The 64,111-nt window shown below is 48.7% G+C and overlaps 1 protein-coding gene and 1 long non-coding RNA gene across 5 annotated transcripts; one reads left to right on the top strand and one right to left on the bottom strand.

Annotated features, from left to right (window-relative positions):
- Window positions 1–11,027: 11,027 nt before the first annotated feature.
- Window positions 11,028–25,695, top strand: RBM38 (RNA binding motif protein 38). Of its 2 annotated transcripts, XR_007207196.1 has the most exons (5): window positions 11,028–11,328; window positions 12,055–12,178; window positions 12,794–12,848; window positions 24,257–24,774; window positions 24,883–25,695. XR_007207196.1 is itself a non-coding variant. In XM_048321817.1 (4 exons), the coding sequence occupies exons 1-4, from the start codon at window positions 11,161–11,163 to the stop codon at window positions 24,555–24,557; spliced, it is 648 nt and encodes a 215-aa protein (XP_048177774.1). In that variant the 5' UTR covers window positions 11,028–11,160; the 3' UTR covers window positions 24,558–25,695. The 2 variants fall into 2 exon arrangements, 1 of the variants encoding a protein (XP_048177774.1); XM_048321817.1 differs by having other exon boundaries at window positions 24,257–25,695.
- A 2,337-nt stretch (window positions 25,696–28,032) lies between these two features.
- LOC125334702 lies at window positions 28,033–58,512 on the bottom strand. Of its 3 annotated transcripts, XR_007207199.1 has the most exons (8): window positions 57,646–58,512; window positions 56,406–56,498; window positions 44,291–44,632; window positions 43,697–43,798; window positions 36,206–43,130; window positions 31,924–32,004; window positions 29,912–30,049; window positions 28,033–28,843 (listed from the first exon to the last, which is right to left on the bottom strand). It is a non-coding gene; the product is annotated as an uncharacterized LOC125334702 (long non-coding RNA). The 3 variants fall into 3 exon arrangements; XR_007207197.1 differs by lacking the exon at window positions 28,033–28,843 and having other exon boundaries at window positions 29,614–30,049; XR_007207198.1 differs by lacking the exons at window positions 28,033–28,843; window positions 36,206–43,130; window positions 43,697–43,798; ... (1 more) ...; window positions 56,406–56,498; window positions 57,646–58,512 and adding an exon at window positions 32,383–36,178 and having other exon boundaries at window positions 29,614–30,049.
- Between the last annotated feature and the right edge of the window lie 5,599 nt (window positions 58,513–64,111).

Here is a 64,111-nt window from a genome sequence, read left to right as displayed (position 1 = left end):
AGGCCTGGCTCAGTTTAATGGTGAAGAAGTGCTGTTTGCAGATGAGGTGTCTGAGCAACTGCCCACGATGAGGAATTGTGTCAAATCACTATCATGAGGTTTTACACTACCCGGCCTTTGAAATGATAGAAATCCCTGATTTCTAATTTGTTTGCTTTTTGCAGAGATTAACCTGGGAAAAGTGAAATGCCTGTTAATTTTTAAGTCTTCAGATTGGCTATGTGTCATTTGCAGTCATTTGGGTAAGACTGACTTAATTTCAAAAATCTTTGATGCTCCATGTAAAGCATTTCCCCAGAGTTGTTCAGCTTTACCAGCCAGGTGATGATCATCATCTGGAGCTGCAGCACACAATAATGACTGGAACAAATTCAGAGCAGGAACAATTCCCCGATAACTTTCTCTCCCCCGGCAATTGCAGGATGCACAGAATGCTGCAGTTTGAGGCCGTTGCTGTAACTCTGCTGTGGTGCCAGGCGAGGGCAGTGCTGATGGCTCCTGAGCAGAGCTTTCCCTGCAGCTGGGGCCGCTGGAGTTCTGCACGGAGCTGCAGTGCTATAGCACGTCTGCTGGAATACAGGGTACAGTTATTTGCAAGTTATCCTAAAATACTCAGAGAACAGAAGAAGATAGAAATAATTTCTAATTCTGAGTTTTTCAGGAGTGTACCTGGTATCCATAAACATAAACCAAGTTTTAGAACAAACTCTGAGACATTCCTTTAGCTCCTCAGAGAGACGTCTGACCAAGCAGGTCATGTATTTGTTCCCCTTCTCTCACCGTCCAGGCCCTGAAGGTGCTCTGAACCAAGTCAACCAAACATGTTTCTTCTTCCCTTTGCTGCTGGCCTCAAGATTCCTGGGCTTCAGGCTGAAACCTTGCTAGCCTTGAAGGTGGCAGGCTCCCAGCCAGCCCAGTGCTGCTGATGAGCCCATCACAGACAGGGAAGTGTAACAGCACCCAGGGCTCTGTCTATAAAATTATGGAGTTAGAAATCCTCAGTGGAGAACAGGGGCCCAAACTGCTGCTGGACAGTGACCTGTGACCTCTCATGGCCACAGATGCCTCCACTGTCCTCTGCTTCCTCAGGACTCAGTGACTCATTCTGTGGCATGATTTCCAAGTCTGTATTATGATTGCTACATTGATACACTAAACCATGTATTAAGATCCTCAGACCTGCGGAGGGTCCAGGCTACAAGAAATTATGTTATAAATTCTGTATTATGCTACTTATAAATTGTACCATATTGTTGCTACTTGTAGAAATCCTGTGCCATACTAATCATAAATTCTGTGCTATGCTAATGAGAATATCCTGCTGAGGAAACCTTGATTGTAACTACAATTTAGTGCTCTTTATTCTGCCAAAGACCCCTGAAAGAGCCCATCTGTCCCCTTAGTGTCAGGTGTGACAGGTGTAATTCAAAAGAAAAAAGCCCAGTAATATCTGCACTGACAGAATGTTGTCTTTGCACACCTCGGGCTGTGAGCTGGAGTTGGTAGAACTGTATTTCATCCCGCAGCTGGTGTTCAAACAGCTGGAAGCCATCTATTTGTATTTCCAGGTAAGCTTAGGTTTATACACAGCAGTGCAAGGCCCATCCTGCTCTCAGCAACAGCACAGCCATCCCATAAGTGGAAACTGCTGCTGTTCTTCCCTTGCCAGGTCAGAATAAACGGAGCAGCACTGGCTGGCTGTGGTGCTGTCAGCAGACGTGCTGGGACTGCCATTGTGCAGCGTGTCCCGTGTGCACATGGAGCAGCCTGTGATCCCAAGAACTTGCAGCAGGGAACAAGCCCCTGAGAGCAGAGCCTCTGGAGTGGCACACGGGGACATCAGCTACAAGCAGTGTGAGCTGAGGGGGCAGTGACTGCACAGCCCCAGGTAGGTCTCACTTGATGCAGAATGAGAGGAGTGGGGCTGGTACCTGTGCCACTTTGATCTCACTCCTTCCTCAGATGCAAAGCAAACTTCCATGTGCTTGCACCATTTACCTGCTTCTGAAATGGGGATGGTGCTACATTTGGTAAAAGTAATTCACATTTTTAGGACTTGGTTGTAAGGTAATGTGAGACTGAGGCAGCACCACAAAGGGGACTATGTACCTTGGGAACACTTGTGCATGGACAGAGCAATTCCAAATGTTTGTGTTGCATCAGTTCTGCAAATGCTGTTTGTTACAGTGCCTAAGAGACACAATACCTGTCAACATTAGCTTTGTAAAGAGAGGCCGTTTTCTTCTGTTGACTAATTATCCAGTGAATACATTCAGTTTCAAGGGACACTTCAATAATTTAGCAGGCGCGTGCCAGGTAATATAGGAGCTTTTGTCTTACTGGTGGCACAGATCTTGAATCGTGTGTAACCCAATCCCCGGCTTTATGTATTCAAGGAAGTGTTTGGTATAGCTCCTGTATCAAGTGCCACTGAAAAGCAGGCCTAGATAAGAGATTAAGGTAATGCTCTTCCCTGGGCACAGGGAAAGTTTACCCTTTGCTGCCCAGGGTGTCTTGTGCAGGCAGTAACTGCTTTATACTTGTGAGGTGTGGATATGCTGAGATCCAACAACGAGTTTGTTGTAGGAACAGAAAAATGCTGGAAACTGCATGGTAAATACCCAGGTCAGCTAAGCCTCTCCTTCTTGGGGGTGTATTAACAAATGCTCTGTAGTTTGATAGGGAATGCCGTCTGTCGTTGATGTTTTCTCAAATGCAGATCGTCAGTTTGCTGGACCAGACAAGGAGAGGGATAATGTTCAGCTCCTGGGAACACTATGAAATAAAACTCAAGTAATGGATTTTCTTCAACCCTTCTCAAGGTACTTCCTCACAGTTGTGCCATCTCCCAGAAAGGTGTAAGCTCAAATGTCCTTTTCTGAGCCACTGCCAGCTGGTTCAATCACCTTCCTTTCCTTGCCTATAAAATGCAGCTCACTAATGATGTACAGCAAAGGGAGACTAATTTTGTTTAGAATATGCCATGATTATTGCACTCAGTAAAGGGCAGAGATAATGCAGCAGCTCAAACTATTCTCAAATGACTAAACTGGAGTTCAAATATAATCTTTACAACCTTTTTTTCTTTGGAAGGACAGCTGTCTGCCATGCTCCTGCTATAACAGTGGGATTTATATGGAGTCAGGTATCACTTACTGACAGGTAATTGCTTTCTCCAGATACCTGACTCTTTTCCTTGGAGGTCTCCTTTTCGTAAGTAATGTTCATTCTTGGTCTGTAGCAGCAGGGTTGCAGACAGCAGTTGGTTGTTTAGGCATTAATGTTTAATTTATGGAACAGTATCTATATAATTGTAAAGAAGAACATCTACATTTGTGGAACATTGTCAGACTTCAAACATGAGTATGTAGCATTTCAGAAACACTTTCACTGGGCTGAAACAGCTTTTCAAAAAACCACAGAAAGATGGCAAATGTCTATTTAAAGAGAACAGCTTAGCAAAACCTTTTTCATTGAACCCTTCTAGCTTTTGTTCAGCCACTGGCTGCATGATGCAGTGGGAGTCATTCTGCAATGCTGACCTGTGTCTGTCACAATGGTTGAGGTCATCCAGTTCATCATCTGAGCACCTTTCTTTAGTGGTGCTGCAAACAGCATTAGGGAGATGAGAGAGAGGATGATTAAACTCTCCAAACGATTCTGAATGTGGCTTGGCCCAGGGTAACATTCCCCACTAGTGACCTACGTGCTGCCACCTCGCTCTTAACAGGTCTCCTTATGGATGGTGCTGTCACAGCCAAAATTCTGGTAAGGAAACAGAAGAGTGGATTTTTCTCCTTGTAGGCTGATGAAAATGTCCTTTGAGGTAGGACTGGCCCTGGCACCCCCAGGCTGGCAAAAGGAAAACCACACTCCAAGAAGCAGAATGGGTTTCCTGATTTAGTACTGATCCATACACTTCATGCACGAGCTTGACTTCAAAATACAGATCAGCTGATCTTCCACTCTTGTCCTCCTGAGAATGCATGAAAAACATGCTCTCTTTGTTGTCTTGCACCTTCCTCTATGTGCTTACCCACTAGCTAAAGGCATGATGGGCACTAACTGGGCCGTGTGATTTAGCAGGAAGGGACCTGCCTTTGTTTCACTTGTTGTGTTCAGCTGATGTCATTGTCCTGTTGCACTGTTGGGGACATTGTGTTGCTGGCACTGCCTGTTGAGCTCTTGATGGCTTTTCCTCATCAGCAGGGACTGCTCCAGCTGACTGGATGTGGACTGTCAGGAACCAGATGGCATTGCCCAAGTGAGCTTTGACCCTTCCAGTCGGTGATGGTGCTGCCCTGCTGTGGCACCATAGTAACTGATTTTTTTTGTAAAAGGCCCATTTTGGACTTTTTGAGATCATGTAGAAGCTGGAATCATCCTGCCCACACTTCAGAGCAGGTAACTGTGTTTTTCTTTCTAAACACCTTTCCAGGCTCCATGGATAAAGCTTCTGTATCCAATGCTGATATGTTGGTTTGTTATCTTGACCTTCCAATTGTGTTTATATCCTGTTCAGAGCCACTGCAACAAATCTTTGCTGCCTGGTGTTTAAATAGAGTAGACATGGTAACTAGGAGGCTCTAAGAGTTTCAAACAAAACCTTTAACGAAGGTTTATTACCATGCCAATATTTTTTCTTTTTGTGTATGATCTTCTGCACTTGGCCAGGTTCATTGTGGGCATTAAATAGCTTCTAAAAGTACCACAACTGGAAAAGTGATATCAGAGTAAATGGATTATTTATCTCATTGGATGTGATGTGACAAAGAGTCTGTATTAGTGAGGACTAAAATACAGCAACCTGGAGAAAAGGACCACCAGGTTAAGGAGGTGATCCATGGGTGTGCCCATGGGCAGTGGGAGAGAAACGGGGTCTGCCCCAATGCTATGGATGTGTTCCAGCTCTGGAGTCAGTTGCCTTTTGCTGTTAAGAATATCTGTTGTGTCCATACAGCTGTGCTCTACATCCCAGAGCTGGGACATCTTGTTTAATGTTCTTCTTAATAGTCAGTGTCCTGACTATTCCCTGGTTGGAGTGGGTGGACAGTTCCTGCTCGGTTTGTGCTACCAGTGTCACATGCACTCCCATGAAAAGGTCATGAGATGTGGCCCTGGCAGCTTTGGCAGAGATTGTTAGAAGCCTTCTGGCATTTTCTTTTTTTTAATCAGAAAATACCACTTAGTTTTAACCTAACAACTCCACAAAAAATTTGGAAAAAAATTGAAATTATTAATGCTGTTTCAAAAGGCCTTACATTTTCTGCTTTCTTCCTTTAAAGAATATTAAATCATTTCTGCTCATTTTAAAATGTAGTTTTATGGTTTTCAGACTTCATAAGTATGAGGTTACAATTAATATTTTCCCAAAGTACAACATAAAATTGAAACAGCCAAAATATTTGTTTAACTATTTTGAGATGTAGTTTGCATGTTTGACTCAAATGGAATGCTTTTTTCTAAAAAACTTTTTGAGGGAGGAAAACCCTTTGATAATTAAATCCCAGCCTGAGAGAGATGGGAGAATATTTCCATTAAAGAGAGACAGATTTTCTGTGCAGGAATTCAGGAAAAGAGTAGTATCTTTATTGGAGGTTGTGTTTAGCAGGTGATGACAAGTGGTTTTATCTCCTTATCTTCCTCTCCCTTCTCCCTGTGCCCTGCCTTTCAGATTTGGGGACACCTGAGCCAATTCCTGAAGAGACTCTTCCTCCATGATTCTCCAAAGGCAAACCTGAAGAAATGGACAGTATTTTGGCCTACATATTTAATGTTCTGCTGACATCACCTAATGCTGCCGTAGCAGGAGAATGCTTGCTGCTTCTCTCTTTATCTTACAGCTCCTGTTTCCCACTGCTTACTGCCAATGGAGGAGTTGTGGTAGAAAATCTGGAGAGAAACTTCTGTCCCAGAGACCAACATGAGTTGTTTGCTTTGTCCTGTTCCTTTTCTTTTTCTAACCCTTTATCATCCCTTTCCTGCCTTCTATGAAGTAAAGAAGAAACTAAGATCAGCTAGTGAAGGGTTTCCTGGATTATTATTAACATATTAAATTATGTTGCATAATTTAGTTGCAATATGAACATCTGCACTTTTCATTAGTCATTCACTAAGAGGTCAAAGAGAGATCATCCCCAAGGTCACAGGAAAGGCAAGGGTTACCATTGCTCTAGGCCAAGACATTACAATACTGATGATGACAAAGCTATTTGGCAGAGATGCCAACAATGCCAGAAAACAAGCCACCATCCTAATCAAGGGCAGTATTTTGATTGCTCAGAAAGCCAGCCCAGCTCCCTGCTGTCAGACTGTGACAATCCCCAGCTGGCAGGCCCGGGCTGATGGGCTGAGTCCCCAGCCCAGTGTCATTCCAGCTCCCCAGAGTGCTTTGCCAACGCTGCAGAGAGTCTGTACACACACAGCTCCCAGGAGCTGTACCTGGATAAACAGAGAATTGGAGATGGTGGTGGAGAAATTCCCCAAGGGCAGAGTGACCAGCACCAAGAAATGTAGGTTTGACCACTCAGGGTGGCTCCAGCACATCTTCACCACCAGTCCAATGAAGCACCTTTCCTTGCTGGCCTAGTCCTTCCTGGTCCCAAACACGTGGTTCATTCTTCCCCTGACACACATGACTGGCACAAGGGCATGTGGAAGGAAAAGTGCCAAGCTGTGCTCTGAGAAACTCCTGGGAAACGGTGATGGTGGCACAAAGAGCAAAGCACAACATTCCTGAATACAGACATTCTCCCTGCTGGCAGTTGCAGAGGTATGAGCAATGTGATGGCACAGCCTCTTAGTTTCCTTGGCCATATTATGCCTTTATTTTCATCTAGACTTATATCCAAGGCTTGCAGTGCACTTCCTGTGGCAAGATGCTCCAAGCAGTTATGAGCACTGCACTTTCTCTCCGGAGCCTCTTCTTTTTCAGGAATCTTGTTTGCAGTTACCATGATTCTGTTTGTCCTTTGTCGTGGCACAGATATGCAATTTTCATTTTGTGAAGGGACATCGAGTGGGAGGGCAGGAAAGTTTGGGGAAGTAGAATTAGATTTTTAATGACATTTCCTTTAGCCACACTAACACATACTTGTGGTCCAGCAGAATTGAGTCAGGTGTCCCATTTTTTGTTCTCAGTCCCAGATTTACCAATGTCCATATCCATGTTGTTTTAATGCAGGTTACTTGCACATTAAACCAGATCACTCTGTGCCCAGTAGAGCTGACGGTCTGCTTGTGTGTAACCAGTGTAGCCAGCAAAAGGAAACAGGGCTCACTCAGCATCCCCAGTTCTGGAATATTCAGAAGAGGAAATAGTCCTATTGGAAGATTCCTACAGAAACCAAAGCCAAAAAGCAGCCCTGACTGGGAACATCCTCTGCTCAACTATTTTGTTACAAGTGGCCCAAAGAAGAATGATTGTAATTTTTTAATTCTTGTTGTTGCAGCAGCAGCAGCTCTGGGTTAAGCAATGGTTATGGTGTGCTCAGGGCACCAAACCAGAAAATCTGAGACAGAGGGCCCAGATGCAGAATTTCCTGCTAGAACCTAAACCAAATGCCACTAAATGCAGCTCCCCTCAAGATCTCCCTGTTCACAGCCTCGCTGGTGGCCAGCATCCAGACTGAGCATTAGTAAAACTAACAAAGCAAACAGTTCCCACAGTAAGTCCCTTGCTCTCCAGTTAACTTATTTAACTGTGGAGCTTCTAAGGGGTATGTTTCATCTGCTGTTGTTGCAATAAGCGGGTATCCATGGCAAAACCCAAGGGCACTGCCCTACAGCAATGAAGTGTTGGCTAAGCAGCAGCAGGAACTCAAAAAGGTCAGAGCTCCACAGTAGCCCTGCTCCATTTAAAAAATAAAGCCCATCAGTTTGCTAAGAAATGAGGCAGGTCCTTCAAGGGCTTGTAGGTCAGACCTGAGATGTCTCAACTCTGTCCTGTTCTTGTGCTCCCAAAGGTAGAACTTCCTGCCATAATTTGTTTTTCATCCAGGGGACCATTTCTACGTGGCTCCGTACCTGGACAGTCTTGCAGTGCCACCTTCTCTAGGATTTTCAGTGGAACCAGGACACTTGGTTTGGTGATTGCAGCTGCTCCATTCTACCTCTTGGATAATGTGGCTGAAGTCCACCAGAAGGAGCCTTTGCATATCAGTTTTGTATGAGCCTCAAGGGATATATTAACATGTAAGTAAAAAAACCCCAGTGAGTTCTCTTAACTGTGTTGAATTATCATAAAATTAATCTTCCCAATCTGAATGAGAATAGGATGCTCTGGATTTGCAATACAAAGCCTATACATTAAGGATATGGATGGTTGTACACCCGCTGCAAAAGATGACTTTTCTCCCAGCTTCCTCACTGATGGACCAGTGTAGTTTTATTCCTTAATAACTACAAAGGACTAAATGCACCCCTACAATAGCACAGATCTGTGTTACCCTTCTTGCTTGGAGTATTCTCTCAGATTTGTGCTAAGCAATGTCCTGCCTTCCCCAAAGCAGCTTCACACTTTGAGATATGCCTGTCTTTGCAGGAGCTGTCTTTGACCAGAGAAAGTTGAAATATATTCTTCTCTTCTCAGGTCCTCCTATAGATGCAGTAAAAGCACAGGGAGGTGTCAGCAAACTGGCTCTGCCAAGCTCCTGCAGCTTTGATTTGATGGCTGGATTTTACCTGTAGGTGTTTTGAGGAGGATGAGTGCTTTTCACAAGAACGAGGCAGAAAAAATAAAAGCAAATTAATTAACTTCCATAAAGTTATCCTTACTCACTTTCTCTTCCCTTTCCTGCTGTTTTTGTGGTAACAGCTCATTACAGCCTGTGTGTGCAATAGCTGCACCATGAGACAGGAGATTTCATTTCCTGTCCTGCTTTCCAGGATGTGGCAGAACCGGGGCCGCCTCCCCCGCCACACCAGCGGTACTGGGGGGTTTGTGGTGTTCACCAAGCACAGGTTTAGCCTCAACTCCTTTCTTGTTCTGTTCTGCCTGTAGGAGAACTCCTGTTCCTGCCTCGAGGGAAGAAAAGGAGCTGGGATTTCTCCTTTGAGAGATGTGGGGCTCATGTTTGAAGAAGAAGAAGAAATCCTGTGCTGATTTTCCCCCCCGACCAGCATAAGCATCGAGAACAGAGATGCTGCTGGTCTCTTTGGAGAACTTTGCCAGCCCTGCCTGCCCTGCAGAGGAGCCAGAGTCTGGTTGGATGATTTGAATCTTTGCCATCATTTGGAGCAGAAGGAAGCTCTGTAAAAGGACAGTGACTGAATGCCAACTGGGTTGTCATTAGCTCGGGCGGCCCAGGAAGCAGCTGATGTGCAGTTTGTGGTGGAAGTCATGCAGACAGAAGGGGTGACTTGGGGGTGGAGAGGCCCCAGCCCCTGGCTGGAGTCTGACCCCAAAGGTGTATTCCAGGCTTTCTGTTGAGACGGAGCAGGGACAGCTGGTGGCTGCCCAAAACACAAAGGCTCCATGGACCATCCATTTGCAGGGGCTGTCAATTTTGCAGTGATGTTGGGTGCTGCTGGCCCAGCTCCATCTTTCTTCCACAGTAATCAAAGGAAATGTGCCCTAATCTTGAAGTCTGGTGCTTCAGGACTGAAAAGCTTAATGGCTTTCCTTGGCTTTTTTTCCCCCCTCTTTCTTTTATGAAGCATAGGGTGTTTAGAACTATGGAAGCAGTGCAAGAAAAATATTAATGAATAACTATGGAGTGCAGACATTAATGCATTCCTTTCTCTTGAAATAACTGGCTTTTCTCTGTGGGGTCCATAAGAGAAAAAAATGTCTGCAGAATCTGAACCTGCTGTATAGAAGCCAAAGTGGATGGTAATTTAGAACTTCACTGGCTTTTTTTTTTTTTTTTTCTAAAATCTATCTCTGCATTTATCATGTTGCAAAAAATCTCTTTCTCTGAGAAATGATAAACCTAAGGTACAGGGGCAGTTCTTGAGATTCTGGGTGATGGAAACTATGAACGAATAATGATTTTTGGGATCCTCTCCTACATCTCAAACTCCAACTGATAGTGGAGAGGAGGAATTAAAGCATTGCAAGCATCCCACCGTCAGAATGGTGGGTTCTGAAGTACCAAGTAGCTTTCCAGGGACCAAGGGGTACCTGCAGCAAATATGGGGCTGTGATGCAGTAACGATTGTCCCAGGTTTGAATCACAGGCCAGGGCTGAAACCTGCAGGTCAGGTCAAAGGCAGTGGCACTTCACAGCCTTGCACTTCACAGCAGGAGTTGCCCGTCCTTTGATGGAACAAAATGCTAAAGGAGGACGGTGGAGAACCCCATTGCTGACTACCAGTGGAAATGGGAATGGTGCATTCCTGTCCCCAGAGACAGACTGCACAGGTACATGTCCAGGTGCCCAGCAGAGAAGCAGGACGTTTAAGAACCTGCTTGAGAAAGACAGCTCTGGACCTTTGTTCACTCCTTGACCCCCTCCCCGGCTGTTCCTCCTTGGAGATTCGGTTCAACACCGCCCCTTCCTCCTGCCCGGGCTTCAACCGCGCCTTTGCCACCCTGCGTGCCACAAAGGCTGCCGGCCGCGGGCTGGCTTTGTCCCCGTGCCCGAACCTGCCAGGAGCCCAGCCCTGGCCGTTGCGATGGTTGTGCAACAGCAGCGAGCCGGGGTGCCGCAGCCCAGGCGGGATCTTTGGCGGGCTCCCGCGGGCCCGCTCCTCTCGCCCCCCCGGCCCTGCTCCCCGGGAGCCACCGGGACTTGTAGTGTGTGCGGGGCACGGCCCGAGGGGCGGCCGCAGGGACACGCCCCCCCCCCCCCCCCCCGTGTGCCCGGGAGCCCGCGGGGCGCGGCGGGGGCTCCGTGCGGGGCGGGGCCGGGGGCGGCGGGGCCGCGGGGACCCCCGGGCGGGGCCGGACTACGCGCCCCGAGCGTCCCTGCGCGGCGGGGCGGGGCGGGGCGGGGCCGCGCGGCCCTACAAAGGCGGCGGCGGCGGCGGGGCGGCCGCTTCTCACCGGCACCGGCGGGCGGGCGCGGGGCCGCGCTCTGGCTCTGGGCGCGGCCATGAGGCGGCTGTAGGGCCCCGGGACCCGCCGCCGCTCCGCTGCCTTCGGCCGCCGCGGGGGGCTCGGCGGGGCGCGGCTCTGCTCGGGGTGGATGCCGGCCGGGGCCGGCCGCTCCCGGCACCATGCACACCGTGCAGAAGGACACCACCTTCACCAAGATCTTCGTCGGGGGGCTGCCCTACCACACCACCGACTCCTCCCTCAGGAAGTACTTCGAGGTCTTCGGGGACATCGAGGAGGCGGTGGTGATCACGGACCGGCAGACCGGCAAATCCCGAGGATACGGCTTTGTAAGTGCCGCTCCGCTCCGCGCCCAGACGGGCGCCGGCGCTACCCCCGCTGCCCCCCGTGCGCCGGGACAGGGGCCGGCAGCGGAGCCCCGGGCTGGCGAGTCCCCCGGAGTGGCGGGGTGAGCTCCCGGGTGTGGCCGGACAAAGCCCCGCTGTGGCCGGGCGGACCCCCCGGTGCCGGGCACTGCGGAGCCGCCGCCCGTCCCGTCGCTGCCGCGGAGCGCTGGGTGCAGGGCCCAGGGAGGTTGTGCCCGCTGCGAGAACCAGGGGCTCGGTCAGGACAAAGGCTGGGCTGGGGGCCCGGGAGCAGCCCCCTGTGTTGGCCGAGGCCGTGCCGTTCGTTTCAGCACCTCCTTCTCCCTCCCGCCGTGCGATATCCGTGCGGGGCTCAGCGCGGTCCCCGCATCTCGCCCGCAGCTGCCCTGAACTCTGCGCCGGGGGTTTTGGGAAGGGCTCCATCAGCTTCTTAAAAAAGGCACGGGGAGGAGGTGGAAGGGCAGGGGAAAACAGCTGGCACCGGCCCAGCGGGGAAACCGGGCGCGGGGGGAGCCCCCGCTTTGCCGTCGAGTCCCAGCAGCCCTTCCCATCTCGCCGTGCAAGCGAGGCTGCACGCAGGGAGTTCAGCTCCCGATTCAAAATAGAACAATAAATAAACTCCACTTAGTGCCTGTTGCTGGACTGTTTACAAAGCACTGTTGCTACAAACAAGGCTGTACTCGATTCCAGGTGACCATGGCAGACAGAGCTGCTGCTGAAAGAGCTTGCAAAGACCCAAACCCCATCATTGACGGCAGGAAAGCAAATGTGAACCTGGCGTATTTGGGAGCGAAACCAAGGAGTATTCAAACTGGTGAGGCATCCAGGAGATCCCATCTCTCTCTATTAGAATAACTTGTAAGATGAGGAAACAAGTTCCTCGGGCTGGAATCATCTGATCTGGTGATGTGCTTTTATCTGTCCCCCATAGTTCTGATTGTTGGCTGAGGACGCTACATAGTCCAGTTACCTCTCTGCTGTATCTTCTTACTCAGCCCTGCTGCGCTAATGTTACTCACCAAAGCCCATATGACTGAGTTAAAGCTGTTTCCTTCCATGGCTGATCCGTTTACCCGTTACCCTCTTTGTTACATGAGAATTAACAGTAAGATCCACTTCATCATTTCTCCCTTTGGTTTAATGACCACAGTACCCAGTGTGTAAAATAAGGCTTTATACCCCATTGTCTGTTCGATAACAGCACGTTCACACTGGGCTTTCATCATGAATTCCCATCTGCTCCTCGTGCATATCACATATGCATGTTAAATTTAACTTGTTTCTAAATGGAGCTCTGAATTTGCTCACATGCATAGCAGATCAAATGCAAAGACGTGTGGTGTAATTCTGCCTGTGTGTTACAAGTTGAATGGTACAATGGATGCCATTCATTAATATTTCTTTTTTTTCTGAACCTTTTTTTTTTTAGGTTTTACCATAGGTGTGCAGCAGCTACATCCAGCCTTCATTCAGAGACCCTTTGGGTAAGTGGAAATGTTTCCTAACGGTCTGTTTGAAATCAAATTCACAAATCAACTTCCTCATTATTTAAAATGTGTGAGAAAAGCCTTCACCGTCAAGAGTGGACAGTTTCAACAGCTGTTGTTAATGTTCAGAGTACTTTATTTCTGGTGGAGATTTCAGAAGTCTTGTGCATTTGTCAGCTTTAATGTAATTCCCAAAGATCCTTCTTTATCCTCAGTAAATCTTAGTCATAATAAACCCAGTGCATTGCTCGCTGCTTTGCCAACTTCAAGAATTCACAGGAATTCAAATAAATGGAAAATAGTTTCTCTATTATAGTACTTAAGGTGTCAAAACAATTAAGCAAATTCTGTTCTCATGTTTCTCAAATAAGATCCTCTGCTTCCTCTGTGCTGTTTCCCACGTAATAATGCTTAGGATACAGTTTTATCCTAGAAAACAAATTGCATTGGAAACAAAGTCTGTTACTTAATGAAAGTAACATTAGGTCAAAAATTGATTTTGGACAGATGTTATACAAGGCTTGAATAGTCTGCAAAAGTGGCCTTTTGTCTGCTGTTTTCAATAGCTTATACCATCCCTACTCGGTTAGAAAAGTCCTCTTTTTATACATCTAATAGGATCTGGCAGCTGCTCGGCAAAAGACAAGTGTGCTTCATGAGAACAATAGTGACTGTCATACTGCCTTCATTTAACTGTTTAATGATTGATGCAGCTCTTTTTTTACACCATTTCAGAAAGTGAATATTGATAAGGTTTTTTATTATTATTTTCTAAGAGCATTAAAAAAGTAGGTGCATTTTTAAAAGCTTTTGAGCACTGCCCTGCTGTGGTTTTTGTGTGACTCTAATATAAATAGATGGGATTTTGGCCTTTGTCAACAGCAATACTTCATCCCTTCCCTGTTCTCCACTCATTTTTTTGGGGGTGTTTTGTTTCTTTTTTCTTTTTTTCTTTTTTTTTTTTTTAAGAAAAAAAATCTGCTAACAATAAAACTTTCATTCCTCTGCCCTTGTGGCTGCAGTTGCCAACTGCCTGGATAATCTCATTCCGATGAGTTTATGGATGTAAGAGGCTGTGTTGCCACAATAGTGCACACCCAGTGTACGTGTGCTGTGTACGGTTCAAACACGCTGCTCTTCGCAAGCGGTTACAGCTCTGCTGGAGAGCCTTGAAGAACATCTGCCATGAAATGAAGAGTCTCCCCTTTTTTGGGGCAAGAGCCACATTAGTCTGCATAGGCAAGATGCTGCTTTTTAATAGCTCTCCTTGCATGGGAGCTGCAAGAGCTTTTACAGCCCCCAAAGCAGCAGCAGCACCTTTGAGATGCGAACCCAGAGATTTTTGCATGGGAGTGCAGGAGAGAATAATAAAAGCAGCCTCTGGCAAGTCCTGCCATGCATGGGAACAGAGAAGGGTGAAACGGTGAAGCCCGTTAAACTCCTTGTGTTGGCAGGAGCACCTTGCAGATTATCTGCTGTTCTCTGGGTGCCCTTCCTACCCCACAGCTGCAGCTCTGGAAAACATTTTTTTTTTCCAACATTTTGCTTTTGGTTTCACATCCAGAGGAGCGTGGGATCGACTGATTACATGTTCCTTGTGATCTAGACAGTTCCTGTTGCAGTTCTTAGGCATTGGTTTCATCATTAAACCAGCAGAGCTGCAGTTAGCACATACAGCGGAGAACACTATAAATTATTTATCAGTTGCCCAGAGACAGGAACCAGGAGAATGGAGGGCTGGAGGCAGGGGATTATATATCATTATTTGCAAGCATCAGTAAACAAGAATTTCATTGAATTCAGTCATTGCTGCAGCAGAATCACTGGAAATGTGGGTTTGGCAGAATGTGTTTACCTGAGCACCAGGACTGGGGCTGCTGCTCTGTGGCTTCTGAGCGAAGCCTCAGGTGCTCAGTCAAGCAACAGAGCTTGGCTGCCAGTTCCTTCTTTGTCTCCTCAGTAGACCAACAAAATTAAGAGCCTGCCAGACTTCACTCTTGCACTCCCTTGAACCCACAATTTCCTTGGCCCTCTGTGGGATACGAGGGTAGATGAGGAGTTTATCAGGGTCTGTCACTGAACTGCTGTTGTCTGTTTGCTCTGGGCCATGCAGACTCCATCCTGACCTTTCCCAAAGGAAGCCCAGTGGCTCGGCTGCTTTGCCCCTGGTGTGAGATGTTGCCTGGCTCTTCCTCCTGTAGTTCCTGTCTCTGCAAAGTGTTTGTGCCCAGGGGTTGGCATTGTGGTTTCCAAAAGATGATTGTTACGGGGCACAGGGTGCTTGGTGAGTGCGCTGGGCTTGGCAGGGCAGGAATGAATGAACAACCGTTAACTCCTGGGCAGTTAATGAAGAGCAAGCAGCCAGTCGTGTCCCAGCTATCAAACCACAAAAGGCAGGTTTTGGTGAAACCTGAAATGAATGGAAACTATGAAAATTACCCAAACAGCAGTGAGGATTATTTATAAACTGAAGGCTTCCCCCCCCCCCAGCCCCAGACACCCAAATGCAGCCGTAAATATTGCCAGGGCTATGCGGAACAGAAAGAGAAACCATGAGGAGCCTCTCTCCTTCCTCCTGCTGTCCTGGCAGAGGAGGCACTTGCACAGCAGACAGCACGGAGTCAGTAGTAAATCCTGTTTGGAAAAGAAGTTTCTAGCTTGTTGTAACCAGAGATCTTAACAGTAATGCAAGGCAAAGGATGTGTCTGTGTCAGGGGGACTTGGAGATCCGGCTGCTGAGTTTAGGGAAGCAGCATTTGACCTGGGGCTCAGCCTGGAGCTTGCAGACTGTGCTTTGCTTGGAGGCACCTGGCAGTGCCAGTTCGTCCCTGCAGCTGCCACACTTAGTGATCAGGTGATGTGGCAGAGCTACTTGGTCCCCCCTCTTGGTCCTTTCCTCTGGGACTCTCAAGCTGGAGGCAGGTTTGAGTCTGTGCAGGGAACGGGGATTCCCTGGTTCTCCTCTGTGCTTGCTGCTCTGGCCACAGGCAGCATATGGCAGATGCATTCCTGTGGCTGTGCCTCAGCGAAGGAGCTATCTGTGTGGGAGATCTACCAGTGACTGAGTAAGTGACTGAGCTCTTGCAAACATAAAGCTGTCTCTTGTGGCAGGATCCAGCTCTTTCCATAGCTGCACATTGGATGTCATTGCTCCAGAGACCCCATCCATGTGTAGTTACTTGTTTTGGTGGCCCCCTGCCTCTGGCCCGCATTTGGTCTCCAGCAACAGCAGAAAGAGTTAAATCTCTTTGAGTTTAAAATTTCATGCACTGGTGCTGCTGCAGTTAGGAAGTGAAGAAAGTCCCTCTTTGTGTCAGCCCAGCCTCCCTCGCAGCTGTTTATCCTTAAAATTTCTCTATTGGGTTAAAAATAAAAGGCAACAAACTTTCATCTTTTCTGTGGTTATGCTTATGAAAGGGCGTACGCTGGCCGTGCTGTGCCCAGCCTCTGTCAGCTGGCATCCCCCTGCTCCAGCTTCCCACTGCCCACTTACCCGGAGCTGGAGGCTGCAGGATCCCATCCCACTCCAAGCAGGCTCATGAGGATGCAGCACCCAGCACCTGGTGCTATCCTGTGCCAGGAACATGAAAGCTTGGGGAGGAGAGGGGGCATTTCCTAAGAAATGTCCAAATCCATTTTCCAAATGGCTTCAGCTGCTGGTTCTCATGCATGGTGACTGCTGTTCAGACCAAATGCTTGCCAGTCAGAAAGAAATCCCTTTTTTAATTTTTTCATTTGTAGGTTTTAAGCACAGACATGTATCTATAAGCAGATCAGACAGCTTTGAGAATTTTCTTGAACATCTACTTCAAGATGGCAAGTGCTGGTGTGAGACCCAGGGGTTTGGTGTGCCATTTGTTTTGGGTTTGGGGCACAATTTGCTCATGTTATGCCTGTAAAACAATATAAAAGCATGGTCTGATACAGTGACCTCACACTTGGCCATGTGAATGATGTGCCAAGCTCAGACCTGTTGCAAGGGACAGGCTCTGGGTGAAGGGTCCGAGCCGTGCCTGGGCAGTTGGGGCACAGGCTTGTGTGTGATGGAGAGACAGGCTGAGCTGGCTCTAGCTATGTCTTTACAGCACATGGCTTGAGTTGTGCCATCTTCTCCACGTGATTCCATTGCCTCTGGTGGATTTTCTCTTCATCCTCCCCAGCACAAGAGCAGCCTCCTGAGCAGCAGAGACCTGAGTCCTTTCCCCTTGGTGCAGGAGCTGGGGAGTGGCAGATCCAAAATTCTCCTGTGCTGCTCTGGCTGGTCCCACGGAGTCCCAATGTGGCAGATTGATGCACATGTCTGAATTTCCAGAGCAGCCCAGCTTGTGCTTGATCTCATGTTTCCTTTGAGCAGCTGCTGGCATATGGGCCCCAGCTCGTAGTATTAAGCACATGCCCAGTAATTCGAATGATGAATGCAGCCCTGGGCATCCTGCCCCGGCGCTGAGGGCACCAGCCAGGGAACCAGACAGTTGTTGTGCTGATAATTTGGTAGCAAGGACACCGGGTCACTTCTAAATATGACTTTTATGAAGAACTTGTTCCCCACGGATGGGAGCAGGCTACATACCAGAGCTAAATATACTCCATGATCACAAAAGATGAAAAGTCGTGGACCTGGGAGTTAAAACGCAGTCTCCTGTTTCTCAGTCTCCAAGTGCTGTAAACGGGGTCGTGCTGTCCCCTGCAATTTCCCTGTCACCAGCTTTGAGCATTTTAGCTCTCCTGTGTCAGGGTTGAGCTGCTCTGGCCAAAGAGCAGAGGCTGGGAAAGCCATGCTGGATCCAGGCATGCCCCATGATTCCAGGTTGCAGGAAGGTGTGGAGGGATTAGATTGAGATGTTTTAAATGTTCTACTACAACAAAGACACCACTGATAGCAGAGATCACAAACTCTTAAAATGGAATTTCTTTCTTGACTGAGAAATTACTTAATTACTTGTTTTATCAGTGTGGGCCTTCTTTTATCAAAAAGAGGTATTTCATTGCTTCTTCCATAGCTGAAGCATTCTACTTCAAAATACTCCATCTCTCCAAGAAAGGGGGTTTTGATAAAGCAAATGGGTGGATGGTTTTAATTAAGGGTCAGTGGAAGGGATCATGTGTAAAAAAAGAAAGTCTGTTAAAAATGGAACCAGTTGAAAGTAGTCACTGTAAGGTATATGATTCCAAAACTTGTCGGGTACTTAGAAGACTTTAGAGATGTTTCTGCCATTGATCTTCTCTAAACTGCAGAAGAAAAGTGCAGAGCTCAAAGACAGAATTCTGGAGCTTCCTGGGTTAATCTGTTGGGGACCCTGGTTTTCCCTACCATCCAGGTCCCTCACACTGATGTTGAAGGACTCAGGTTCCTGTCGTGCACTGGAGTGAAGCAGTCCCTGTTTCTTCTGTCATTTAGTTTCTGGTTTGGCTGTGCTGATAACTGGAAAGGGGAGGGGTTTTTCCTTCTCTGGAGAGCTGACTAGTTGCGGATAAACTTCCATGTGGCTTTTTCCTTGGTGCCAGATGGCTCTTGTTTCAGGCAGATGTTATCTCCTGCTACCTGAGTGTTTTTCAGCCTGCTTCTCCAAAACTATTTTTGGTCTGGCCCAGCATGCCTTTGTTCGGGATCATGGTGTTTTTTTTTTTTTTTCCTTCTTCCTTTGGGTGTGGGGGAAGCAAGATGCAGAGGATAAAGCTATTGAGCCTGGCTATAACTCATGGTGGAGCTCAGCATGTTGATCTCAGACTCCTGGTTGAGCTGAGGAAAAGGATTAGATCTTTGTGAGATGTATTCCCACCTTTGGTCTGCTGCCTCTTTTTTATTTCTGTCTGGTTTTTCCCCACTGACTGCGGTCTGGGACAGTGTTGTGGCATGTCATGCCTTGGTGATTGCCACTGGTGTGGTGACATCTGCTCCCAGCAGGGAAGCAGGAAACTCAGTCCTGTACCTGTTTGCACAGGCTGCTGTGTAAATCTTCTCAGAGGGACAGAGGAGGATGAGGAGAAGACAGACAGAGAGGAGCAGAAATTGTGTTGATTGCTTTGCTATTTTGTGTTTGTGTCGTATTGCAGCAGGTGAGGATAAATCCCATGGAGCTGCGGAGTTCATCCTTGTGTGACTTTGAGCTGGCTGGGATAGCTGGCTGATGAGGCAGAAGCTGTTGACATTTCAGTACTTTAAATCAGCTTTAGTAGGGACATTTCAGGAGCTGGAGGTTTGTCATGTCGTGGTTGAAGCCCAGCCCTGTCAGTGAATGGTGAGGGACTGTGGAGGGGTTGGGGCACAACCAAGATCTGCACCAAAGTCTTGGTGGATAAACTGTGATCCCCTCCTGGAGTGAGAGTCCTTGTGGGCAGGCAGGGACCCCCTGGCCATACTCCAGCCTCCTCCTCATGTCTGGATTGAGAACAGCACCTGAATTTCTCACATTTCTACAGCCTGTCATCGTGGCTGGGGCCCGTATGATACCTGTGGCCAACCCTGCCTGTACTCTACACACGTTTGCTAAGAGTGTCTCCTCGAGGTGAGTGCTTGCTGGCTTGGGAGTGTCCCTGAGGAGCGATTCCTTGGAGTGTGAGTGACACCAGGATGCATCTCCAGCTCTGCGGTGGTGCCGTGGCACTGCCAGTGCAAGTGTGGGGTGTGCTTCCCAGAGCAGCTTTCAACTCAGGAGCCCACTTCAAAGTGCACCTTTGGATCTGCCCTGCAGGCAGTGGTTGGAGGTGTCACATCACCAGGGGCTGTGCTCAGCTGCTCCTGCAGCACCCCCAGCACCGCCTGCCATCACGTGCTGTGGCAGTGTGGGTGTCCCTGTGGCAGCTAATGGGTCAGCTCTAGTGGAAATGGAGGCCAAATTCCTGGGGTCAAATGCCAGAATTTGTGCCTTCACTGGCAGACACAAAGGGCTCTGTTTCTTTTATTCTTCAAGGAATAAAAGGCTGGTCGGGGTGGTGGCGTTTGTGCGCTGATCTCTGTGAGGCTGCCAAGAGCCCTGTGCCCCTCCTTGTTTCCCAAATGTTTGTGTGATGCCGTGTCCCTCCTGACAGAGGGGTGCAGCTGTCTCCACCTCTTCAGAACTGACAAAACCAGCTCCCAGCAGGGCTGGCAGAGATCAAGGGGGTCAGGAACTCCCACCTTGTTGCTCTCCCAAACTCGTGCAGCTCGCAGGAGCAGCCCATGGCTCGTGTGTAGGAAGTCCTGCAGGAGGGCAGAGAGCTGAGAAAGTGCAGCTAAAGCACATTTTAGGTGTAAATCTGATACAAAATAGTCAAACATATGAAGTGTCTCTGAGATGAGCATTGCTGGAGAGAGCTGCTGATGAGAGCTCGTTCTTCTTCCTCAGTGTTTGGGAAGAGGTGTGGGACACATTTCCACCTGACTTGTCCCTTCTTCCTGGCTGCCCCCCAGCCAGCCCTGCCCTGCTGCTGTGGTGGGGAGACCTGGGTGATGGCAGGTTTTGAAATGGACTTTTTCATCTGCCTGGAGCCAAGCTTGCTCTCCCTACTCTTTCCCTGACAAGTTTGAACATCTCCACCCAGGCCTGCACCAAAACAGGGCCCCTTTTGTTCTGTCCCGCAGCCAAAGCAGGACAGAGCCTGCGTCCCCTCTGCCAGTGGCTCTGTAACCATCTCTTTTGTTCTGTTTCAATTCTGGCTGCCGGGGCAGCGTGGCGTGGTGCCACGTGGTCAGGAGCATGGGCTGGCACCACGACGGCCCTGCCAAGTCCCTGCTGTCCCTCCTGCTGTCCCTCCTGTGCCACCGCCGCCTCTAGGCTTAGGTTTGACCATGCTCGTTGTGTTGGGTGGCCTTTGCCCGTGATCTGTTGTTGTGCCAGCAGCATCTCGTCCATCTGCTGTTCACAGGATGACTTTGGTGTGTGGTGGCCACGGCTGATCACTTGGTTGATGTTTTATAATCACACCGTGTGTGTTTTTGATGTTCTCTTCTGGCTGGCAGGACCCATCGTGGGGGATGGAGGAAAACTGCAGGGAGGGAGGAAGGGAAAGGCATCTTAAAACACAAATGTGACTCATCCTGTAGAAATTCAGATTAGAGTTTGCTGTTTTCTAGAAGGAGAACTCTAGAACAGCTTGCTTTTTTAAAATTTATCTCCTGAAAGATCATCTGCAGAAATAATGGAAGAGGGGGAATTATTTTAAGGTTTTCTGTGGATGCTGAATGTAGCCAGCAGAGAACTTCATCCTAGTGCACTGGTTTGTTTTGTTTGTAGCTGCAAGTCATCAGAGTGACCTTACTTTGGGTTGTGTGTTTTGTTTTGATCGATGAGTTGCCATGTGTCCACCTAATTCAGAAGACCAAACTGCACAATATCTTGCCTGAAATTTCTAGCTGAATTAATGAAATCCCACAGACCAAAAGAACCTTCCCTTTTACATTTACATTCCCTTTAGAAGCAGATCCTGGAGTTGCTGAGTGTGATTTTTTAGTGCAGTACCAACTGTGGTGTGTGTTGTGTGCTTGTGTATGCACTGGGCTGGTGGGATGGATTTCTGGAAGCAGGGTACAGGAGTACTTTCTGTCTTCCAAGCTAATGGTGCTTTTTATTCCAAGTAGCACTGAAGAGCTGGAATTTCTCCTTGCTAAGGGAAAAATGTAGTGCAGGATGTTGCAGATTTGCTGTGTCCAAGCCCACCACGGAGCTGCGGTGGAGGCGCTCCACGTGTGAAAGCAAAGCCAACAGTGCGGAGTTCCTTGGGATGAGCTGGGAATGTCCACTCGCCCTGATGGCACCACATCCTCCACTTGGGCTCTGCCGGCTCTGGAGAGCAGTTGGGTGGCAGCAAGGGACATGGAGGAGCTGCTCAAACAGGGTGGGAGTCAGGCTGGGAGTCTCTCGGACTGTTCTGGTCATTTGGTGAGCGCAGGTGGATTGCCTGTGGGCAGGAAAAGTGCAGGCCCCTCCTCTGCTCCTGCTGCTGGGTGGTTTTCAGTGGATTGTGCATTTTTTGTTGCATTTGTGGAGTGATTTTAACTTTGCTGGGCCCTGGAATACCAGGAAGCCTGGTGGCAGGGTGTGAGGTGTAGGGAGCAGTGACGAGCAGCCAGAGCATCCATCCCCAGTCTGGGATGCAGGAGGTTGTCTGAGCTGCTGATCTACCAGGGTAGAGCAATAAGCATGGACAGAGTCTGCTCATGTCATCCCCAAGAGCCTGGGGGTGCCTCTGCAGAGCCTTTTCCCAGGCCCTGGCAGGCCCAGAGAGCAGCATTTGCACCTCTGTGTTATTTAAAACAAAATGAAAGAGAAAATCCCCCAGTGACGGGCGTGAGGAGCCTCTGGGTGGGACTGAGCCCTGCTCCTCCAAGAGGCGGCTGCCACTGCCTGGTGTGAGTGTGGACATGAAGTGCCCTTGGGCTGAGCTGGTGCCTAAGCTCCAGCTCTGATTCAGCTGTGCTGGCCTCAGTTTAGATCAGAGCTGAACAAAAAGGGATTCAATGCATTTCTGCTGCCTCATCTCATTCTTGTTACCCACAGGGTGATGCTGGGTATGGTGTGTTTATGGACTGAAAGGCTGTGAGGTCCCTCTTGCTGTCCAGGGGTGTCTGTGGCCTCAGGAGAAGGTCTTGCACTGAATCAAAAGTTGAGGTTCTGCTCACCATCATCCATCCTCCCTGCTGCCCTGGGCATATGGAAGGACCCTGATTTCAGAGACAGTGTTGCTGTGTGGGGAGAGGAGAGCAGTCATTCTCTTGTCATGCAAATTGTCTCAAGCAAAACCAAACTGCATATGGGAGTGGGAAAAGGAGAGAAAACTCGGTTCAGATGAGCACTTGTTTGTGAGAAGCCTTTCTCCTGCCAGAAGAGCAGATTAAACCATCCAGTGCTGGTTGTAAAGCAAGTGGGAACAGCCCTGTAAGTGCTGGGTAGGTGGGACCAGCCCCAGGTGGACCCCAGCATGCTGCAGGTGGTGGCTGAGATTTAGGATGCTCAGGTGGAATGAGGGTAGCCATGTACAGCCCTGTGCCTTGTGAAGAGCCCGTGGGAGGCTTTTAAAAGTGGCTGTGTTTGAAAATGTGCTGTCACACACATCCACACAAAAATCCCCAAAATATTTGAATCTGCATAATCTTCCTGCAGAGTTTTGCCTTGGGGTTATTTTTATTTGCCAGAATGAGCTGGGTTTGGAGACCGGGTGGCAGAAGCTTTCAGGGGATGGCTTTGCTTCATTCTGTGGCCTTATGTGGTTCAGCAAGCAGTGGCCAAAGAGACCTTCTCCTCAGGGTGCCCTTTCTGATGCGTGTGGTTCTGATCTTCCACTGGTACTGTGCCATTTGCTGGTATTTAATAACCCTGTTTCTTAAACAAGCCTCAGATGTGTCACCCTGTCGTACTCCCCAGGCCATGTGCAATTCCCTATTTTTTTCTGGCCCATGGCAGTTTGTATGGATGTACCTAAACCTTCAGGTTTGCACAGTTTTTTGCCCTTGCTTGGGGCCTGACTTGACGTAGGCCCTTTAGAAAATACAGCCCTTTCATTTTGATGCTTCCCCCCCCCCCCCCCCGCCTTTCCTCCTCATTAGCAGTTCCTAGCAAATTAGTGGGCACTCCTGCATTAATCACCTCGAGGATCTTTCCATCTAAGGACTTTAATTGACTGTGACATTGTTAAGTTCCTCTCAGCAGCACAGCTACCTCAGGGCAGGGGCAAACCTGGGAGAAGCAGCTCTTCTGGACCCTTGTGGAAAGGGCAGTGGAGATGCCAGGGGCAGATGTGACAGCTCATGGACACAGGAGTGTCACTGCCCTGCCAGCTACTGGGGGGAAGAAAGCAGCATTAACATCTCATGTTTTACAACAAACACCCTGTAGCATTCCCTAAACATCCAGTGTTGTGGAAACATGGTGTAAGTGTGTAGTAACTGATAGCACCTGGCAAGCTGGCAGGCCCAGGGCTGTGCCCAGGGACAGTGCTCATTCCTGGTGGGACAGTGGAGAGTGACACGTTGTCCCTGGTGCCAGGAGGCCCCCAACAGGGGCTGTGCATCCTCAGGACCCTCCACCCAGGTTTGGATGGTGGGATGTGGAGAATACAGGAGGCAGAAGGGCTGGCAGGGACAGGCAGTGTGTGTGGGGGCCAAGGAAATTAGGTGAGCCAGGGGCTGCCATGGCCTTCCAGGAGGTTATTTTGGGGACCAGCAGCCTGGATAGTGGGAGATCCGTGCCATGGGGACCAGGGTGTGTGTATTAGTTGCCATCCTTGCTTCACCTTGCACTTTTCCCACTCTGGGTCTAGGAGTGTTTGCTTTTCATCCCCACCCCAGGGAGCACCCCTCGCTCGAGGGCAGCACTGCTGGGCAGCACCATTTCCGTGGCTGATGCACGTGAATTCTGGGGGGAAGAGGAGATGTGCAGGCCGGGGGGGAAGCCCAGCCCCTCACTGACTTTCTCCCTTTGCCTCCACAGACTCACGCCTCACTATGTTTACCCCCAAGCTATCATCCAGCCCAGCGTGGTGATCCCCACCCCCGTGCAGTCCATCACGTCTCCCTACATCGACTACACCGCCGCCAGCCAAGCCTATTCCCAGTACACCACAGCTGCCTACGACCAGTACCCCTACGCTGCCTCCCCCGCCGCCGGCTTCGTGGGATACGGCTACACGGGCACGGTGCAGCCGCCCCTCACCGCCAGCAACCCTGCGGCGCCCGCCACCGCCTTCGTGCAGTACCAGCCCCAGCAGCTGCAGCCCGACCGCATGCAGTGAGGGCCGCTCGGCCTCCCAGGACAATCCCTTACCGTGCAAGGATGCGACTAGGACAACAAAACAACAAAAAAACAATAAAAGAAACAAAGAAACAAAAAAATCACCCCGTCCCTTTATCCCCCTTATGTAGGTGCATATCGATACCTAAGCTATTTATAGTGTTGAGGGCGAACCCGAATCCTTGCAGTCTGACTGTGCTTATGAAAGTGGACTTCTGGTAAGTTTTTTTTCCTTTTTTTTTGTTGGGTTTTTTTTTTTGTTGTTCCTTCAATCTGGACAGATACTGTCTTGAAGATGTTCTAAAAGCGGCTGAAATGTTTCACAGGAAAACTACAGATTCTTGCACACATCGCGGTCTGCTTCCATCACCTGTGGTCTTCTTTCCGCCCCCTGCCCCGTCAGCCCTTCCTTCCTCATCCAGCCTACAATCCTCTTATTTACTGGTGAGGTACAGAGGTACTCGGAGAACATGGAAAAAAAGCAATCTTATTTTTTGGTTGTACAAAAACTTTGTAATACTCAGAGATGCCTTACAGAAAAAAAAAAGCGAAAGAAAAACTATTTTTTAATATTTATTGCGATTTTATTCGCATGAGCTGTGAATTGCAGACAGAAGAATAGTAGTAAGTATCTGCCTTGTTTAATTCTCATTTTACTAAATTATTGTATGTAGGTAAAAGTTCTTAAGTAATTGCTGAATCACTTCAACATGCAAAAGGGAATATTGGCTTGAAGGAGAGCAGAATATTCCTTTAGTCAACGCACTGTACTATTTTCTTATTGTAATTGTTACTCTGTTAAGATTATCTCAAATTTAGGTATATTTTTAAATGCAAAAAACCAACCAAGAATACTGAACATTTTGTCTACTTTGGTAGATCTTTTGTTACAATGCTGCAACCTATGGAGACATTTACAGTATTTATGTAAAAGAGATTTGGGGCTGTTGGCCAGCAAGGTTTAGGAGAATATCAGGAGTGGAGCAATAGAGAAAAAGGTGTTATGTCACTGAACAAATGGGTAAATGTAACCTTTTTATGCCTGTAATCCAACAGCCAAATAAAGGAAGAGAACGGGCGATGTAAGTTAAGTGCATTTCTACAAAGACAGCAATAAACTATTTTAACTTTTAAAATTATTCGATGCTGTATTGGTACCATGTTTGCTTGGCTGCAGTGCCTTAGGGAGTATTTCCCAACCCACCTGGTCTGGCCATGCTGGACTTCACCCTTGAGTGTGCTGGGGTGGGCTGGGAGCGTGTCCCCTGGGAAGAGTTCCTGCTGCCATCCTGCAGCATGTCCCACGTGCTGCCCTTGCTCTGCGTGTCCCGAGGCACCTCAGGGTTTCTGAGCTCACAGAACTCTCTGGGCTTGTACCAAGTGCTTCCTCATGCTGTGTGGAGCAGAGAGTGGGAGGTGCTGCCATCCTGGTGCAGCTCCAGTGGGGCAGATGGGATCTCATCCCAGAGTTCTCAGGCCATCACTTTCCTTCTGTTATTTGCTTAGAATAAGTTGGGGGTTATTTTTCTAAAATTGAATCCATCTGAAAGTGAGTGGTCTGCCAGAGCCCTGGCTGGGTTAAGGGGATTTGCTGGGGGTGTCTTGGATCCAGCAGAGCCAGGCAGGTGCCAGCAGCAGAGAGATTCTGGCAGGTTGCTCACACCCCTGAGCCTCCTTCGCCGCTCTGCTGCTGCATTTGACTTTTCCCAACCAACTTGCTTTAGAAGTTTGGTGTTCAGATTTTGACAGTTACAAACTTAAGAATCAATTTGTAAAAGTAAATAAAATTACTCTGTTTGATCATGCCAGTTATCTGGTTCATCTCTATAAAGGTCACGGCAGGCCTGGTGCCAGGAAGGGCCGTGTTTTTGGCACCAGCATCTGCTGCTGTTCCAGGTGGTGATGCCTAAAGCCATTCTGGGGGAAGAGGATGCCATAGGATGAAAGCAGAGGCAGTTCAGCACTGTGGCTGCCCTGGGGAACTTAAATGCCCACGGTGGGCATGTCTAATGTCACCAGCAGCCCTCAGAGTAAACAGCCTATCTCGATGAATGGAAACAACTCGCTCTTGCCTTGCTTGTGTTGCGTGAGAATGCAGATCCTGGTGGGGCTCTGTTCATCCTGCCCGGGGTTTTGCTTACAACCATGTGGGTGACATTTATTTCCTTTTTAAGTAATTACTTTCTGGATACGTGTGGGGCTGCCAAAGGAGTAAGAGCCAAGCACCGCATCCAGCACGGCGCTGGCGGGAGCGCAGCCTGGCCCGAGCCCTGCCTTTGAAGTGCTATCAGGGCTGGAGATTATTCAGCAATTCTTCTTTCTCCCTGTCAGGAGTCCTTCTGAGGAGAAGGGAGGGGAGGATTTTTGGATGGAGGTGCTGGGAGCTGCTGGGGAGCACTTGGCCCCAGCCCAGCAGCATTGAGGTGCCCGTCCCCAGGCAGGGGTGCCTGGCACTGCTGAACTGGGCTTTTGTCTTTGCTGGGGGCCCACATCTCCCCTGCTCAATGGGGACAACAAGGCTGCTGAAAATCGATTTGTTTTTGAAAAAACCCATGTGTGCAGTGCGCCCTGAAGTGAAAAGAGTGATGATTTTCCATTTAGCTGTCTGATTTCCTGAAAGGTGGCCAAACTGCTGGGAAGCGAGGGTGCAGGCGGCGCTCCCAGCACCCCGCGCTGCCGAGTGCCAATCCTGGATCCTGCTCAGTTTTGCTCCGGGCTCATTTCGAGAAACAGCCACATCAAAACAACAGCCCAACCTGCCGCCTTCCTGTTTGCGAAAACGCGGCTGTGAAATTGCGGGAGGGCGGGCAGAATGATGAACTCTGCCGTCCTCCTTCGGGGCTGCTCTGCCAGGTGCTGCTGGGAGCCTCCGAAAAGGAGCCCAAGCACTTCCTTGTCCCGTGCTAGGCTGGGAAAGTGGGAAGAGCTCAAAGGGTTGCTGTGTTAGCAGGACAAGGGATAAACTGCAGAGTATGAGCAGTGGGGTGTGCGTGAGAGGCAGTGGCTGCCTGGCTCCTGACTGATCAGGGTGGCACAGGGCAAGAGCTTAAATCACTTTGAAATTGCTTGAAAGTATCATTTCATTTTGTTGTTAGTGCATTGCTTGATGGAGCATCCTCTTCCACCTCCTAATGTTGTTCCAGCACGAAGGAAGCTCATCCTGGGCAGCTCAGCTCTGCTGCAGCCCGACAGAAGCCAAGGGAGGGGACGAGCAGGGGGGGTCACAGTGCTTGTTTTAAAATCTTCAGGGATTGGGAGGAGCAGCAAGGGCTGGGTGGTTTTGGCAGGGCAGCCCTGGCAGCACCCGGCATCTGCTTGGCAGGTTCCAGGACTAGAACCAGCTTTGAGGGGCCAGACCTTGTCCTGGACACATCCCTGTGGCCATGCTGGCAGCTGACCTGGCCCAGGCCACCTCTCACAGCTGTGCCCACATGCCCAGTCATTTGCATGACAAATTCAAATCTTTTTTATGGGAAACCATCACACTGGGGCTGTCAGGGGGAGTTTTGGCTTGTGTGGGCTGGAGCATGGGCAGTCCCTGTGCTGTCATGCAGAAGCGTCACCATAAATACCAGTGCTGGAGTGCTGGTCATCACCTGGACGAGCCCAGCCAGAATCTGGCATCATGTCCTGGCATCACCTCCCTTCCCACCCGGCAGCAGCAAGCAAGAGATAGCCCTGTACCCCAGGTGGCTGCTGCCAGACCCTCCCCACTTGCCTGCCATGAAGGGGGATGGCTCGGGTGAGATTTCTGCCCTTTCCAGGCACTGCCTGTCCGTGGGGTGTCCCCTGTCACAGAGCCACAGCCAAGGGCTCTGCTGCCAGCTGCTGCCTGAATCTGCTCTTGATAAGGAGCCGGGGTACCCAGCCCTCACCGCTGCAGCGCTCCCCCCACTGTCCCACGTTATCTGGTGACACCCACGGGTTCCTGCCAAGGTCCAGAGCTTTGCAGTGGCACCCCCAGCCAGTGGCCATCCCCAGGATGAGGATGAGGGCACTGGGGACATGGGGGGCTCTGCCAACCCCCACAGCCCAGCTCCCCTGGCTAACGAGCCCCAGCACCAAAACTTTGCACTGAGAGGGAAAGGCTGAGCATAGGATTTATTTGCATAGTAACTGGGCTGCTGTTGGCACTTACCCTTTAAAATAGAGTTGACAGCAAAATGTTTTTACCCCCTCACATAGAGGGAATGCTAACAGCATCCTTTTTTTTTTCCCCTCTCTTCTGGCTGAAACTTGTTTTTCCCTCCTTTGTGCCTCTCTGAATCCTGCCAGCGTAGAGATTCCCTTGTTCAGAGAGTAAAAAAAGAAAGGCAGAAAAAAAAAAGAAAAAAACAGAAAAAGAAAAACTTAAGCCTGGGATTAAAAACCATCACTAAAATAGTTTGAATAACAAAGTCAACTGACTGGCCGGGAACCCGGTGAATGCCTGTCACGTATCGCCCTTCGGCCGGGCACGGTCATGTGTTTCACTAGATAGTTCCTGGAAAAGCTTCTGCTCAGCCTGATAGACCTGTGGCTGCTGATACTGCTGCACCCACTCTCCTGGAGGGCTGCGGGAAACTTCCTGACAGGGGGATAAATTGTGGGGGAATAAATAAATCTCCCTTGGGTACCAGAGGCGTTGGGTGTTCTTGGGACCTGAGGCTTCTCGAGCTTCAGCGGTCACAGCATCAGCACTCCAGGCCAGCAGCACCCTCTGTCCTTACTGATGTCTTTAGAAAGGGAATTTGTGGTGGGTTTGTGGGTTTTTTCCCCCCTCCACAAATTTTTGCATAGTTTCAGCTGAATAAAGAATCAAAAAATGGGACCTTGCATGAGATAGAAGCAGAGGGTTTGTACCTCCCCCCTGGCAGAGCCAACTCAGCCACGTCAGACACATCATGTGGGGCTATGCCACCACGGAGTGCGTTACTGCAGGGATTTGTACCTAAACCCAAACCCAAATACCTGTTGTTTTATCCTTTTGCTGACTCCAGCAGCACAAACCTGGAAGCAGAGAGATGTGACAAGGCACAGTGACAGGAATGATGGCTCAGATAAGGCCACACAGTGTGGGAGGGCAATTAAAGGCTCGGATTTATTAGCTGTGTGCCCATGCTCAGGAGGCTGATGAAGCAGTTGGAGATGGAAAAGTTGGTAATGGAAAGGTCAGAGACGGAGGCTTGTCAGAGGATGAATTGATGAGCACCCAAAATCCCAGAAGCCGATTTTTAAAAGCATTTGCCCACATAAAACTGGAGACTGTGGCCTTTTGTAAATCAGCCAGGAACATGTCTTGGTTTGAAAATAGCACTGAGCATCTTATTACATGTTTAACACTCAAAAGATCTTTTAAAATCAGACTCAGCTCACTGGAGTGGCTCCTGTTCATGGATAAACGGAGGGGTCAGTGCGTGCAGACACCCACGGCCATTTGTGGTCTCCTGTAGCATCCGCTGGTGTGTTCGCATGAGCTGCTGACATGTGAGCACCTTAAACAAACCCTGAGCTCTGCAAAATGAAAGTGAAATGAAATAAGTAAGTCATGCCATTAGTCTCCTGTGAGCTAGCTTTAAAATTAGCAGGTTTTAGACATAAACATGGTAGAACAAGCCCTCGGGGGAAGAAAAGCCCTCCAAAAACCACATCCTACCTTCTTTTCAACCGTGTACACTGCTCTTTATTTCATGGCACTTTAGTAAGGTAAACTAATTTGGTTTCCTGTTTCCAATGAATTTTACATGTAGAAAAACATTTATATTATATACATTATAAATCTGATTAGAAACATGGATGTATGAACAAACACGTTTTTTATCAGTAGCTGTGTGTATTTGTGTGTGTATGTGAAAGAATACATAAAAATGCCTTATTTCAACTGGCATTTTAACTATTATTTCACAAATCCTGGCTTTCTGAAGATGCCAGGTGAACCCCAGTTTGGAAGATAATTTAAAATAAGAAGCATAACATAACAGCAATGCAACCAAATTTAATGGCTAGTAGCACAAGCTAATCTGGGGCAAAACCATGTCCTGGACTGAGCTCAGGCTTCATCAGACTGGGAAAAACAGTAAAAATATCCCTGGTGATAAACAGTAAAAATATCTCACTGATGTGAGAGCCATGCCTGGAGATGGGGCAGCAGCTGGGGGCATCCCCTATCCTCTTGCCCACTGCTGCCATACGTACTCAGGTGCTTTTCCTGTCTGTCTGTCTGTCTCTTTGCATTCCCCTCTGTCCTCTTCAATCAGCCAACCATGGGCACTTCAGCCTAGTCTGCTCAGCCCAGAATACAGATATTTTGGGCATCTGCAATCTGGATGAAAGCTCCAGTCCTGCCAGGAACTCTGCAAAGGCTTGAATGGAAAAAAAATAAAAATATCCCATGGAGTTGGGTAGAGGCTGCCAGGCTGCCCCAGCCCCTATCCCACAGGCAGGGAGCAGCCCCAGCCCCTCTGCAGCCACCAGCTGAGACAGAGCCTGCAGGAAAGATAATAAATTAAATCCAAATGTTTATTCCATTGGCACTGTCTGGGTCACGTGCCTTGTGGAGCTGGAGAGTGCAGGGATATTTTCTTGTAGCTGTCGAATAAACTGCTAGAAATGGTGTCTGTGTAGAGATCCCGGAGTAGGCGGGGGCTGAGGCCTGCTTGGATGGATGGATGGATGGATGGATGGGTGGATGGATGGATACACACCCACAGGAGCTGGCCCCAAGCTCAGAGGCCAGGCCAAGAGCTTTGTGCACAGGCAATGGGTTTGGGGGCAGGCGTGGGGGTGTCTGTGCAAGTGAGGCACTGGAGATTGTGGGCATGTGAGGACCTTGGATTTCCCCTCTCATCCTTGGCACACACACAGAATTAACTCTTCCCATCCTCATCAGACACGGTGAGCTCTGGATGTGCAGGGCCCTGAGCTGCAGCACAGCCCCAGCTCTGGTGGGTGTCTGCAGCGTGTCCTGGCTGCTGCAGGTCACTGTGCAGAGATGCTTTAAAAACCCCCACCCCAACCCACCGAGCACAGCCTGAGCCCGCTGCCCCACAGGTCCCAGCACAGTGCTTACAACAGGCTTACTCATTTCTCCAGTGAGTAAGACTGAAAGCGGAGCCCCACAAGGGCAGGACCGGGGGCTGATAAGGAGCAGCTCCCTAATCTCCAGCCCCAGCAGCCAAAAGGGCCAGGGTGATAACTCGCAGAGCCCCCAGCTCCCAGCAGTGCAGGGTGCTGCTGTCGGTTTGAGCGTTTGCAGAGCTGCACCTCCTCACCTCGCAGGGTTTGTCTGCAGTGGCCCAGCCCAGCCCAGCACCCCTCGGCCTCCCCAGGGGAGCCAGAGGGACCTGGTGGTGGTGGCAACCCCAGGGCTCACAGCCTGGCCCACTCACCTCCTCTGCTCTTGATGCCTTGAGCTCCTGGGGCACAGCCATGGGGAAAGGGGACTACATCATTCATCTGATCAATCAACCCTGTAGGAAGAACCAAAGTTTAGAAACTGGAGGTAGGGAAGGTCCCAGCTGAGGTCCATCCTCATGCTCTGGGTCACACCAGGAAGCCAGGAGCACAGCAAAGCTGGCAGTCCCCTGATTCAGACCTGGGCTGGGAGGCTGGGACTTTGGCTCAGATGCCTGGTTTTTGCTGGCTGGGTCAGACCCTGTGCATGCCCATCTCCTGTGGCACACACCCACTGCTGCTGCTGCACTGGCTCCGTGTCACCTGCCCCCAGCTCCAGGGATCAGCTCCACTGCCCCCTCACTGGCCCCGTGTGCCAAATTGCACATGATAAGCTCTGCTCCACAGCACATTTTTGTCAGAGGCTAGAGAGATAAAATCTTAAAATAGCTCACCATGACATTCGTCAGGGTCTGTGCCACCACATTTCCCACATGTTGCTGTCCTCTGTCCCTGGCTTCAGCCAGGAACATCCCTGCAGGAAGGCTGGGCTCCTGAAATGCAAAGCAGGACGTGCAGAGCTGCTCCTGTCCTGGAGCATCGTGGTCTCCAGGCAGCATGGGACTGAGTGTGACACCGCACTGAGTGTGACATGGCACTGCCAGCATTGTGGGGCAGGCTCTGCCTCTGCTTTCAGGGTGCCCCCACTCCCACAGGCCCCGCTGCAGGGCCCCCATCCCATCCTTGGCTTGCTCCAGGGAGCACCGTGCCCTTGGCCTCTTGGAGCCTTTGGCTCCAGCCAAACACCACTTGGCCAAGCCCCCAGCACGGGAACAAAAGCAGAGAGCCCCAGCGACGGGCCAGAGAGCTGGGGGAGGGTGCAGCTCCCTGCTCAGCTCCTCTCCAGCGCTGGAAACCAGCGGGGCATAGAAGGGAACCATCCCCTCGCTGCCTTTGTCACTCCTGGTGCTGCCCAGGGCTGCCCTGTGCCTTTCAGGGGTGCTCTGGTGGCTCTCTCAGGCTGGGTGCCAAGGGGAAGACCGGGGTGCCAGCATCTCCTCCTGGAAAGCCCACTTCCAGCTCTTTCCTTGCAGGAACCCTTCTTTAACCCCTCTGGTGCCAGCTGGCCAGCACGGTGTCCTGGCTGTGGTCCCTGGGCTCTCACAGTGCTGCCAAGCGAGTGGCATTCAAAGCTTTAGCCTTTCCCAGCTTTTAGGCACATGCTCCAACTCTCCCTTATTTTGTGTTTAGCTTTGGGCAGCAAATATCACGTCATGGTTAAAGGCGCAGCTTCAATTCATATCTATCTTGATTTTTTTTAATGAAAAACAAGATTAAAAATAGTCATCAGGGAAAACAAACACTGTAATGCCCACACAGATTTTTTTTCAAACAACTTCAAAAATGCCCATGAGAGCCACTGCTTTTAAGTGTTGGAAAATCACAGTGGAGCCTTTGCAGTGCTGACATGGCTCTAAGGAAATGAAGCATTTTGTACAGAGGGGAAAACATGGTCCAGGTGTTACTGTACCACAAGCACCAGCTCCTTCCTCTGCACCTGGCTCACACCTGGCTGGGGGCAGGTGGCTCTGCAGAGACACGTTGGGGTTACTAGGGAAGTCCTGCCAGCATCTCCTGGCCATGCCAAGGAAAATCATTCCATTTTCTCTGCCCTGTGCCTGGGAGGGGCTCACAAACCTCCCCGGCTCAGTGTCACCTCCAGTCCCAGCCAGTCACGGCACAGGCTGTTATGGCGCACCAGGCTCCTTCCTTTATTCACGATACTAACTCTTTTATTCATGATAGGAGTAGTAAAAGCAGATGAGCTCACTCCAATTAGCTCATGGCCCTAGAACAAGCATTTTTCTCCCACCTCCTGGTGCAGACATGGTGGGGGACAGTGGCATGCCACCAAGAACCCACCAGCCCGGTGGCTCTTCCCCTCCTTACCACACATGGTACACGCGTGAGGCCAGTGCCTCACAGAATGGCCAAGTGCCTCTGGTTCCCCTGTGTGCCACAGAACAGAGCCAGGCTGGGGATGAGCAAGTCCCAAGCTCACAGGGATGTCACCTGTGCCAAAGGGATCCTGGGGTGCCAGAGACCCTTAGCTTTGGAGCCAGCAGAGCCCACATCGACTTGAACTCAACTCTGCAGGCTGGACGGGACTTTTGGGGGGTTGTTTAGACTTGTTAAGGGATTTCCCCAGCCTCCATGGCCTCACTGCCCTCCCTCAGAGACACCAGCAAAGCCCCAGGGACCCACGTGCCTTGGGGAGCAGCAATGCAGCACAGCTCATAGCCCTGGTGTGTTTGGGACAGAGCTGTGAGGAAACCCCATGCAGGAAGCATTGGAAGTGACCCTGTGTGACATGTGCTGCATGGAGAAAGGGAGGTTCCCTCAGCAGGGGCTGATTGTGCCAGCACCCAGCAGCCACCCAGTGAGGCAGAGAGGCTGCACCCCCGTTTGACCACAGGGCTGCAGAACCAGTGGGGATCTTTCCAGTGCAGATCAAGGGCTTGTCTGAAGCCCCTTTTAAAAAACAGATTTATTCCCAGCTTCAACCAGCCCTCTGCACACCAGAGTGCAGTGGCTCACTGGGCCTTCTCAGGGAGCACAAGGATGCTGAGGCCTAGGGAGAGGTCAGCTCAGGGGAAAACCACTCTGGAGGGATCTAACCTGTCTGGAAAACAGCTTTTTGCCACTGTGGGCAGAGTACAGGCAGCACCACTGCCTTACCCAGCCTGCGCTGCCAGAACACATGGCACAGGTTTGGCTTTCCCCATGGAAAGGGCAGCGTGGCATCATTGCCCACGTGGGAAAGGCTCAGCTTTGTGCCCTTGGTGCCCCTGGACGCTATGTAAATACTGGCAGGATTTTCTTAGCAGCACGAAATGCACATCTGCTCATGCAAAGCTGCGGGCGGTAGCCGGGGAGCTGCAGCCGCTGGCCAGCGCAGGAAGGTCGCTGCCATGCACGGGTGCCTCCCCAGCATGGGCCAGCCTCCCAGCTCGAACTGTTGGCCTGAAAGGGCTTCCTGCATCCGAAACAGCCATCCCTGCTCCTCTCCTTGCCCAGAGAGCCCGGGCTGATCCGCAGCCCTCAACAGGGTAGGCAGCAAAGAAGCGCCTCAGTGTGTCAGCCAGGGAGAGCCCCCAGCCCTGCAGCTCTGCTGTCCCCGGCAGGCTCATGGAGATAAGGCTGGAGGATGATCACTTCGTGCTGCCATCAAGACAACATGACTTGAAGCCCGACTGCTTCCAATACCGTTTTTTTCCCTTAATTGCTCTATTTCCATGCGCCTGTGCACACCCTGCTCTTGCCAGAAAAGCCAAGTGCTGATCATTGTCAGATGGTTCACAGAGAGGTTTCTGTTTTGTTTTGTTTTTTCAAGGATCCAAGATGATAGGGGGATGGAGACAACTTTTGTCCTCTGCTTAAAATAATTCGAGCTTTCCACTGTCTACGCCAGGCTCAAGCAGACATTTGCATAACAAATGAGCTTCTCCCCACACTTCAGCCCCTCGTGACCCCTGCAACTCTTGCACGAGGTGGCTCCATTTCCTTCTTTATCTACATCTCCATTCCCTCCATCACCTCCATCATCTCCATCTCCCATCTCAGCCCTGAATCTGGGGAGGGGAGAGCATGGAGAGGGTTGTAAGTTTTTGGCACTTTTGTCAGTCAAGACTCTAAACAGCTTCTGGAACATTTCACCAGTAAAACATTTGCTTAGTGACCAACAAATAATTCCAGGCATGTTTTATCTTGCTGTAAAAATGCCACAAAGCAGCTGATTAGTGGAGGTTTCTCTCCAAGCTAAAACCTGTTGACAGCAGGACCAAACACTGACTTTCCCATTATCAGCAGAAATGGCCTCTCTGTGCTGGGCATTCTCCAGGCAGTGATGGACAAGCACAAGACTCAGCTCTGAGAGCCTGCTTGGGTGCAGAAAAACCAAGCAAAGCCCTGCAAGTTTCACAGGATTTTTGTTTCACCCCTGAGACAGATTAACACTTTGCTAGTTCAGATGGATAAATTATGCTATTGCTCTTTAAACCAATTTCCTCGCAGAGTGTTCCAGAGAACACCTGCTGCAATGGCTGAAGTCACGATTTCCAGCCCAGCAAGAAGATAAAACTGCTGCCAGAGTCCATGGCCAGACCTGCTTTGTGCAGAACCACATCACCTCAGCCTCCCTGCCAAGAAACTGGAGGAATTTTCCAGTTCCCATTCTCCTTCTGGGAGGGAGAAAGAGGGGGAGTAAAGCTTACATACCTTTGTGAAGCTCTGAGAGGCATCAGGAGGGTTTTCATGAGAAACTGGATGGAAGCAAATGCTATCAGAGTCCAAATGCCCCATTAATTACATCAGAATAAGAATAATGATATAAGAATGTCATTCTGGGGAGAAGGGAAGTCCCAGCAGCCCTGCTACAGCCTTCTTACACAATGAAAAAATGTTGCAGTTACTCATTTTGAAATGAGTTTTTTGTAAGGGTTAGATTTTTTTTGGCATGACAACACATTGTGGGTACACAATTTAAAAATTAATCCATGACCAGTCAGAAACAATCATCCCTCCCTTTTTCTTCTAGAGTAAACTCTGAAATCTGGCTTTTTTTAACGTAATTGTATTTATAGAGCAAACCTCCAGAAGCCTTTGCAACATTAAACATCCACAGGTTCTTTCTGGGCAGCCCCCTGATATCAGTGAGTCACTGCAGCCCCCACAGCTCCAAGTGGAGGGCACACATCCCTCCTCCAGCCTGTGTTTCCCAGCGGGGGAGATGCTGCTCACAGCTCCTGGAGACCAGGCAGCAAATGCTTAATATAAGGTTTGAGGTTCAACCAGCCTGGGCTGTGTCTTTCCACAGCAAACTCAGAGCATTACAAAGTGAGGTACAAGGCAAAATCCCAGAGAAATTCTCCTGAGTAATTTTTCTTGCCTCCGTGGGTTTGGGACTTGTTTTAGTGGACCCTAGCAGGCTACAGCCATGTGTATCCCTCCTTCTGTGTGCTGCAGGACTGTTATCCCTGCTGAAGGAGCAGAGCTCAGGGCAGGCCTCTCCAGCAATCCACGGTGGTTTATGGTGCTGCTCTCAGCCCTGAGAAGGGGTTGGAATCACGGCTTTCCTGGCACAGGCTGAGCAAACCCTGTGTGTCCCCAGGCTCCCCTGACCCACCTGCTGTCTGAGGGATGTTTCAAACATCAGCCTGAGATGCTGCTCTCTCCACTTGCATCACTTCACCACAAAACCATCCTCCTTTACATGCAAACCCCCAATCTCAGCAGCTCCACCGGGCACTGGCAGGAGACACCAACACAGTTCTTAATGCCCAGGCTGGCAGCCCTGAGCAGGGCAGGACAGGTCCCCTGGGCTCACCACGGGTCACAGTCCAACCTGCTTGGCTGCTTTGAGTTCTGCTCAACTCCATCAAAGCCTCAGAGACACCATATGGCTCCCGGGGATGTTCCTCTGCAGGATTTGGTTTGCAGCACAAGAGTTGTGCCTGGCAGAGGCAGCAGAGCAGCTCCCCCCACCCTGTTCCAGAGTGCCCAGGGGTGACAAATGGCTCTGATGGCACCAGGGTGTCCCCAGCCCACGCCAGTGCCCAAAGCATGGAAAATGCATTGCTGTTCCTCACGGTGCTGTCCCAGGGACTGCTGTGTCTGTCCCAGTGGAACAGGGAAGGGGAAGCTCTCCCTGGATTTTTGGAGAGCCCTGTTGTGGGTTGGAGGGACAGGCGGGGATGGCAGTGGGAGCCAGGATGTTTCTCCTGGTGACTGCTAGGAAAAGACCAGCCTGGGAGCTGCCTGAGCTGCCTTCACTGCTGCACAGGCCCCAGGGCTGCAGAGGCCAGGAGAAGTTTTCCCTCAGGCTGAAAGAGCCTCCAGCTTCCTTCTCCCAGGTGTTTTGAGAAGCTCATTCCCAAGAACCAGTCTCATCCCAGGTCAACCAGGCACAAGCACCACCAGACGTCTCGTCGTGGGGCACCATCTCCAAACAGTGCACTGAAAGCTGGGGAAACTGAGGCACCTACAACCCCCAGGAAAACGCTGCAGGCTGTTCTCATATTGTTTGGGAGGGACGAAAGGGACCACTGTGCCCTGAACCCTTGGTTTGACCTGGCACCTTCCACCAGCAGCTCCTTGTCCTCCTCACTGTCCCCTCGCTGACCCAGTGCCACCAGGTGACAAATCCTGCAGCACCAGGACGTGCTCCCCGCAGGTACCAGTGGCCGTTTCAACAGTCACTGGCTGAAAAGAGAACAAAAACAGCAACAAAAGACCAACAAATAGTTGACTCTGTTCCCAGGCAAATAAAAAAGAGTGGGTTTGGATCGTCACTGCTGTCCCTTTGTTTACCGAATGCAGTAACAAAAACGGCCAGGAAACAAAAAAAATATATTCTCTGATAGCGCCAATTTATTGTGGGCAAAGCAGGCTGGGACATGCCCCAGGGAAGGAGGGTCAGGCTCTGGGGACGGGAAATAAACGTGCCCAAAAGCACTTAAAAAACCTGAAAGGACCAGCCCTGATTGCAGCAGTTAGAAGTGATATATTCTTGGCATGGAAACAAAAAGCAAATTCATAGCAGGTTTGGAGCTGATCTTACTAGCTTACATGGGATTTTATACTTAGGTAATTCTATTGTTGGCTGGAGCTACCTGATTTATGCCTGAATAAGGTCCTGATCCTGCAAACATTTACTGATGTACTTTAGTTTTACCTTTGCCCCAAGCCATCCTACTAATTTTCCTGCAGTGAGGGTAGTGCCTGTCTGCAGAGCCGGGGCCTTCGCAAGAGGAAAATCTGTGTCGTAATGCCTGAAATGAAGAGGAAATTTTGCAGTGAGACAAGAACTCCCCCAGGCTGTGGTCATTCCCCAGCCTGAGACACTGCCAGCCCCAAGCAGGACTCCCAAGATTGCCCGTGCAGCCCCTCTAACCCACAAGATTCAGGAAGCAGTGGGGGAACATCCCTAGCACGATCCTGCAGCTGCATCGAGCTCTGAGTCTCTGCAACACATAAAGCAGCAGTGTAACCCCGAGTTTACTCTCATGACACCCCTCTCCCCAGGGCAGACCCTCCAAACAGGCTGCTAAACCTAGCAGAAGCCATTTGGACTGTCCATTTCCATTCAAGAAAATGGCATTTGCTGTCAAAAATACCAATTTACCCTGTAAGGCAAAATAAATAGATTAATCCATCAAACGCTCTCCTTTGACAGGGAAACCACTGGGTTTGCTCCAAAGTGAGCAGGAGAATAGCAAGCTGTCCGAGGTGACAGGAGGAGGCCCCGGAGGAGAAGCTCTGAGCTCTCCCACCTCAGCATTCCGGCCAGCGAGATGCCCCCGTGGCCGCGTGTCCGGCTGCGCTGCTGCTCCCGTGCCCCTCGCATGCTGCTAAAACCAGGCAAATGAAATAAAAAGGGGCTGCGAGCCTCGGAGCAGCTGCTTTCCCCACTGCCGCTGCCAAGCCTTTCCGAAAGCACAGCTATTCCCCGGCGCGCGGGAGAATTAATTTGCTTTACAATGGGCTCCGCGGGCAGTCGGGTGTCTGCCGCAGCCCGGGGGGAGCGTGGGGAGCCAGGAGCAGCACCTGCAGCCAGCCCTGAGGGTGCTGAGGAGGCTGGAGGGGCACCCAGAGCAAACCCCCTCCTGTACCAATCCCTGCTGGCTCCCGGGGGACACTTGGCCAAGACGCGTCAGTGCCAGCCCCCAGCCCAGCGATGTCCACCAGCAAAGCTCAGGTGCTGCTTGCGGACCTCGGAGCACTGCAGCTCCCGCAGATGAGCTGTGGGATCTCTATCCCCCCAAAACACACCTGGCAAAGGGTGCCAGCAGCAGTGTCAGGGCTGGGACCAGGGGCGGTGGTGTGTCCAGAGCCTGCCTTCATCCCACAGCCCCCAGTGCTGCTGTGCACCCCGGAATGCTGGGCTTTGTGTCCAGTCAGCTCCAGGACACTGCCATGGCCACACAGAGGGGCTGCCCAGAGGTTCTGCCCTGTGTCTAATGAGGCTGCAGCATTGGAGACAGCACCCAAAGGCACTTCCAGAGCAGCTCCTCTGAAATGGGCTTTGTTTATGCTGTAGAAGCCTGGAGAAATGAATATTGCCTGCCCAGAAAGATTTAAATATACACAAAATTAGAAGGAGGAAGTGTTAGCTAAAATTTCGTACTTCTGGAAGGCAGACGGTTCGTTAGCAGTACTTTAATGAGGCTCTAACCTCACTGTAATGCTTTTATTAATGCTCGTTGCTTACTGAGTGCCAACTGCTTGGCTCCTCTCCGACAGCCCGGCTGGTCCACAAAGAGAGGGGTTGAGGGGTCCTTTGATGCAAAACGTGAGCACGTTTCCCCCACAGCCAGGACAAACGACAGTTGGTGAGATGAGACAGCCCCAAACCCAGCAGATGGTGCCCAGAGCAGGCAAAGCAGCGAGAGCAGGGTGGGCAGGAGGGACACAGGAGGGAACAAGGGAAGGGAGAAGAGGAGGTGCCAGTTATGCCATCGACACTGCTCCTGTTGGCTGCAGCTGGGTCAGCATGAGGGTCAGGCAATGAGCAGTGACAGGACATCAAGGATGGATGTGCTCGGGGTTTGGTGACACGGGCAGACAGGGGGAGGTGCAGGATCCAGGAGGCAGGTCCCAGTGGCTCAGCACTCAGCCTGCTCCCACCGCTCTAGTGCTGTAGATATCTCGTGTGCTTTGAGGCCAGAGCTGCATCCAGATCTCACAAGAGACATGCTTTGGTCAAACGTGAGTCCTTAATCCAACAAACTTCCAAACACCCAAGGCACCATACCCCAAAATTATACTGTGACTGTGGAGGGAGAGCCTGTGCCTTTGAAGTGCTCCCAGCCCTGCTGCGGAGCTGATCCAACTGAAGGAAAACCAGGAGAGGATGGAGTCCCTCCTCCAGCCACTCTGCCCTGCCATGGCCTTGTCCATGCCCCTGTTGGCTGCAGAGGGGAGGAAGGGACACCACCTGCTTGTGGAGCTCACCTGCTCATGGGGTGATGCCCAGGCACCTTGAGCACCCCTCTCAGACGTGGCTGTGGCCAGAAGGACAAGGATCACCTCAGCAGCTGCTGGAGCACTCCCCCACACCTCCTGGGAGCCGAGGTGAGCATATGCCGTATGCTTCTCCTCCTGTTCCTCGAAACTCTCTGAATAGAGGGATTAAAAATCACCCCTTGCAGCCTGAAACAAGAGAGCCAAGGCTCCGGCTGATATTCCAGCACAGCGGAGAACAGGTGGGCTGCTGCATCCGTGCTGAGCAGGAATGGGAACAGCTTGTGGGAGCCTTGCCCTGGCTCTGCCTGCGGGGCCACCCCTCCCAGGAACGTGCCAAGTAGAATCCCATGCTGGTCCTGGAATCACAGCACAGAGCCAAGTGCAACAAGGAGCTGGGTCTGCTGTCCCACCATTGTCCAGTGATGGCTTCAGAGGCAACCAGCGCGTCCTCGGCAAAGAAGAGTTCAGCACTGTACCATAACCAACTGAAACGGGCTTTCATGTCATTTTAGTCAAAAAAAAAAGAGGGAAGAAGATTATCCAGAGAAAAGAGGAGGAAGCCAGCAGGCTGCCAGGGCACAAAGTGATGGGTGAAACACAGGGCAGAGGCAGGAATGACCAGCTCCTGTCCTCACTACATTCTGCCCAGCCTGCGAGGCAAAACCAGCAAACTACAAAATCTCTGAACTAGTAAATTCACAACCTATTTTTTTTTCTCCACATAAAACTGACAGATTCAAAGCCAAACATGGAAATATCTCAGGGTGCTGATGTGCGTTTTTCTTGTTAAAGTTTCTCTGAAATCTGGCCTGGTTCTTGTGAAGAAAGAAAAAAAAAAAAAAGCAGAGAGAAAAAAAGAAATAGGATCTTTTCAAGTAACACTAGTTAGATGCATCCGTTTTTAGAGTGACTGCTATAGGCAACTGGGAAATTGGTAAAATAAAAATGTTTTCCCAAATATTTTTTGCCAAAATGTGTTGTTTTGTTCTTTTTTTTTTAAAATAAGACTTTGATTCAATGACCTAAATTTATCAGAAATCAGAATAAAGCAGAATCTAGAAATGCAAATGAAACATGGAAAATAAAATAGGGCAAAACAGAATGGCAAATGCTGTGAAATTTTCAGCTGGAATTTACAGCAGCATCTAAAGCCCACTCACACCAGACAGTAAATGCTTGTTCCAAGCACAATAAAATAGTCCCAGAATAAATCTTTTTAGTTTCTACTGGCCCCATCCAAAGCTTCCCTGCACTGACAGTGAGACCTTGAAGATCTCCTGGGGCCCAAGCATCACTTTGCACTTGTGAGAAAGTGTGCCAGCCTGAAACACAGTGTTCTGAATCCCATGGTTCCTGTGGCAAAATATGAGAAACTTGGTATTTTAAATGGATTTTATCCAGGGCATAAAGCAGAAGAGTTTTGTCCCAGTGCAAAATGGGAAAACCACGTAAAAAACTGAGCACAGCAGTAAACAAGATGCACATTGGCAGTGCTCATCACCCTGGCAAGGGTAATTGCCCTCAAGTTTAATCAAGGTAGAAGGAGGGGATTTGGAAGCACCACATCCCGTGGCACACTTCCCTGCTTTGTCACATCACACTAAACACTCGATAAAAGCTCCCTTTGAAGAGGAGCCAAGCCCATCCTCACTTGAGTACAGTGATACTGCACTGGGTTAGCTGAGCTGGGCTTCCACTTGTGCAAAGAATTTGTAAGAGGCAGAAAAAACAGTAGGAGTGAGCAGACAGTGTTGCAACTCAAAGAAAACTACAAAACACAGTGCAATAATTAATTATTGGGGTTTGCCTCTATTTTTTTTGCTGGCAGTGAGACAAACAGACTACTGTATTAGTAAAATGTATCCTTCTCTACAGATTTGGATATGTGTCAATAAATATTCAAAAATCACTTGCCATCTCCCCAAAGTCATGAGATGGGTAAGAAAATAAATAGAATAAAAAACCTAATAGTAACAAAGGTTTTTCTTTTGTGTCTTTGCTTCTGAGCTGTTGGCCTGCCAAGCTAATTTCAACAGAACCTTGGTTAAAGGAATATAGAAAAAGGGAAGGTGAGACTTTCCCATCATTACACCAGAAGAGTTTAGTTTCCCAGGAAAGCAAATCTGTAACGCGATGAGATCACTTCCAGCTGACGAATCTGAAGTTTGTTTTTAGAAGGCTAAGAACAACAAAAAAAAATGAGTTTAAGAAAAAACCCCAGCACCCAAATGCAGATCACTTGGACATTGGGTATTTGGGCCCAGCCAGAGTGGGTAACATGCCATCCTCCTGCTTCCCAGTTAGGGCACAGGGACACTGGTTTCCTCAGGGAATTCAGCTTGGGCAGAGGTGTGAGTGGTGACGGATCTGCTGCCTTCGTCAGATCAGCGATTTCCCAGTGCCCAGTGACAACCCTGGGATTTGTCCTCGGTGTGACCCCACGCCAGCCAAGAGCCGGAGGGGCTGGGGGCAGTTCCACTCCGGGGCTTTCATCCTGGCAGGCACAGAGGAGCCGCTGCCCATCCAGCCAGGGCAGGGCAAGGTGGGAGCTTGCCTGCTCTTCTCCAGCATTACCAGGGGCTGATGGAGGCATTCTCCTCCTCCTCCTCCTCCTGCCTGTGCCAGAGCCCCACCCTGGAGCACAAACAGCCTCTGCCCACCATCCCTGCTCCCTTTCAGCCCATGCCCAGCTCCTCCAGGTGTTGTTTGCTCTCCCAGCACAGCTCTTGTTCAAAGAGAACTCACCACAAAAGTTCTGTGTCGTTGCTATTGATTCTCAGCCCCAGCCTGGTTTTGTAGAGGTGACCAAGTGAGTGGCAGGTGGTTGGTTCTTCTACTTATTTTCTGCTGGATGGGGACACCAAATATTTGCTTTCTGAAATATTTGCAGCAGCTCCACTACAATTAAAAACATCAACTGAAATGCTCAAAAAGGGTGGGGAGTGATCCCGTGCCTTCACTCTCCCTCGAGCTTTGCTAAGATGACACAGAAACTCCTGGGCTTTGTTGCTTTGCCAGGGAGTGCATCTCAAGGGCAACACATGTGATGGATTAACCTTTGGTTTCACTGGAAGATGCCCACAGGAGTGGATCTGGACTCCTGATTTCTGACCCATAGCAGACCAGTCCTAGGGAACAGCTTTCACTAACACAAGTACAAATGCAGAGCAGTTAAAGCACTCACCAAACCAATCCCATTGCAGCAGAACAATTCAGGCCCTGCATTTCAGGAACAACAAAACTGCCTGAGGGTATGTGCTAATTACAGACTACTCCTATCATTCCAGTTTGCTTTGCAAGACACCATCCAGACAACCAACCAGAGGAAGAGTGACTTACCTTTGATGAGAGGAAGCTCCAGCTATGATCAAGCATGGATGTTGCACTGAAGGCAAATTTAGGGTAGGCTGAGCCAAGTCCTCCTCTGTATGAGCTACACACGCTGTTCAGTAGTAGAATCACTGAGTGATGTGTCCTCATCTGCGACCTCCAGAAGTGCTGAGTTCCAGATAAATTTTCTCTCACATAATGGCCACATTTCAAAAATAGACCAGGAATTTTGGAGACAAAATTCTCCATTGCTGAGATGTCCAAAGGCCTTTGTGCTCCAAGGTTCTCACAATGTCTCCAGATGCAGCAGGGGCAGCGGGAGGAGGGCTTCCTTCCAGGCAGGGACTGCTGCTGCAATAGGTGTTCAAAGCCACAACTCAGCATAAGTTTTGCAAAAAGGGGACACCTACACAGACCACAGGATTGCTTGGGACTGAGTGCTGCATCCAAAGATCTGCTGGTGAAATGCCACTGCCTGCAGGGTGGAACATGGGATGGCAAAGGACAGGTCCATCCAACTCGGCAAATCTGGGACAGAGACTCTGGCCAGTGGGTTCAAGCCATGCCAGTCTCTTCCCAGCTCTTACTCTTCTTCATCGCCTCTCCTGGATGAGAGAGGCAATCATTTAGGAGTGGATTTTTAACTCAGTGCCATGGATCACTGATAGGATCAGACCCACAGAGCATGCAGGGTATGACTCAGTGCAAAGCACCTTCTATTCTGCCATCTTCCTAGGCAGACAAAATGCTTTTGGCTTTGTGCACTCTGCAGTTTCTCTCTTTTCCTTTTTTTTTTTTTTTTTTTTTTTTTTGCCTCTTGTAAAGACTTTGCTATGTCAGAATCTGTCAAACAACTCCTTGTGCCATGTTTTCACAAGAATCCTACTTGCTGGCCAGTGCCAAGCTCCCTTTTAAACAATACTCAGTGAAGCATTGCATTGCCTGTGCTGCGCTCTTGCATGCCATATTTAGACAAAAGCCAGGGAATTCCCTGCCCTAGATGAGGGCTTGAATGAATGGGTTCTTCTCCCACCTCAACTAAAAATGTATGTGTTCACATCAGCCAGGCCTTCCACCCAGCTTTATTTTAATTCATTCCACAATTTGATTTATATACCTAGAAATCTGAACCAGGGGGAAAAGAAAATATAAAGAAAACAAAATGAAACAACTGAATGCGACCACAGACACATGCTTAGTCCCGCTGGGTGAATTCCCAAAGAGACCAAAACCAGTGGAAAAAACCCACCCAAATCCCACGCTAACACACGTGAGAAAAACACGCAAACCCCACCCCACTGCACAGCTGGCAGCAGCTGGATCACGGCCGTAGGTGGCTTTTAGTGCATTGGCCCAGGGCAAGCAAAGAGCTGACACTGCTGCAGACTGTCAGGGGGGCTCTGGCAGCGCACCTTGCGTGCACCTGATTCCTGTGGAGAAAAGGAATCCCCCCATGGCAGGGCGGGGGGGGTGAGCAGAGCGGGGAGCTCTGCGGTTGCTGCACACCCGGCCCTGCACGTTCCCGTTCCCCGGCAAAAGCCGGAGCTCTGGGGCTCTGTCCTGATGCTGCAGAAGTCAATGGGGCTGCAGAGCCTTCTGGAGCGCTATTGAAACGCCACATTCCAGAGCACTGTGCTAATCGCTCCCCGCCAGCCCTCCAGCATCACTCCACTCACTGATGTTTAAATTCTTTGCCATACTTTTGTCCACAGCGCTTGGGCCCCCCAGATTTTTTGACATGTGGTCCTTCTGCTCGCTGCCAAGTCTGCAGGGAGAGGATGTCAGCCTCACAGCACCAAAACAGATGCTGTCCATGCACTAACTCTGCTGGAAAAGCTTCAGATAAAGGCCTGTCTGCCCTCCTCCTCTGCCCCATGAGCACTGCAAAATATTCATCATATCTGCCCCAAGAACCTGCTTAGGAGAAAATGTGAATCCTGAAATTGAGTCAGAACATTGTCAAGCACAGTGTACATGCCCTGAAACATGGAATGAAATACTCTGAGAAACAAGGTAGAATTTGCACTAGATTATTGATTTCATATACATATATAAAATCCACCACAGCTATCTCAAATATATCCATACTGCTGGTAGGGATGATGGGGACCTTACTGCAGACAGGATGCAGACAGGCACCTTTTAACTGCTGTCACTTAATTCTGCTCAGTGTGGCTTGAGCTGACACCTTAACTGAGACATCACTCAAGCCCTGACAAGCCTGGTGCTCCTGGTGGTATTGCTGCTGCCCGGAGCATTCTGGGGATGGGGAGAGAGGAAAGAAATGATATGGACAGAGCTGTAGAGCTATGAAATGCACCCTTAGGATCATATGTTCAAAAGCACTCAGTTCCCGTTTAGGAACCTAAATGAAGTTGGCAGGATTTCAGAAGTGCTCAGCATCTATCAGCTCCTACTGAGAACATGCTGAGCTCTTCTTAAAACTGTCAGAGAAAAACAATTTGAAGATAAGAGCCAGCTTGTGGCTTACAATTCACATCATTGTATGGGTCTTCAGAGCAGCTTGGCAAGAGCAAGAATAGCTGCTTTCACAGATATTGCATATGAGTCCACATCTCCAAGCACAGGGCCAGGTCTATAAGCAATCACCCCACTGGCTGCCTCCTGAAAGAGCTCTGCACCCCAAGGAGAATTTTCCACTTCATGTCAGTGATGATTTCACAGCATTGAGTAAGTGGGAGTTTGCACCTGACCATGCCAGGACCAACCACGTCAGTGGAGATGAGAAGGACCAAAATGAGTGCTTAAAAACTCAGAACATAACCCACGGGGCTGCAGACAGGGCAACTGTGAAAACATCTGGAGAAATGCACTAATTTGGTCCTAACTTATATTAAGTTTTGACATATAATTAGTAGCAATACTAAATGCCAGTTGGTACCTCCTCTCTTTGAACCCTGAAGTGCTCTTTGTTCTGTGAAGGAGAAAGATTTCCCAGTGGTAACAAACAGCTAAAGCCATGGGAACCTTCCATAGACAGAAAGATTTGTCAAATCTCTCCAAACACTTCCAGAGGCATCAATCCAGCAAAGAACTTAATCACTGCAGCAATCCCACTTGCCCTCCTGGAGCCACTGATCTATTTAAAAGGAAGTTTGTGAATTCAAATCTTCCCACTGCTCTCAGCCCCCCCAGCCTTGAACCAGCTGAACCTTGGTACCACACCAAAAAACCCAAATCAAGCACAGCAGCTCGTGCCAGGCTCCAGCTCACCCAAGGACATGTTATGATTCTTGAAGGGGACTAAGAGCGAATTCTTCTCTTCAAAATCCTCTTTTTCACAGTGTCCTTCATCTTACATTGAGATTCCAGCAGCTACCTTCCAGGTAGGAGCAGCTTGCTTATCCTGACTTTCCAGGTATTTCAGGGGTTACAATGCCTGTCTGCTCCTTAGCTTGCTATGTTGCTGGGTCTAATTCCACAGAAAAACTCCAGAGATTCTTCTGGGCACAGCAGGAGCTGAAGGATCTCATGAATCTTGCTACCAGCAGGTTCCTCGACTCACCTTGGTGTGGGAAGTGGAACTATAATTTAATGAACTTCCCTAGGTGAGGGTGCTGCACCTCAGTCAGAGCTGCAGGAGGACATTACCACTCATGGTGTTAGGACAAAACAGGTGGTTTTTTCTCTTTTAGCTTAGGAGAAGCTTCATGTTTTCTCAGTAATGGATCAAAATCCCTCTTGTTGAAGGTGGAGGCAAAAGTATTGATTCCAGAGGAGCTCTTGCTCCTAGCCCAGCTCAAGGACCCAGGAGAGAGATGAAACACTGTGCAGTCAAGCATTGCCAGACTTTACAAACTCTGGCCGTATTGATTTATCTCCTGACGTCTCGACACAAAAGCAGAACAGCAGAAGAAAGCATAGCACTATTTTCCATTCTGACTAAAACAAGTAGTCCAAAACATGCATGAATTTAATTTGTCACTCCTCAAATATAACAACTCATTATGATTCATTACTCCCAAGTACTCTAGCTCATTTTCTACAGCTAATTAACCTTGTAAGCAACAATTCACCCAAGAGAGGATCACTCTATTGCCATGGGGAAGGCTGCACTCTGCCTTCTCCTGTAGGAGAACAGAAGTGCTTGCCATGGTCTGGCCAAGGGGCACTGCTGCCCTTTCTCTCCTGAATTTGCTGAACAGGGACAGCCTGAGAAAACTCATTTAGAAAAAAAATGGAGAATTCTCCATTCCAGTGAGCAACATATGCTCAATCCAAACACAGTTTCCTTGGGAGCAGTGAAGGGCTGGTTGGCCACTGCTGCAGCCACCGAAGGGTAACAAATACTTGTGCTTTGCACAGCTGAGCGGAGCTCAACTAGGCTGGAGAGAGGAGTATGACAAGGGAGGTAAAGATACTAATGCTCATCCTGGAGCAGTGAGAGGAATGGTGAAAGGTGCAGCTCCTGGGGATGATGCCCTGTCCTAGGGAAGCCAGTGGCTCACACAGCTGCGTGGAGTTTGAACAAGACCTTTCAGTCTTTCTCTTGGTCCCTTTTATACCCTGCTCAGATTTAAACATCCTCTCAACTTCTCATATATATTTAGACCAAAGAAAAACACCATTAAAATGCCAAGGAGGCTTTCAAGACAATTGTTATATTAAAGTAGCTTCAATCCTAAACTCTGCTCCTGTGAAATTACTCACTGGACAGCCCTTTTTAATCCTGCATTACTAATTAAGTGCTGCTGTCACTGTCAGATGATTGCTGTTTTCACAGGTCAACCACAGCAGGAAAGGGAGTTCTAACAAAACACTGCCTGACCCCAGGGATTTACAGGCAGCAACTTTTGCATTAGGCACCACGGTATAAAGTCACACAATCTTCACTGCAAAAAGTGCCAAGAGCTGAGCACTGCTGCTGGTTTTGAAGCACCAAATGCCATTTCCCTGGCGTGCCCTCACGCTGCTCCCACGGAGGCTTCACCCGAGACGGCCGGACAGCCTGAGCGTCACCCAGTGAAACCCAAGAGCTGTGTCCATTTTTAGAACCAGCCTGCCTGAAGATCTGCTGCATTATCTGGGCAACACGTAAGGGAACAAGATGAACTGCAGCTCCCTGAGCCACTTATTTACCTTCTGTTTAAACAGAACCTCTGCAGCTCCCCGCCCGTGCACCCACTTGCTCGGCACCACGCGCAGGGCTGCTGCTCTATTTTTAAAGGCATGCCACTGGCTTTCATCTGAAGCTGCCTGTTTTTTTTTCTTTTTAGCTCTCATACTCTTTAAACTAATTTAAAACATGCTGGCAGATAAAGGTAGTGAGGGGAGATACAGCAAACGCACCATGGTTGGTATTGCAAGTTCAGATTAAGGCAAGGGATATAACCCAAACAGAATAACAATGAACATCTAAACTCAATGATTAGGGCCAAACAGCAGCAGTCCTTGCTAAGGGGACCATCTCCCATGTATATGGAGTGGGATTACTTGAATCAAGACTTTAGGACTTGTTCTGGTAGCAGACAGACTGGGGTGCTCACAGCAGGGAGGAACAGCAAGTGGCAGCTGTGAGGAGTCCTGTCAGGGAATGTGGTCCCTGAAACACCGTTTGAAGTAGTCTGGGGCTTGCCAGGGAGTTAAAGGCTCTGCTGGTCCCAGTTCTGAGCCCACATGAGCAGCACTGCAGTCAGTGGCCTTGCACAGTCACTCAGGTGGAGGAAGCACTGCTAAAAGTCTCCAGCAGTGCAGGAAGGTGGAAGGGTGCCAGAAACACGTGGCATGAATATCCAGTGTCCCCCCATGGGACCCCAAACCAGGGTGCATTTAACACCCTGGAACAGAGAGACTGCTTCAAGCTTGACCCAAAACCCTCAGAAACTCTCATCAGTATTTAGAATAAAACTGTTGAGGCCATGAACACTGACAGACTGTAAATAGGGAAGATGGTTGACTACACTGATACATCACCAACAAGATGAGAAACCACTTCCAAAACTTCACATTTTGAGAGCTTGGAGATTTCCTAGCCCATGCCTTTGGTCTAGATTTTTCTGGGCTAATGTTCAGGTGCCAGGCTCTGTCACCACTGCAGGAGCTGCCCTGAGCATCCTGCTGACGGTCCTGGTGCTCCAGACACACACCTGGCTCTGCTGCACTGGGCAGGCTGAGCTCGGCTCCATTTCAGATTCAGGACATCTCTGAGAACTGGTTGAAACGAGGACTCGCTAACGCTCCCATCAGATGCTGCTGGGCCTTTTTGTGCCAGGAAAACGGATGTGTGCAACAACAGCAAAAGTGCCTGGAAGCTTCCCAAAGCCTGAGTGAAATGGAGGAATGTTGAGTGGCATCAGACAAAAGGAGCAGTGATTTAATCTCCACAGATGGGGAGGAGGGAGCAGTGTCAGGAAAAGCAGGAGGATGAGATTAGCTAAGCAATAAAATGAAAATGAGCAAGAGGTGGAGAGAACTGTGCTGAGATAAGAGGAGGTGGATTACAGGGCTGGCAGATGGAAGGGGAGCAGGCAGCCAAGCAGGGAACAAAAAACAGGTAATAAATCTGGAAGAATTGTCATCACCAATGTTAAACACTATTTTCAGCCCATTTTCTCCAAGGAAGTAAGTGGTTCTGGCAGAGGGAAGTGCTGTGCCGTCCCCCCAGGGTGTAGTGACACTGCCTGCAGCCCCAGCCATTGCAAATGGCCAGCAAGGTGTGTTTGCTTGGACTCCAAACTCCTGCAAGACAGCCAGAATCCTTTCTGACACCTGGATAAAGCAGTCCTTTAACACAAAAGGTGAAAGAAACTGCTTCTTTCTCGAGGGCCTGACCATCAATTTGACTCAGCCTAATTCAGGAAAGAGACACCTCATCTCCTCGGCTGCTGAAAGGAGCATTTCCTCCAGCCTTGCTGGAGCTCATTAGGCTGGGTATCTCAGTTCCGGGTGATAAGGCAGCTTTTATCAAGAGACTTTCATTAATGCAGTTTAACTGGCAATGGATGATTGATAACAAGGAGACATTTGACCACAATTTAAGTCATTAAGCCCTTGACCACCACGTTTTTGGAAAATAATCTCTACAATATCTTAATCTGTGTCATTTTAGCAAAGCCACACTGCAGCTTTCCAAATCTGTGAATCTCCCAGCCCTCCATTACCCAGGCAGGTCAGGGCCTGCTGGCAGCACATCTATCTCAAGAGGTTACTTAAAATCATTTATTTGTCATTGCACTTTAAATCTGGGAGAGGAAATTAATGGACAAAGAGATGTAATTACCTTGTGAGTCTGAGAGCTCTTCAGGGCAGGAACAGCTTGTTGCTCTGCACTAGTGCAGTGCCTGGCCCAACAGGGTTTGTGTAAAAGAGCAGCAGTGGTGGCTCATAAGTCATTGCAAACATCTGTGTTGAGTAATAAATACCTGGTTTGAGATTACAATTTCCCATCCAAAAGTGAGGCAAGGTCAGACTAACCCCGTCACTGCTGAGTTGGGTTACATGCCTGCCCTTTCTTTATTCCCAAATGGATACCTCTTCCCCCTCTGCCCCTTTAGCTCATTTAATGTCTCTCTAACCTCCAGCACAACCAGGAAAGGAGACAAGCAGGTCACAGGGTGCTGTCTGGGGAGAGGGATGAGGTCAAGGGAGAGCCTAGATCAGAAGTTCTTTGTCTCAGAACTTTCTGGAAAATCCCATTCCTCCCTATCAGGGATAAGAAACATTTCTACCATGCTGAAAATGAGTGCATTTAAGAGCATTTTTTTCCCTAGGAAAGCACTGTGGTTAGGCAGTTCTTGGATAGACTGTGGGAGTTGAGTGCAGGAAATTCAACACCCTCTGTTATATACCAGAGGTCAGGCTAAGGGTCCCTTCCAATCTAAACCATAAATTTATTTAGCAAACCATTACCAAAAAAGCCCCTCCAAAACCCCCTCCAGTCTTCCACTCAGCTTCTAGAAAACTGTTCAATAACAAGATCTGATTGCCAAATGTTAGCAAAGAGGCCAAAACCATCAGGATCTATGTTTGACTCCAGTTTTTATGGCGGCCCCAGACAGCCAGGAAGGCTCTGGAAACAGCATTCCCTAAAGAAGCCCAGAGCTGTAGCCGAAGGGCCTGGGGCTCCTGGCTCCACAGGCACTTGCTCCTTATCTGACCCCAGAAGCTGCTGTATTTCACACGCTGTTCCAAGCTGGGATGTGGGAGAGCTCATCCTGCTGGAAACCATAATTAAAAACATTGTCTGAACACAAACCTCTGGTGTGCCCAGAGGGGAGGAGCAGCCCCATCCAGCAGAGAGAAATGGGGCTTCAAGGAATGGTTGGGCTGAGGGGGACCCAGGAGGGCAGCACGGAGTGATGGATCCAGAGGGAGGTTTCACGGGAGGATGTCAGCACCAGGCAAAGAAAGTGCCCAGCACTGACTTGCCCAGCTGGGACATGCCCAAATCCAAAATCCAGCCCAGGAGGCTGCAATTGCTGCAGCTGAAATCAGTTGTGTCAGGTCCTGGCAGCAGGTGTCAGGAGGAGCTGATTTCCACCCCAGGATTAGCAGCAGGATATACAGCACATACCCTGCAAAAGTGTGATCGTATCAAAGCTCCATCTGTACTCAGGCGGGAGCTCGGTGCTATTAAAGACTACTGGGGGAGAAATAACATTTTTTTCTTATTACCAGTTAAACAAGCTTCCCACACCTTGAAAACGAATCATTCTTTTTTCTTTAAAGAGATGTCTCTACATACCTTTTTCTTTCAATACAGATAATACACACACATCTAGCGAGATGGACAGTTGCACAGATTTTAAAATCCAGAATATTTAAAACGCTGTGTTTATCTTTTTTTTTTTTCAGAGGAGCTCAACTGTTCTCAGCTTGGATGCAAAGACACATACTTCCACTCTAGGTATTTTTGGTGAGGAGGAAAAGATAAATAGATAGTGTATTTCGAACGTCACACTTTCAGCTGGTTTTATCTAACTTTGGTCAAGAATTTAAAGCTTTGCACTGAACACCAGCACATTTCAAGCCTGAGCTGTAATTCTCTTCTCCTGACAAGAATTTGCTGCTAACAGAGCCTATCTGTGACATGGGAACCAACAGGCTGAAGCTGAAACCAAGGCTGTCAAACTCACTTCACTTATTAGTTATGAAATGGGAAAAAACAGAGCGCAGCGGTGACACTGCCTTTCAAACGGTGTCAGCACTAAAACCAGGCTATAGATTATTTGGAAAGTAATAAACACCGATCTCGTGATTCTATTCTGGGCTGGTCCTATGACAAAAAAGGAAAAAAAACCCCTAAACTATCAAAACAAAACCAGAAGCCGACAGCCCCGAGCAGTTGGCACCGAGCGCGAGGGCAGTGCCCGGCTGTGAGCGGGGACCCCACTGTCCAGCGCCAGCCCCTGGGCTGGGGACAGGGTGATTTACATGGGGACAACTGCTGCAGCCACCCCAGCTGCCTGCTGCAGGGAGAGGGGCTGCTCCCAGCCCCAGAGCATGCACCAGCTTTGAGCTGCCTTTTCCCTTCCTTATCTTTTTTTTAATTTTAAGGCCAATATCCAGTGCCAGGCTGCCCTGCTGGTTTGCCCTCACAGTTCAGAGATGGTTTCACAAAGAGGTGGGTGAGCTGCTGTTGTCCTATCAGCCATCCCAGGAGGGCATCCATCCCCAGGACACACACGACTCCCCTGAGCCCCCCACCCCTGAGGTCAGCTCAGATGCTTGGAATGACTTTTCTTAATCTTCAGCACGTCAAACCTTATTAGTTGATTTTATTAAATCTCTCTCCAAACATCTCTGAAGTAACACTTGGTGTTGCTGTATCCCGAAATAGCCACTCAGTCTGAGCTTTTGGCAGCCAGCACAAAGACTGGATGAGACCCCGGAGAGTCAGATTAAGAAGGAAACTCACACCCAACCTACTTTTCCTTTTGATTTGCACAGCCTCTTCCCAGCCCCACACAGCCCCCAAACCTTTTTTACCTTAGGAACTCTGCAAGCATCACTGCTTCTCCAGCTGCCTTGAGCTCCCAACTGGGCCCAGGACAAAATCCTGCTTGCAAACAGCTCCAGCTGTACAAGATCTGCACTGATTGTGCAGCTGCAGGAACCTTCCACCTGTATCCAGATCATTACTCTTCCTGGTACAACAGGCTTTTATTTCTGCTGTCTGAGAGGTGAGATATCCACAAGACAGGGGTACAAAGCCCCTGCCACTGTTAATTATTAAAAGCATTTATCACTGGATCTCTAGCAATGGGCGGGTGGCAAATCTTGGGTGAGCCATAAAATTTCCACAAGAGGACTTTTAAGGGGAAAGAGTTGGAGGAAATCACAGTGCATTTGAAGTGTAATATGAAGTCATATCAGTGACTGTTTTGACATGGCTTTAACCTCTGACTGCAGAGGTTTCCAATTTAAAAGACATCTGGTAACGGACGATTTTGCAAGGTAGACAATTTAAAAGACATCTGGTAACTGATGATTTTTACAAAGCCAGAAGTCCATTACATACATTCAAATGAGCTTGAAAAAAAGCACAGGCACATCTGGTGTCATGAACATGAGCTCGGAAAAATCCCCATTCTCTGTTGCAGTGTTGCTGGTTTTGCCAGCAGTGAAAAGCAGCACAGACCTGACCCTGGGGGCTGGAGGGACAGGATGGGCAGGTGCCCTCCTGGGCTGAGCAGTCTGGAGCTGGACTTCTGATAGAGCAGGTCTATGGCTTGGTCCTCAACCCATCCTTGCTCTTAGAGCCAGATCAGCAGCCTGGGCCACCTTTCCTCATCCTGAATATCACCTTTCTTCACCCACATACATAGAATTATTTGCATCTTTCCCACAGACAAAAGATGATCAGATTCAGCCCTGAGTCAAAAGATCTTCATTTGGCCCTGGATGTGTTCAGAGCGTGGGTCACACACCAGAGCTGGAGCACAGAAAACCCTGGCTGTGTAAGAACCAGGGAATTCTGCCAAAAAGACCAGGGTTTTTTTCTGTAGTCAGCCCTTGGAGAATGCTGTCTTTGACCAAGAAAAAAAAGACAAAAACAACTATATAGAAAAACTCCATCTTTTGCAAGCTTACAAAAGCATGGCCATGTGCCACAGAGGCTAATGGGGTCCCCAGCAATGTTCCCCATCATAACTCAAATGGCGGAGCAGACTCTACAAAGTTCATCACTCCCTCCTCTTGTCTTTTTTTCTTCTTTTGGTTTGTTTTAAATAAGGCCATCAGCCCCTTGATAAAAGCAGCCATTACGAACTGTAGAAAGAGTTTTCCAAACAGCTGCTGAGGGTGCTGAGCAGCCCCCCACAGAACCAGAAGGAGGGCTTTCCACAGAAAAGTTTTCCATGTTCTCCCCTGCACAGAAGAAAACTCTGAGAGGGAAAAACTCTGCCTTTGAAAAGGGAAAAAGTTCTGTTCCAGTCTCAGCTGAGCAAGGTGTGAGCTCCACCTTCCTCCCCATCCCTCCCAAAGGGGATAAACTGAAGATGCCACTTCCCTGAAACTTGACCAGAAGTTCTGCACATCCCACCGTGCCCATGCTGGCAGAGATGCCACCAGGCCCAGCCATTTCAGAGAGCTGCTCTGAGCACTCTGGACTACAAAAGTAACCTCGGTCTTTCCTCCTTCACAGGGACAAACCCTTCAGGCTGAAAATCCCCTTTCCCTCTCACAGTCTATTCCATCACCTGACCAAAAACTTCACCAACATCAAGGCACTGTGATTTGTGTCCTGAGCAGGCCTTGCCAGGAGAATGACCTGAAGTCCCATTCACCAGGGTCTATTTTTCTTCTGTTACATTTAATGGGAATTCTCTGACTCCAGCAAGGGGAGGCTCAGCCCTGAGTTTCTCATCTGTCACTGCTCTCCAGGGTTCATCTTATCTGGAGATTTCCCTGAAGCCAGTCTGGCTTAATTCCATCAAGTGGGAATGAGCTTCCGAGCTTCCATCGCCCCTCTTATCACTCCCTGCCTTAAACAAGTTTGACCTTTTGATTGACTTGAACTTTGGGCAGCATTAAAACACTTGTTCTGGCAGATGAGGTCAGTCCCTGAGCTTTCTGCTGTGTGTAATGGGACAGTTAATGCTACACTGGTTTTAAATCATGGCATATTCCCAGCTGCAAGGACAGGGAAAGAAAAAAAGCTCACCAGAAGTTGTCCCCTGACACCAGCCTGGGCCAGGCTTGTGCTGCAAGTTTCAGCTTCCACCTCCTGCCTCGTGGTTACTTCTGGTTGCACACTCTGCAAAGAAAAAGAAACCTTTTAAATAGTCTAGAAAAAGGTCTTATCTTGATCTTCCTCTCCTCTCCATCACCCCCTCCTGACTTCCTGAAGCAATCCATGCAAAATCCCTGAAAATGCCTCCTGCACAAGATTTTTGTGTCACTGCTGACCTTGGGCAGAGGATTTTAATAACTAACAATGACAAACAAAACCTCAGAAGTGAGATGTTTCCATGGCATTTAAAATAGACTTGGAAGGGAAGATATTTTGTCCAAACATATAAATATCCCTCAAGCTATCACAGGCCAGAATTTGTAACATCATGCTATATGTCAGACTTGAAAAGGAAAGAAAAACCAACTAGAAATGGATTACAAAGAGCAAGTTGAAAGAAAAGCAAAAACCAATGACATGGGGAAAACCACACTGGAGCAAACCCAAATCTTTTCATCAATGTAGAAGCATTTTATGTTAACGTGAAGAGGAGTTAATTCTTTTATTAATGAAGGATTTTCTCCTCTGCCATCTCTGCAGGATTCAACGTAGACAAATAAGAGCCCTGTCAGTGACTTCATTGCTCTCAGTTTTATATAAAGGGGTTGGACACACACTAATGGGCACTTCTTTGTGGCAAACAAGAGTCAATAATGGGCATTTTGTCCCCTGCTTGCAGAAGAATGCTGGTGAATTTAACATATTTTATAATGTTTGCTTATTTAAAGTCATGGTTGTAAAAATTACAAGAGGAAATCTTAGTTGTAAGAGGGAAATTTATAGAAAAACCTAATTATTGAGAAAGTTTTTCTTCAGAGGGCTGTCCTCACAGGCCTCCCCCGTGTTGGTCACTGCTGTGAGAGGCCATGGCTGTGATCTCTCAGATTATCAGGACATATCCAGAGGGAAAGACCCTGGGTATCATCACTTCTAAGGATGGTGTGGCCACCACTTAAATAGATGGGTTGATGCATCCTCTGTCTTGGTCTACAGATTGATTTTTAGGTGAAATAAATTCCAATTAAAGTGCATAGAAATCTGGAATATGCTTGTAACAGCATTCCACTTCAGAAGTAAAACCCTGGGGCTGATTTCCTAATTATGAATTTCCTGTATTGCCCCAAAGCTCTGCAAATGCCATATTCCTTTACTTCCTGCCAGCCCTACTTACCCAGAACATCATTTCTTCAGGGAAATATGGCTGAACCTCAGGTCTGAGGGGTCCGATGGTCAGGCTGCACCAGTGGGGTCACAGCACTGTGCTCTCTGCTCAGGGTATCCCAAAACACTTCCAGCAAGGACACTGCCCTGCCACACTGACTGCATGAGAATACAAAGGGAGGGAGGAAGGCAGGAGAGCAGGAACATCACTTTTCAGAGCTCATCATTCAGCTCTCACACACAGAAAATCCCCTGGAGCCTTGCAAGGGCCTGAACATCCGCCAGCAGGGAGAGGAGAAAACAAACAATACTTTTTAAATTTAATTTTTAAAACAAGCACACAAATATGAGTGCCCATAAATTTTACATAGCAACATTCTGTCCTTCCCAACCCGCTCACGTTTGAAAAGTTAAATAAAGCAAGTTATCTTGTAAAATATTAATTAAAGCAAGCATCACATTGGGTCCCATGAATCACTTTGTGTTCAATATTTGCAGTGTCACCATGGTGAGGAGCTGCACCTAATGACAGTGCTTTAGTTACAAAGACCAGTGAGCTCAGCCATTGCTACTGGCTTCCCAAACTATAAACCTGTCATCTGGACTAGGACAGCTCAGAGAACATAAAATGAGGCTTCAAAGTCAGCATCACTATTTGAAGTTAATCCATGGCTCGTGCCAGCTGTAAAAGTTAAGGTTACAAACACTGAAATATCTTCAATAGGAAACTATTGGCTGCTAAAGACACATGGACTGAGATAAAATCAAAGTGAAGAGGGGGCCTTTCACAGAAACCCGAGCCAATGAATTAATGGGATATGATATGAAGTGTGAAAGCTTTAATGATCACAAGAACAAGAAAAGAAAGTCATCTGAAAGCTCACTACTGTGCCCTATCAAGAGATTTTTTACAGCCCAGCTTCGAGGCTCTAGGTCACCAGGGAAAGTCTTACAGATTGTATTTCTTGGAAGGGACTCTGCAGAATTTGCTCCTACATTCCCACAGATCCAGTGGCCGCTTACAAATATTCAGTGTCCTGTGAAAAGCTGTGTCTCATGTCTAGTAAAAATGTAATAAGAGTTGTAATTTTAGTAAATTTGGATCCAAGTACAAGGTAGGTGTAGGTTTCCCAGTGTGAGTGAACATGTGGAGATGACCCATTCACACACAGCCTCTGCCACCTGGTAGCCAAAGTATTTTGCACAGTGCCTCATGTGGCCACTCAGACACTGAGTATTTCCATATTAAATCAGTCACAAAAAGAACAATTTAGAATTGTTGAGCACAACATCTGGACCAGACACTGCCAAGGCTGTTGTTTTATCAGGATGGCTCTCCAGGGCTGGCGCTGGGAGGATGTTTTTGGTCCCTTCCCATGTGCTGTAACGAGATCGAGCCATTCCCTGGCATTCAGCCTCTGCGCAGACGAACCACACGGCAAAGCAAACCTCACCCCTCCTCCTCCCCTGCTCCCAGCCCACTGATTATCTCAGATCATCAGTGTTTTGGATGACCGAATAAACAGGATTATCCTCTCCCAGTGCCTGTTAAGTCACAACTGTATGGCGATCCTATTAGTGGACAGCAATGGTGTGGGTATAGCCAAGCAGGAGATTAGCTTTTGCTTGCTCTGTGGAGCTGAAAACAGCACCGGGAAATTTTTAATCTCCATGAAGGGGACACTAGAGCTCACAGAAAGAAAATCAAATTCATCTTTATTATCCTTCTCAATCAGCTGCCCCGCTCAAAGGAAAAAAATTTCCCGATTGACAAAGTCATAAACTCCTTTCACTGATACAGCAGCGGATTTGGGATGCCAATGAAAAACATCTTACAAGCACAGCCCTTTTTCATCCCAACTGATCCCAGAATGCTTTACAAGTGCTGCATGCAAATGGCACGTGGGATTAGCAGCACTCTGCAGTGGCCTGCCTCTGTTCCCACTGAGGTTAGAGGGAACAGAAGTGGGACTTGCTGTTGAGTAAAATGTGAACCAGGCTGGAAAACAGCCAGGACACTGAGATCAAGACTTGCATTCATTTGGAAGCTGCTGGCACAATGGCCCTATTGATCAGGACTTTGGGTTTACGTCTTGTCCAAAACAATGTAGCAACTTACAGTGGGGCATGAAATGATGCCATTTTAAACCTGTTGGTTTAAAATAATTCATCACTATTTATTTTTCAAGCGCTCAAAGATAAAAATATTGAAAGAACAAGCAACAGGGGAAATACCCATATCTAAATTAAAATCTTCTTACATAAACTATCTAGATTTTAACTCAGAGCAGCATGCAAGCAAAGCCAGCCAGCTCCCAACCCTCTAATATACATGCACACAGAGAAATAAATTCCTTCAAAAGAAGCTTTGAAGAGCATAATTAAGCATGAAAGTTACCATATATTAAATTATACATCTAGTAAAAAAGAGTCATTAGCCCAACAAATGGGCTGTTAACGATTTCAGGTTTGCCTAAGGCCACGAGCTAATAAACTAGTGATTAACCACCATTTCTGGGCTGCTGCTGCTGAAAGCTGCAGCCTGGTGTCACAGCACTCGCCCAGGGCTTGGGAACTGCAGAAAAACCAAAACCAGTGAAAAAACCGCACTGGATCTGGGCCATAGAAACTGCCAAAGTTTCAGGGCCTGCTCTGAGGCACCGTGAGCTCCATCTCTTATCCAGATTCCTCACTTCCACCATCCACTGGGATTGCAAAACTTGGGACTTCCCAAGTCCAAGTGGAAGCAGATGGGATAGCCAGGGGAGCCCCTTCCAAGGGAAATTCTCCAGGATGTGTCCCAGCACAGACCATGCCCAGGAGAGCCCTGCCAGGAGAGTCTCCCTGTCACTGCCAGCGACACCTCCATGCTGTTCCTCACCTTCTCCACCTCTCTCCTCTGAGGCCACACTTGGGAGACCCTGGCAGTCATTTATATGGAAAGCAACCCCATAAGAGTGTGCTTGGCAGCTTCCTGCAGGCATTTCTTAGCAACTGGTAATAAAAGGAAACAAAACCAGTCCATTTGGTCAGCCAGCTCTCCCCAAAGCACCTGTAGTTACTTTCCTCCTCACAGTTTGAAGAGCGGAGGATGTGGGAACCAAAACTTGCACAAAATAGTCCTTTCCAAGGCTGGGAACAGCAGGAGCAGGGAGGATGGTGCCCACCCACTGCTGTCAGGATGACACCAGAGCTTGCAGAGGTGTTACTTGCACAGGGCAATTGCTTTGAAATGAAAACCTCCACACAAGTGAGGGGACATTTGTCAACAAAATTTCAGACAAATAAAACACTTCTTTACCAACACACAGTGCAGTAGGTAACATTATAAGTCCAAAGAACCAGATAAATGAAACACTTTCCAAAGGATGGAATTACCCAGCAGTTTGAAGCAGAGAAAGGAAGCACTATCCATAAATTTAAAGAAGTTGTTCGTTCCTCAGCCATCACACTCAGCAGGCCCAAAGCTCCTCTATTTGGAGTTACTGTGGGTAAGGGACCACCTGCATGAGCTCCCAAAACTTTGCAAGAAGAAATGCCCATCCATGTACATACTGAAATTCACAGAATAATCCAAACCTGGAGGGCGACCCCGGGGCTGAGCCAGCCTGGGCTGCTGGTGCAGAATTCCCATCTCGCATGGGGAGGTCAGGGATGCTCCAGGAGCCCAGCACAGCACCCCCAGCCCAAGAGCCACCCTGGCAGGGTCAGCTGCTCCCCTCAGTGCCAGGGCATCTCCTCTCTGGCTGATTTCCCCTCACCCCTCACTTCCTGTGGGGAAATGTGGAAGTGTGGAAGCTGAATTTCTTCAGAGCAGCCCCGAGCTGTGCCGGGTGCTTTGCTGTTTGCTGCCCCAGGAGTTGCTAATGGCTTCACCTGACACAGAGTTCTCACACTTCAAATAAATGGGATAAACACAGCACCCTCCACGAAGGTCTAAAAGCAAAATTAGAGATTTGTTTGATTTAACGAAGCCTTTCCTCAAGTACTTTTTAATGCTTTTAACCAACTAGTTTTTAGATGACTTTTTTTAAAATAAAAAGAGAAAATGTTTTCCTCCTTAAGTGTTCTTTCAATTCAGGTCCAAGATTTATACCTCCACATAAGAAATAAAAAAATAAATGGGATCCTGTTTCAGTAGAGACCACAGCAAAAACTCCCACTGGCTGCAGTTACCAACAGAAGAAGGCCCATGTATAAACTTTGGACATAAGATTTTCTGGAAACTATTTACCAATTACTGCAAAGAGTTCACAAATATTTTCTTTTCTCCTACTTTCCTTACAGTGACATTTACAGCACAACTTCAGACATATCGTTGAACTGGTTTTTTGAAATTTGCATTACTGTATCATGTAAGTCATATGCATTTTACCTGATTTTTCATACACATGCTGTATTTTTTTTCCTTTATTATTCCTAGAAAAAGAATATAGATGGATTTCAGCAGCAGTTGCACAGACTTCTGATTAAATATAGCAGTTATTGACTTTCCCTGAAATTCAGATACTTCTGAAAATTAGCTTTTTGGCACCCACTAAGGAACACACTGAACGTCTCCTTTAGTTACAAGCCCTCAAAATAAAAAATACTTATGAAGTTCTTACATTTATCTCTAAGAATTTGATCTGAGATCTTACTTAACTCTCCTTGTAGATATATTCAGGGCTGGTCCAGCTCTTGCTGAAGTCAGAAGATCTTCAAGTGCAATCTGCAAGGGCATCACAGTGCAAGACTGGACAAGGTAGAAATCAGACGTAAGAAACTAATTATTCCTTTTAACAGCCTCACCTGTCCTTGCAGGGTTGTACAGCTGAGGTCATTTACAGAGCACCTGCACAAGATCCGAGATCTAAACTTCCCCAGCACACACAGCCCTGCCCTTCAGCCACAGTCCTTAGTATTTAAAATGACCTTTCCAAATTTGTTTTGTTTTTAATATATTAAAAAGTCTTTCCCACTGAAGTGGGCAGATTTTCCAGTGAACTCCAGCACTTAACCCTGCAGCATTTTGCTATTTCAAGATTAGAGCACGGGTTTCAAAATTTGCTCTGAACAACAAATATCTGCATGAAGTTATGATGACGTTGTAGTGAGACTCAGAGTCATCCTGGAATAGAAAACAATCCAAGCAACAATATTTGGCTCTGGATAGAAACTTTCCCAGAAGTTCAGGAGTAATCGCCTCCTTTCTGTTCCAGTTCCAAGTAAGGGCTCCTGTGCACGGCTCCTGAGGCCAACCTGCTGTATAATGTGTCTAAATTAAATATTCCACCATGAATCATTTATATTATACCTTTCCCAATTATTTTAGTTCCAAATATGACTTTTTGAAGGGGGGTAGTCCTGAAACAGTTTCACCTTCTGTACAAACACACTTTGTGAGGTCTCCAGCACTTACCTTCGCAAGGAACTACAACAGATTTGCATTATTTCTTATTGAAACCAGTTTGGTTTGCTATAAAAAAAAAGTCCAGCTGGAATGTTTTATTACCACAGATGACCACAAGATGGAAATCCTTTTCCATAAGATGTCTCCTGATTAGAAAAAGTACTAATTTAAAAAACCAAAAAAACAACCTCTTTTCAGGAAAATGTTGTAGAGGAAGCAAAGGAGGATTCTCATCCCATCAGCAAGCTGTTTTGGAGGCTTCAGCGATTTTAATTTGATCAAACCCAAGCCTTTCCCTGGGAAATTTTCCCTTTCCCAGGAAGGGCTCAGTTCCACTCAGAAATCATTCTGATGGAAACCTCTCTCTGATCACTGCGCCAGCAGCTCAGACACACCGGGCACAGGAAAGCACCACGGATGTGTTCACTGTTACATTTGGAAATGTGAAGGATAAACTAAACTCTTCCCTCATACCATCACAGGTTATTTTTAGAGTTAAAAAGCCCTCTGAGGAACGGCTCCAGCCACCTAAAGCCTGGGATGGCAGAACTCAGGGAGCTCAGCGGCGTTGTACCCAACCTGCCACACCGCTCCCTGCACCCCCAAAGCCACAGGCCTGGGATCTAAATGCTAAATGTCATTTATTTTTGCTATTGCTTATTTACAAAAATGTGCAGAGGCTTGCACTGGGATGGCACCGGGCATAAACAGAACTAAAAGGCCATTCCTGTCCCCAGGGGCAGGGTTAGGGAAGAGGGCAGAGGGGGGGGAGATGCGTCCCTCTCCCACCTCCAAAGCTCCGCGGGACCTTCTGCAGCTCAGGAGGGTGGTGATGCTGCAGGGACCCTCATGTGCACCCAGCCAGGCTCACCTCAAATGCTTTTGAACAAACTATTGCTAGCAAAGAGATGAAAGAGGCGCTCCCATGATTTCCATTATCTGATCGTGTTTTCCACTCTAAATCTAATTGAGGTAGCAAGCAGGGAGCAGCACTTTGAGACAGACAAGACATTTGCATCTGTTTTGCTGATTACAGGAGCTGCACATTTCACTTTAAACATCAATGGGTTGCAACTGCTATTCA

The sequence above is a fragment of the Corvus hawaiiensis genome, chromosome 17 (assembly GCF_020740725.1).
Source record: "Corvus hawaiiensis isolate bCorHaw1 chromosome 17, bCorHaw1.pri.cur, whole genome shotgun sequence".
Lineage (NCBI taxonomy): Eukaryota > Metazoa > Chordata > Aves > Passeriformes > Corvidae > Corvus > Corvus hawaiiensis.
The sequence above is the reverse complement of the archived record's forward strand: the minus strand, read 5'-3'. Positions and strand labels throughout refer to the sequence as shown.

Excerpts from the sequence above, each read along its gene's own strand:
- RBM38 (XM_048321817.1), top strand. The coding sequence starts at position 11,161 with ATGCACACCGTGCAGAAGGACACCACCTTCACCAAGATCTTCGTCGGG. Across the intron at positions 11,329-12,054 it reads AATCCCGAGGATACGGCTTT|GTGACCATGGCAGACAGAGC; the intron begins GTAAGTGCCGCT and ends ACTCGATTCCAG. Across the intron at positions 12,849-24,256 it reads TTCATTCAGAGACCCTTTGG|ACTCACGCCTCACTATGTTT; the intron begins GTAAGTGGAAAT and ends TTGCCTCCACAG.